The 72,089-nt window shown below is 36.1% G+C and overlaps 2 protein-coding genes and 1 long non-coding RNA gene across 8 annotated transcripts; 1 reads left to right on the forward strand and 2 right to left on the reverse strand.

The window, feature by feature from the left end:
* The first annotated feature begins 251 nt into the window (after positions 1-251).
* Positions 252-6,730, forward strand: LOC114299521 (uncharacterized). 6 transcript variants are annotated; one of them, XR_014361014.1, is made up of 7 exons: positions 252-560; positions 680-807; positions 1,127-1,299; positions 1,967-2,063; positions 4,310-4,651; positions 4,749-4,841; positions 6,503-6,730. It is a non-coding gene; the product is annotated as an uncharacterized LOC114299521 (long non-coding RNA). The 6 variants fall into 6 exon arrangements; XR_014361011.1 differs by having other exon boundaries at positions 1,967-2,059; XR_014361012.1 differs by having other exon boundaries at positions 1,967-2,059; positions 6,542-6,730.
* A 3,270-nt stretch (positions 6,731-10,000) lies between these two features.
* On the reverse strand, positions 10,001-10,924 carry LOC114299523 (18.1 kDa class I heat shock protein). The gene has a single exon (XM_028244288.2). It carries the CDS (start codon positions 10,816-10,818, stop codon positions 10,252-10,254), a length of 567 nt encoding a protein of 188 aa, XP_028100089.2. The 5' UTR covers positions 10,819-10,924; the 3' UTR covers positions 10,001-10,251.
* An 8,573-nt stretch (positions 10,925-19,497) lies between these two features.
* On the reverse strand, positions 19,498-33,004 carry MMT (methionine S-methyltransferase). Its single transcript, XM_028244292.2, has 12 exons — positions 32,577-33,004; positions 30,591-30,784; positions 30,189-30,395; positions 29,934-30,029; positions 28,703-28,891; positions 28,440-28,628; positions 28,069-28,305; positions 23,014-23,148; positions 22,183-22,503; positions 21,837-22,016; positions 20,290-21,258; positions 19,498-20,184 (listed from the first exon to the last, which is right to left on the reverse strand). The coding sequence occupies exons 1-12, from the start codon at positions 32,818-32,820 to the stop codon at positions 19,885-19,887; spliced, it is 3,261 nt and encodes a 1,086-aa protein (XP_028100093.2). The 5' UTR covers positions 32,821-33,004; the 3' UTR covers positions 19,498-19,884.
* Positions 33,005-72,089: the final 39,085 nt, after the last annotated feature.

Raw genomic sequence — 72,089 nt, forward strand, 5'->3', positions numbered from 1 at the left:
GGGTTTACCTCCGTCGCTAATGATTGTAAAAAGAAAAATGCAGGGGCATTTGCGACGCACGTATACCGTCGCAAAAGTATTATTTAGCGACGGTAAAAAGTTACGGTCGCAAATGGTGGACCATTTGTGACGGCATAAGCCCGTCGCAAAATTTTTTTTGTAAAACGACGTCGTTTTAATTTGTTAATTATGTATCATTTGCGACGGTAGTATATATTCCGTTGCAAAAAAAAAAAAAATTCACATCCCGCTCATTTCTCCCATTCGCGGTCATGCTAAAATCCCCAAAATCCTCAAATCAAAATCCCTAAACTCACCAAACCAAAATCCCCAAAATCCCAATCCCAGAATCCCCAAAATCCTAAAATGAAAATCATTCAGTGCCGGAGTGAAGGAGGGTAAACGACGGCATTCGCAGATTGACGAAGGTGAACGACGGCCTTCGCCGAAGTGACGAGGCAACGACTGTGAACGACGAGTGACGAGGCTAGAACGAGGGTGAACGACTGCGAACTACGAGTGATGAGGCAAGACTGTGAACGACTGTGAACATTTTAAGGGTGAGTTCTACCACCTTCAATCCTTTCCATTTTTCAATTTGATTCCCACTTTGGGACCCCTCAGCCATTTCATTTTGTTTTAAGAATTTGGAGTCCTCCCATTCTTTAATTTGTCTTAGGTCCTGGGGAAGTTGTCTGTGATGCATCCATTGCTCTGTATCAGCTCTCTGTAGCCTCCACTCCTCTTACCGAGCTATTGCCAATTGTATATACATCTACCAGTTCAAAAAAGTACTACTTTTTTTAGGTGAGTCGTATGTCAAAATTGAAAAACATGAGAATTATTTTAGAATTTTTGAGATATCAAAATGGCTCATAAGATATTCAATTGAAATGGTTTGTAGGCTTTGAATGTAGAGCTTTGGTGCTGAAAATTGGGAAGATATTCATTTGATTGGCATTTTAAATTTTGCAAATCATTTCAAAATTTGAAAAATGATTTTCTCTCTCTCTCTCTCTCACTTGGCAGTTCACGTTTCTCTCCATTCTCCAGCATCCAGTTTTGTTTTTTTGTTTATTTAATTTTTTTAATTCATTCATTCACTGTCGTTTTGGTACTACTTCAGGAATACTCCAGGAAAGAGTCCTCTAGAGGATCCGAATAATGCCTACTTAAACTAGTTGTCACTCCCTCCTCAACCGTCCAAGACTCTAGAACCTTGAATTCGCTGTACCAGATCCATCTGGCCTAGGGCTACAATCTTCAATCGAGTCTGACCACTACACCTGCAACATTCAGGTATGAGATCGATCCATCTATCTATCTATCTATACACATGAAATTGGATTCTAATGTGCTCATCTTTTATGAACATACATTTCTATGGACTGATGTTTCTCAATTTTTTAATTGGTTTTCGGTGAACTTGTGATTGTATCCATCGATTATTGGTTCTGTATCTATGAGATTCTCCTTCGTTTATCGCCATGCATGCCTGATTTTTTGATTGTTGTACCGTCATTTACTTGCTTGATTTTGTCTCTGATTGGTTTTGGGTTTATTTCTCCAAGGCATTTGCTGTCCCATGCGATTATCGTTGATGATAAATGTTAATTTATCTACCTGCCTCCCGAAGTTTGTTACTCTATATCCATTGAGTTAATTTTGGCATGCTTTTTGAAATTTATGTTAATCAATCAATCTAATATGAAAGTAAAAAACAAGTTTATGTTGATCTGTAAATATTTATGTGGATTACTCTACTTTTTGACAGCATCTTCAATGGTGTACTAAAACACCATCTAAAGTTAAAATTTTGCAAGATTTTTTCCCAAAACCTATCTCAATAGTTTGTAATTCATCTTGTCTAATTATAATTCAAAATTTGACAAAACATGTTCGATCTGCATTGCATTGCTAATATTGGGATCACAAATAACATTTTATTTGACATTTTTGTAAAAAGATTGAAGGACATCCTGCTGCAACAGAAGCGCATCCTTTACACGCACCTTCGTCCAGTTGCTCCTCATTTTCATCCTCTAACCTTGATACAGAGGTAGGTAATTCTTCTTCTTCCTTACCCCATCTGTTTCTTTACATCTCTTTCATTTTCTCCTTCACATACATCATGCGAAATGGTTAAAGACCATCCCATTATACAAGGCAACATACTAACAAAATATAGAGTTAGCAAAGTGATTATCATAAAATTAGAGAGTCATCCTATTATGCATTTTACAAATTCTATTAGTAGTTCCACCATTGTAAATGTATAGTACATATAAATGCATAAATATGAAGCAATTAGGACTGACCTACACATTAATAACAGCCTTGAATACTAAAAATGCACAAACAAAGGTTAGAAAAACAGCCTTAGTTGTTTTAAAATCGTGAAATGCAGTCAAACAGATTGTGGTTTCTATTCTAGCCACTTGTTTGACAGGTTTAAAATTTTACTCAATATCCATCTCACATTGCAAAAAATCGTGAAACATGAACTGAGATATATGTTTATCAGTTAGGTGACGTAGTTTCTTTTGTGAACTTCAAGTTGTAAAAGCATGTATTAGTGGCTGTTTTTTTTTTTTGGGGCATCAGTTTCAAGTTCCATTCCCCTTTATTATTGGAAACTATTATTAATGGCATGATGACCATCACATATCTTCTTTCACTCATTGTAGCATGCGTTTTTTACTGTACTTAGAAGTGCCTTTCCTCAGCTTCTGGTAAGGCATATGACCAAACTAATGGTGCTACGGTAGCCTAATGCTAAAATACTTCACCTATTCTCTAGCCTTGGAAATGGACTTCCTTTTTTATCGTGTCTGTTTATCATTAGTAGATTAGGTGTCTGTACAGAGCTTTTCCATCCAACCACTTAAAGCAACATTTTGGTTTTTGACACTAAATTATTTTCATTCAAATTGTTGTTCCTCATACTATAGTGTTTGCATTTGTCGGAATATTCTATAACCTGGCATTTCTACCCCTGTAGCATGTTTTGAATGCACTGGCTTTTGTCATAATTGTTATGCTGTTGTTGTCTTCTGTTGTTAATTTTTGGTAAATTACTTGAAATGTTATGTATCACCCAAAATATTTTGGTATAGATAATGGATCTTCTAGATGAACATATTGGCCCTCCTACAATACCACTTAAGCCTAAAAGGGTAGTGGGTGAAAACCATCCGAGGCATGGGACCATTTTGATAAAATTAAGTCAGAAGATGGGGAAAACTAAGGCTGTTTGTGATATTGTCAGGCAATATTTTGCAACCATAACCACATCTTCTTGGGTCAACATCAATGCTTAACATTAAAAAAGAACCAATATTTTAATTTTAAATAGGAATTCTTGCGATACGAGAAACTTTTTGCCCAGGCCCTGCTTGTAATTAAGTACTTAAAAAACTAAATGCATTAAGTGACTTTGATAATGCATAAGTACCTACCACTTAAATTTGAAAATTGCCTGAAAATTAGTCTACATTTTAAGTTTGACTTGACTTGCTACTAAATGTAGAATATAGTAAGTAGAAGGTAGTTTTTATTTTCATTTTCTTCTAACAACTTTTATCTTAAAAGTTTTAAAATTAAAATTTCAGTACTAAACAGCCTCTTAAACTTTGAACTAGCCATTGGCTTTGATCATAAACTCACAATATGAATCACATGACTCGCATAAAAAGGGGAGTTTAAAGTGAAAGTGGGTTTCCCTCTCATTAGGCTTTATATTTTGAATCATGTCATGAAAAACCAAGATGCATAACAGCCCACATGCCTTTTGAATCATGCTTTTCTATCACTTATTTACATGTTCAATGTTATATAGAAATTGCATTGATAAATAGATAGTAATATGTATGCTTCGAAATATGCATCTTGGTTTTTCTTTCATGAATATCATTTTGGACCTTAGAGACTGTGATTTTATGGGAACATGATTCAAAATGTAGTAATTATTAAAATAAAATAAAAAAAAGGAATGAATGAGAACTACCACCCTTATCACTTTTTCAGTCTAGGAAGACCATGATTAATCACTTTACATAAATAAATCTAGAACTAAAGCACTTGCACAATACAAAACTCATAATAGAATTGAAATGCAAGCATTTTATATGAAAACAGAATGGGGCAATTGAATTAACATAGAAAAGCTTTATAACCCATTATTATATTTATCAATGCATTTGAGGATAGCATTTGGCCCAATAGCGCATGCTCTTGGTTATATTTATTTTTTATTTTTTGTGTCAACCATATTAATTTGGCATATACTTGTATTTCTTATTCAATACAGGATAAGTTTAATGGCTAACGCTCTATACTACCTGAGGATTGTCGGACTTTGGACGCTAGGAATGCCATTATACATGAGTTGATTGGTCATGACAATCACGGATATTGTCGCACATACGGGAGAACTGTGCCTTGGAGAGCAGTGTATAAAGATGGTGCAGGGCCATCACAGTCAGCACCCCAGCCATCAACTATTGTTCAGATCACCCAGCAGGTTCGTGCGGAGCTAAGGGATGAGTTGAGGGAGGAGTTGCGAGCAGAGTTCTCTACACATTCACAGCAGCTGAGAGCTGAGATGATGGCTTTTGTGTCACAGGGGGCAAGTATGGATCCCAACAAACAGGTTCGATATAAATTAAATTGTTTGACAGTTAAATTGTCACACAACATTATGTATAAAATTCAAATATGATTAACACATTATGCATTGACTATCATAGGCTCCTGATGCATCGAGTGGCCACCGGGCATTTAGGGAATCTACAGAATACGAGAATCCATATACACCACCACCAGAAGATCATGTATAAAATGTAACTTTACATTCTAAGCTATTTTCATTCTTTACATTCTAAGCTAAGAGACTTGTGGGAGAAGACGGGACTCAAATTGGGTTCCCGGATTAGGAGTTAGAGATGGATTTCACTCTAGGCAAACTAGTTCTTTAAAAAACTTGAATTCGAGGTGTTAACGCCCCAAAATCACCAAAAGGGGTTGGATTGGCATGAAACTTGGCACACACGACCGCCTAGGCACGAGAGACTTGTGGGAGAAGACGGGACTCCAATCGGTTTCCCAGTTTGGGAGTTAGAGTCATATTTCGGTCTAGGCAAACTAGTTCCTTAAGAAACTTGAATTCGAGGTGTTGACGCCCCAAAATCACCAAACGGGGTCGGATTGGCACGAAACTTGGCACACACGACCGCCTAGGCACGAGAGACTTGTGGGAGAAGACGGGACTCCAATCGGTTTCCCGGTTTGGGAGTTAGAGCCATATTTCGGTTTAGGCAAACTAGTTCTTTAAGAAACTTGAATTCGAGGTGTTGACGCCCCAAAATACCAAACGGGATCGGATTGGCACGAAACTTGGCATACACGATCGCCTAGGCACGAGAGACTTGTGGAAGAAGACGGGACTCCAATCGGGTTCCCGAATTAGGAGTTAGAGACGGATTTCACTCTAGGCAAACTAGTTCTTTAAGAAACTTAAATTCGAGGTGTTAACGTCCCAAAATCACCAAAAGGGGTCGGTTTAGCACAGAACTTGGCACACACGACCACCTAGGCACGAGAGACTTGTGGAAGAAGACGAGACTCCAATCGGGTTCCCGGTTTGGGAGTTAGAGCCGTATTTCGATTTAGGCAAACTAGTTCTTTAAGAAACTTAAATTCGAGGTGTTAACGCCCCAAAATCACCAAACGGGGTCGGATTGGCACGAAACTTGGCACACACGACCGCCTAGGCACGAGAGACTTGTGGGAGAAGACGAGACTTGAATCGGGTTCCCAGTTTGGGAGTTAGAGCCATATTTCGGTCTAGGCAAACTAGTTCTTTAAGAAACTTGAATTCGAGGTGTTGACGCCCCAAAATACCAAACGGGGTCAGATTGGCACGAAACTTGGCACACACGACCGCCTAGGCACGAGAGACTTGTGGGAGAAGACGAGACTCGAATCGGATTTTCGGTTTGGGAGTTAGAGCCATATTTCGGTCTAGGCAAACTAGTTCCTTAAGAAACTTGAATTCGAGGTGTTGACGCCCCAAAATCACCAAAAGGAGTCGGTTTAGTACGAAACTTGGCACACACGACCGCCTAGGCACAAGAGACTTGTGGGAGAAGACGAGACTCAAATCGGGTTCCCGGTTTGGGAGTTAGAGCCGTATTTCGGTCTAGGCAAACTAGTTATATAAGAAACTTGAATTCGAGGTGTTGACGCCCCAAAATACCAAACGGGGTCGGATTGGCACGAAACTTGGCACACACGACCGCCTAGGCACGAGAGACTTGTGGGAGAAGACAGGGCTCGTATCAGGTTCTCGGTTTGGGAGTGAGGGTCAGATTTCTGTCTAGCCAAAATTATTTACTTAACTATCTTTGTAATTATATAGTAATTAATTTTTTATGTTTTTTTGTAATTAAAATATTAACACATAATTATATTGTCATTAATTATTTTTATTTTTTATTTTCAGATATTTTCTGAGTAGTAGTTTGCTTCTTGTGAAATGCAGCCGTGTGAAGATTGCGACGAACTTTTGTTTTTGTAATCCACGGAAGAATTATGAAGAAAACTTTTATTTTTGATTTACGTTATTTAGATTTGTGAGCAACATTATGTATGTATTATGCAACATTATGTGATGGGATAATTTTGATGATGTGTTGTTATGAATGGAAGAGTACTTTAATTATGGATGAAATTTTATTTATATACAGGAATTTTTATATTATTATATAATTATCGATTTTTTTTTTAGTTATTTTCATTTAATACAGGTAATTTTCATATTTTTAATAACTTTGTTGCAGCTTTTTTTTTTAGAACCAGGTCTTTTGCGACGGTAGTATAGCCGTCGCCAAAGATATTAGAATTATTAATTAGTTGAAACAAAAGGCCTTTAGCGACGGTATTTTCACCGCCGCAAATAATATTTTAGAGACGGCAGATTTGCGGTTGCAAATAACAGTATTAACAACGGTATTTTCACCGTCGCAAATAACCATTTTAGCGACGGTATTTTTACCGTCTCAAATAAACTCTTTTGCGACGGTATTTTTGCCGTCGCAAATAACTATATTAGCGACGGTATTTTAGTGCCATCTCAAAAACTTTAGATTTTTACACATTAATGGCGACAGTATTTTGCCGTTGCTAAAAGGCATTTTTGCCGTCGCCAATATTTTACGACGGCGTCTTACCGTCGCTAAAGACCTTTAGCAATCCCTTGTTTTGCGACCCCCCTCTTGCCGTCGCTAAAAGCTTTTTTTGCGACGACTTTTTGGATATTGGCGACGGTATTTTATCGTCACAAAAAGCGAATTTTTTGTAGTGTTAGTACAGTAGTTAGTACACTAATTAGTACATGTAGCACCACTCCTATTAGAATAAAGGAAATGGAATAATTATTTTATCAAAATATTCATCACTATGTTTAGTTGATTAAATAATTAATGAAAATTACATACAAATGGAATAATTATTCACTATTGTAAGAGGATGATCATTCCATAAAGAAACTAAATGAATGATCATTACATTTAGGGGTGAGCAACGGAAATACCGATCCGCCCAAACCGATCGAACCGAATCGATCCGCTGCATTTTGAACGGATGCGTAATGACGAGTGGACGGTTACGAATTGATTTTTTCTAATCTGCCTAGTTTTGGATGGATGGCGGATTTGAGATTTATTTGACTACAACCGAACCGCCAAACTGTGAACACCCCTAGTAATTTGTAAGACTTTGTGTTTTCAATTTGTTTAGATATTCTGTTTGTATTTTCAATTGAAAAATAGTTTAAATATTCTCTTAAATATATTTTGTTGAAAAATAGTTTTCAACTTGAATATAGTTTTTGAATTGAAAAAAATAAATGTATTATTTATCTATATTTTTTAGTTTTTAAATCTAACTCTAAAAATAAAAAATAAAAAATATGATATATGCTGATTGATTTTTATTTTCAAAAGTAGATGTAACAATACAGAGGCATACAATCTCTATTACTGCTCTGTTCATGGTTTTAATGGTTTGAATTGATTTTATATTTTAAGAACCACATATTGTAATACTTTACATAGTACTTTATGTGGATGATGCATGCAGTCCTAAAATTTCAAACTTTCTTTCTTTGTATGAGGCATGCAGTAACTGTAATAGTTTTTTAAGTCATTGACTGTAATATTTTTTTTTTGAGGAAATGCACAAGTTGAATTATGTTGAAAATTTATAAAATTTTAAACCGCCAAACCGATTCGCATCCATCTGTCAATCCGCTCAATTTGCATCGGCTGGATTAGCGGATAGATGCGGATTGATATTCTCCAATCCGCCAATCTGGTGAACAATGACGGATTGGAGGTTCCGTGGCCGCAACCGACCCGCGCCTACCCCTAATTACATTTCATTTTATCTCATTCCAATAAATTAAATAAAACATTACAACTTATTCAAAGCATTAATATAAAACTCCATAATTTTAAAAGCTAACTTTTATGTTTTTTTTCAAATGAGACTTTGAATCTACATAAAAATCTTGCCTTTTATTTTTCTTTAAAATATTTATAATATAAAATACAATTTATATTTTTTGTTTTGGAAATTATCAAAATCATTAGAGATTTTTGCCTTTCAATTGACACCACTAACTTAAGGCCAAGTTTGGCATGTCTTAAAAAAGTCAAAAAGTCAAAAAGTCACTATCCTATTTAAGTCACATCATCTTATTTAAGTCACATCACTTCTCTAACACATCACTTCAAACCCAATCCATATTCAATCCATATTTCATAAAAAGTCAAAAAGTACACTTATTTAGAACATCCCAAACAACCCCTAAATTTCTAGAATCGCGACTGATTTTATAACATTACTTAAGAGAAAGTAAATATGACCAGCATTGAAAAGGTAGCGATATATAAAGAGAATACTTCCGTTGTCTACAATTATGTGGCAATTTTAGATCATTTTATAAGAATTAAAAAAAAAAAAAAAAAGAGTCGCCAAAATGGCCTATATTTTCAAACATGTTATTATCCTCTTTATTCTTGTGATAAATTTTATATGATAATTCTATTTGTAGATGATTTCCCCAATTGAAGACGTAATGCTACGGCCTGGGTGATGTTGACGTTTATGATTTTCTCATTATGTCTGTTAATCTATTTTAAGAAAATGTACACAATTTATGTCATTTATTTATAAATTAGTCAATAAATTAATTTCCAAAACGAGGCAATTCCTCTCCTGTTCGATCACAAATTTAATTCGATGATCTAAACTACTTATTTTATAAATTATTTAAAAATAAATAAATCAAATTATTTTTTATAAAAAAAAATGATATATTAAAAAGACATTTTTTCATAAATCTCTTTTCTCTTATTTATATTCTATTTAGTTCACATTATTTTATTATATTCTAATATGTCATATAAATGACATAATTATCAAAATATCCTTAATAATATTCATATTTACAGTAAAAATGTTCCGTAATGTAAATATTCACACCGTCAATGTAAATATTCATATTATAAAATATAAATGCTCACATCACTAAATTACTAACTATTCAAAAAATATTTATAAAAGTAGAAATATCTATAAAATATTTTAATTATGAAAATTAAAATTTAGTAAATCAAATGTTCAAATAATAAGACTTATTAAAATACAAAAATATCTTATAAACTAATTGAAATACAAACACTTAAAAAATAATCTTCTAATAAATCTTCTTATATTAATTAATATATTAAACAATAAATTAAATAAATTATAATTATTAAATTGATTAACTGTTTCAAACCTACAGTAAACCACCTGGAAATCCAAATTATAAACGGGAGAAAATACTCCTCCTTCCCAAAATTCTTTAAATCATTAAAATAAAGATACAATTGCAAAGGAGTGCACATCAAATGAAAACAAATATACCGACCCAGGAAAAAAATAAAAATAAAAATTGAAAACAAATAGATTTTATTCAAGATAAGAGTACTTATATAAACATAGAACTAGTTTAATATAAGAGTACTTATATAAACATAGAACTAGTTTAATTATTACATTTATATCAAAAACACAAACTTAGCAAAATATCACACACACCCCCATCAAGTTTAATTATTGCATTTATATAAAAACAAGCCCAAACCCACAACAACAAAAACAGAGCAACAACCAAAACCCCAACACAAAACAGAGTATTTGCGTTCACATCTCATCCTTCTTCATAGCCTTAATATCCTCACCACCAACCTTCCTCTCCTCAGCAATATCAATCACTTTCCTCTTCTTCTCCTCCGCGACCACCTTCGGCACCTCAATCCTCAAAACCCCATTCTCCAAATGCGCTTTCACTCGCTCCAAATCCGCATGCTCGGGCAACCTAAACTGCCTCCAGAACTTGCCGCTAATCCTCTCAAACCTGTGCCACCTCTCCCCCTCAATCTCCTTCTCCTCCTTCCTCTCTCCTCCGATCCTCAACACCCTGTTCTCCTCCACCTCGATTTTGATATCTTCCTTTGTTAGCCCCGGAACGTCGAGCGTGATCACGTGGGATGTGGGCGTTTCTTTCCAATCGCAACGAGCGAGAGCTAGGGTTTCGATTGATTTGGGGGAGGAGAGAGGGGTTTGTTCGAGGATGCGAAATGGGTCATCTGGTGGGAGCATTAGGTCCCAGAGGGAGGTTCGTGTGTAGGGCATGAGAGCTGTGGTGGTTTGGATTGCCATTGTTGTTGCCAGGAAGAGGCAGATTATGAGCTTCTTTGGAATACCCATTTTTGCTGTGGCGTTGAAGATGAAGATAGTTGATGCGGTTTCTGTAATTGAAAGTTGTTTGTAGTGTTGATTATGGGGTTTTTTTTTCCTTCTGATGAGTGAAGAGAGATGGGTTGGGTTGGGAATTATATAGGAGAGAGAGGAGATTCTGGATGCTTCCTTCATTTTGATGAGGTCGGTTTTCGGTTGCATGAAGTGTGTAGGCACTGTGTGAGAGAAATCTATAGAGTTCTAGAGAGTGAGAGAGTGTTCAAAATAATACTTGGATCCGATATATATTGGATGATGTGGGACCATGATAAAATTGCTATGCCATGTGTACAATAATTCTTGGCATTAGGCATGTTTTGTCTAAAAAGAAAAAAAAAATTGTAGAGAATATAAAAATTTTATTAAAATTTTTACAAAATGTTTTGCATGAGTGTGAGATTCACATGGTGTGCATCTTACACCCATGTGAGATATTTAGTAGAAATTTTGTGATCTTTAGCATTTTTTTTTTCTTTTAACACGTGTTTAGTTGGAGAATTTGTGAAGAGATTTAGAAAGTAAAAGAAAAAAATATGTGAAAGGTAAATAAAATATACTTACATTTCATATAATTTCACACACATTTTTTATTTCTCTTTTTAAATTCCTTCTCAAATCTCTAACCAAACATAACTAGCTTATTTTCTATCTAAATCAGATCGGAATGTGCATTTGAACTTTTATGGGCCTACTACGAAGTTCACATTGAATATTTGAACCGTTTAATGCATAGAAATCGTCGAATATTTGATTTCTGTAAAAAAATTATATTGATCGGATATCAATGACTACTTGATCAGATCAAATTTGTGTCAATAGTAAGTATGATTTTAAAAATAAAAAATATGATATGATCAAGTGACTATTAATATTCGATTGATATAATTCTTTATATAGATAAAATAATTAATACACATTATATATTAACAGCTTAAATTACCAAAATGGATATAGAATGGACTCGAAATGAGCCAAACTATACCATCCAATTGCAATAACTAGCCGGAGAGGGTGGAACCCCTTCTCTAAAAGTAAAACAGTACTGTTAGGAGGATTGTCCACAACATGCAGTCTCCAAGAGTTTCTGAGTTGGTTTTTTAATTTTTAAACTTTTTAATTATTTTAATTTGTGATTAAAAAGTCTTATTTGTAATAGATTTTTTAATTTTTTTAAATTTTTATGAGAAAAATAATGTAATAATTATGGGTTGAATGTAACATTTTATTTTATTAAACTAAAAAGTTTATTTTATTTTTTTTATGACTAAAATAGTTCTAAACCCAACTCAACCCAAGTTGCCAAGTGAAGGCTATTAGCATAATTTTATAATTTAACGTGTTTTTGATGAATTAAATATGAGTTCAGATTGAGGAGTTTAATTTTTGGGGTCTGGCTTTGGTCCAGTTCACCATCGGACTAGACTGTTCTGTTGGGCTCGTGGGGGCTCACCACGTGTCCAGTTTTGAAAATCTGAATCGTTCAATGTATAGAACTCTTCAAGTATTATATGTCTGTAAAAAATCACGTTGATCGGATATCGATAGCTATGTGATCAAATCAGTTTTGTATAAAAAAAATGGACGGTGAATAAATTAACGGTTGACAAAAAATTGATTTGATCACATAGCTATCGATATCTGATCAACTTGATTTTTTACAGGCATATAGTACTCGAAGAGTTCTAAACATTAGACGGTTCAGATTTTCAAAATGGAACCCGTGGTGGGCCCCCACGGCCCCAACAGCACGGTCCAGTCCTATGGTGGACTGGACCAAAGCTAGACCCTAATTTTTTATAATATACATAAGTTTAGAGAACTATTACTAGTATTTACTTAATTTTTTTTGAATTCCTATCTTAAATCTTAAATTTTAATAAGATTTATTTAAACACTTCATTTTTACCCATATTTATAATATTATCACACCTAAGTGCATATTTACCTAATTTTGCACACCCTTTTCTTATTCCTCCTCTCTTAGTAAACGAAGAATGATTGAGAGACAATTGAGAACAACAAACGATTGAAAGACGAATCGACTGTCCCTCTCTCTTTCTTCTCTCATAAACAATAGTCTCTTTCTCCTTGTCGTCGTGAATGACGGTATCTTAGTCAAAAATCTCATTGGAAATATCTTCGATGATCTCTTTCTTTATCTCTTAGGCAACTCCAACTCTCCATCACATATTTTTTTTGTTTTGTTTTGTTTATTTCGGGATAAAACCCTCCATACAGGGGGTTTTAGAAGGAAAAACCATTAGAAAAAAAAGAAATAGGAAAAAAAAAATCTTATAAAACGGAACTGTTCGGCATTCTAGTGTCGAACAAAATATTTATGTTCAACATTGTTGTCACGACCCAAACTCGCCCCTATGGGTTTAGCACCGTAACCGGCCAGTAATCCGAGATTACCGAAGGTCTGCTTAACAGTAATACAATAATACAGAGTACAGGGGCTGGCGAAAGCCAATACAGTAAATAAACAATGTCCAATGAGCTGTGACAGTCTGTATGCAAAAAGGACTTCTCATTCAAATATGCACAGTCAGACAAAACAGTATATACATATATACAATCATTCAGAACAGTACAGTCTATACAGTCGAACAGAACAGATACAGAGATAGACGGGGAAATTAAAAACACCCCTAAGCCGTAACTTGACAGGCTCGGAACCTCGCATTGAGGCACATAGGTTGGCTCGACAAAACTGGAGTTTACCCCGACGCTTCTAGCTACGGTCTGGTGCTTGTACACCTACATATATATGTGAGCAGTGAGCTAAAGCCCAGTGAATAACACAAAGCGTAAATGGGTTAAGAATGAATGTCCTTACAGTAATGAAAACAGTTCATTAAATCAGTATTTCAGTCGTTCAGTCGATACAGTCATATGTGGTACATCCATTAGCATAACAGTACAGTAAATGTGATACCCCTGTTCTGTATTACGCTAATTAGCCCTTAATTTGTTTATGGGTATGTGTTTAGCATGATTTTGTGTGCCATTATGTGAATATATATATATATATATATATATGATTTTGAAGTTTTATCTGTTCATCGTAGGAATATCTGTTTGAATAGCCTGCTTTGGAAATTAAATTGAGGGCCTTATCGGCCACAGAACCCGAAATTGATTACGCCATTGTGTTTGGCATAATTTTTAGAGCCTACGGTGAAATTTAATTGAAAAATTGATTTAGACCAGATTAAGTTGATTAAGTTGGTAAAATGGGTGCCCAATTACTCTCTACTATTATATTGTGACTTAGTGGGCCTTGTTGTATATGAGCACTACTCAATTAAACTCCCTCTCTAATTCTCACTTGGCTGATATACACTCTAAGGAGAGGAGAGGGCCGGCCATTAGAGAGAGAGAAGAGAGAAAAATCTGTGTTTGATCTTGAAGGCTTGGAATCTTGAAGTCCAACTCAAATTGGACCATAGATTGAAGAATTGGACTTCTAGGTAAGCCATTGACTCTTGAAATTATGAATTGAACTTGTAATCTTGTGAGTTCAAGAGTTGTTTGTGATCAAGGGCATGTAATAAGTTGATTTTTGTTGAGTTTGAAGTCTTGGAACTCATGCATGTAAGAAGTTACTTTGAATCTGCATATTTGAGCTTGAAACACATGATTCATGTAGAGTTTTGGTTAAAGCTCATGTTGTAATCACCATTTGTACCATCTAAGTTGAGAATGATGAGCATCTCCCACATGCATGTACAAATCATGGGAGTATAAGTCTTGAATGTTTGAATTTGAGCATGTTGATGATGGGTTTGAGATATTTTGGGACATGCATGTAGATAAATCATGAAATTGAGCTTCCTGATGTTGTAATCTTGTATTAGTAGCATGTTAGCATGTGTAAATGTGTAATTTGAGCCATTGCATGCAAGTAATGTAGCTGGAAAACCGATTTGGAGCTCAAGAACACAATCTGGGAAACCCAGAATTTTGATATCCGCTCGAGCGGGGTAATGGCCGCTCGAGCGGGAAAATCGTGCTCCCAGCACTTTTGCAGAGTTGGATGTCCGCTCGAGCGGGAAACCTCACGCTCGAGCGTGGAGTTTTGTAGACAGGCCTTCAGCTCGAGCGCTCTATTACACGCTCGAGCGCATTTTTCAGGCAACCAGTACTTTTGCAGGCCTTGAGGGTCCGCTCGAGCGGGGACCCTAATTTCTGGAATTTTGTTCATGCGTTCTGTGTTTCGTTTTCCATTCTCTTTCACTTGTAATCACTCTTAGGCGTGTGTTAAACATTATAAATGAGTTAATGAGATAAGAATAAAGCCTAAAGAGGAATATGTGAATTAAGGGACGGATTGAATTGTTAATGACCCTTTTGTGTGCATGGAATGTGTAGGGTCAAGCTCCATGGCGAATCCACAAGCCGATCACTGTGAGTAATATCAATATTCGAAAGCGTGTCAATGTCCAATTGTTTATTCCCTTATAAACTTTATGAGTTGTTAATTGGGATTGTGGACAAAAGTCTGACAGGAATAAATGAATAGACCGAAGGTCGTTTTGATATAAATGAATGGACCGAAGGTCGTTTTGATGTGAATGAATGGACCGAAGGTCGTTTTGATGTGAACGAATGGACCAAAGGTCGTCCTGATATAAATGAATGGACCAAAGGTCGTCCTGATATAAATGAATGGACCAAAGGTCGTCCTGATGTAAATGAATGGACCAAAGGTCGTTTTGACACATGTGAGTGGGCCGAAGGCCGTTTTGACATGAATGAGTAGGCCGAAGGCCGTTTGACATGAACGAGCGGGCCAAAGGCCGTTTTGACATAAAGGAATGGACCGAAGGCCATTTTGACAGAAATGAATGGGCCGAAGGCCGTTTCGACATAAGTGAATGGGCCGAAGGCCGTTTTGCCATGAATGTTTGGAACTGCAGTTACTTGATTTGCATTTCGTATAGTCATATATCTTTGTTAAATAGAAATATGAATTGGGCCCAAGGCCGTTCGGAGCATGTTGTTCTACATATTGTTATGTAACTGTCATGTTTGATATTATTCACTGGGCTATCGCTCACGCTCATTCATGTGTTTGTAGGTGAGCCAAGGGAAGTCCAAACCCAGCCCCAGTGAAGTCTGCTAGGAGAAATTCGAGTTTTGAGGAAGTCAGCCTTGTGTCTCACTCTTGAGACCTACCTTGCCTTTTTGCTATGTACTTATGTTTTGTCTTGTTGGCAAGGGCCTAGTGTATATCTGTAAATAGCCTGTCATAGGTTGACTCGTGCTGGATGATCCTGTCTGTAATGAATTTTGTGAAACTGTACTTTTGATGTGGGTTATTGACGTAACTGAATATGGTCTGTTTGATGTGCATATAAGCACGGCTCTATGGACAAAGTTTTTAATTCTTGTTTTCGTTTGGCCCCTTTACTCTGACAAGTTATGTCTGTTCTGAATATGAGGCCGTAGGTAATCTCAAGATCACTGGCCGGTTATGTCCTTAACCCATAGGGGCGGGTTAGGGTCATGACAGTAAACAGTAGGTCTTAAAAGACCGAACAGTAAGTGATGGCCATCAGTCAGTAACAGTAGTGGTTCCAACAAGGGAACCGACAGAGATCTCTGTAACAGTAATAGTAAACAGTAGTTGCTAAGGATGCCACAATACAGTTTAGAATATAGGGCATACATTCATTCAGTTAACAGTAATCAGTTCAGAAAGCAGTACAGTTCAATTGTTCAGAAGATAATCATTTTGAACATATCTTTACACAGATGTTACTCACAGAGTTCTGGGCTACAGTAAAGCTAGAGCGCGTCTCCTCGGAAAGCCAATCCTACACAGTTGACAGATTGAACACGCACTAAGCTACACAGTTGGGAAAATAATAACTTAATCCCTAATTTGCCTCGGTGTGTTCTACATCTATATTCTCATTAAGATGCGTTAAACCAGGCCTAATAATGCCTAAGATAAGATGAGGATACAAAGATGCACTTTAAAAGCATTTTCAGAAAACAGGGGTCACGCTCGAGCGTAAGTTACTTCGCTCGAGCGGACATGCAGACAAAGGTTTCCGCTCGAGCGTAGACTTACCCGCTCGAGCGTTCTGCAAAACAGTCAAAAGTGCTGGATAGGCGAAAATCACGCTCGATTGGGCGCTCGACACCTACTCGAGCATGAGACACAATGTCCCGCTCGAGCGTCAATTATTCCGCTCGAGCGGACTTCAAAACAGAACAAAATGCTGGGAGCACGATTTCCACGCTCGAGCGCCAGTCACCCCGCTCGAGCGTGAGTCCAAATTCTGGAAATTCCAGATTTGAACCTCAAGCTCAAAACCAAGTTTTAAACCATAAATTTCGATCCACTTGGGCCAATTTTTTAGAAAACACATCAAAATTCATACTTTAACATGATTCAAAGCTCAATTTATAAAATCAAAGCCCAAGGGTGTTTCAAATAAATCCAATTCAAACCAACTTCCATGAACAATATTTCAAACATGACATGCATGAATTTAACTCAATTCAAAGCTTCAATTTCATGCTCTAGTGAGCCAATTCTTCCAAGGACAAGATGAAATCATGGACTTAAACACAATATGAACATGCATGTAATATTTTACCATGAAATCAACTCACAACTCAGCAATTCAAACATGCATGCATGGAATGAGCTTCAATTTGACATGCTAGGACTAGGACATGACTCAATTCATCAATCTAGACATGAACAATTCAAGAATCCACTTAAACACAACAATGAGAGGTTGAATTCCTCACCTAGAGCTTCAATTACAAGTATAGAAGTCCAATTAGGCAATTCTCCTATGATCCCTTCAAATCTTCCAAGCCAATTTTCTAGAACAATTCAACTCTCTCTCACTTCCTCTCTTTCTAGTTCGGTGGTGTGCTCAAAAGAAGCTGAGGAAATGTTTTGTAATGCAAAGCTAAAGCTTAAACAAAGTTTGGTGTAGTGGTCCACTAGGGGTTAGTTTGGTAAATAATGCAACTCTTGTAATTTAGCACTATTTAATCTAATTTAATCCTACCTAACCAGTTTTTAGATAAATATACCATAAAATCACATAAGTTACGATGGTCATGAAACGTTAATCAGTTTCCGGTTCGGCCGCCGATAAGGCCTTCAATTCGCAATTTAAACATAAAAACACGAACAGATAATCAAATAACCAAACAGATAGAATTACAATTAAACAAGTATACTCAGTCAATTCAGTTTCAGATTTCAGTCAGTCAGTTCAGTAGTTATTCGGTTCACTTATCAATCATAATCAGTTTCAGTTTAACAGTAATCAATGGTTATTCGGTAAACAGTGACGAGGGTTGTTACAATTGTATTACTGAGCTAAATGTTTTGGTTCAACATTGTATTACTTAACGGAACCTTAACAATCGATAAACCAGTACTAAACTGAAAACGATTCAAAATCGTAAATGCAATATAGATAAACTTACTAATGTAACGCCAACCTCATCAGAATTATTGTTATCGTCCTCCATTGCTCCATAAGAATTAATGAAATGGTGAAAAGGATCACAAATGTAAAAATTCGGAGCCTGTAATATAATTGTTTGTAACGTTAGCTGATTTGGAATATCGAATACTTTTGAAACCATCAAACAAAACATTGATTGATTAGGAGGTTTCAAATGTTTTTCATTAGAGATGAATACGTGGGTTAAGATGGTGATGAAGAAGAATATGATTAGACTTTAGATTGGTAAGGAATATGTATAAATGGGGATGAAAGTAGGTGTACAATATTGTAGAGTGTCATTCTAATTGTTTTCATTTAATAGGTGGTTGTTCTATTAAAAATTGTCATTTAATAAAATTTTATTTAAGGGTATAATTGTAATAAAAAAAGAGTAAAAATTAGGGATCCAAGAAAATTGGGAGCTTCTATTTACACACACCCATTCCCCTCTTTACACATCTTTTTCAATAAATAATTGGTTTGGAAGTAGATTTTCGAAAATAAGCAATTGGTTCATAAGTAACTTTTCAAAAATAAACAATTGGTTCGGAAGTAAACTTCCGAATTTTTATTATTTTTTCGACATTCAACTTCCGAATGCGTTTATTTGATGTCTATAATAGTAATTTTACTTGAAAAAAAATTTATAATAAAAATAATTTTTATGAAGTGTGTGCAAAGAGGGGTAGGTGGATGTGTAAATAGAAGCTCCCAAGAAAATTAGGTAGATGCTAATAATAATACTCAAAATTTATCAACCTGAGTAATAAATTGTCAAATTTTACGAGTTTAGAAATACATTTAAATTTTGAATTATTTGAACAATAAGCCGTATACGAATTATTAGTTTAGTCCACTTAAAAGTCATACTTTGATCACTCCATGAAGAAGAAGAAGAAGAAAGAAATTTCAATTAAAAATGCGAGCATAGTCTATTCAATTCAACCCCTTCAATCCATCAAGAAGAAATTTCAATTAAAAATGCGAGTATAGTCTATTCAATTCAACCCTTTCAATCCATCAAGTTTTCTGCTGGTCCTTCACCATCTCATCATCATGCCAATATTTGAGATTTTTAATCTAAGCATTTCCATATGGAAAACAATGCAACAGATTTACACACACATCAAAATCATAATTCACTTTAAACAGCTTCATATGCCAATCAAAACCATCCCTTTAATAACTAATAATACAACAGAAGCATTATAAAACTTGAATAATCAAGCTGACAAGAAGAGAGTTTCTTTGTTCAATTAGGATGCAATACACTTACTCTGAAAACAAAAGATACATGAAATAACCAGTCATAGTTGTGCATATTTCATTATTTTATGCATTGAGTAGGTGTATTTTCTTGGGCATCACATAAAAAGACCCTTTTAAAGCCACAAACAGGAGACAAAGATTGCACGGGTAAATTAGTATCAATGTGGTGCATGGATTAAGGGAAAATCTCAATCAGCACCGAGGGATTAAATTATTTAACGACACCTAAGTCGTGAAAACAAAGAAACATATTGGAGTTGACGACAATAGAAGGTTGTCAATTGTTGACAACCTTCTTAAATTTGACAATGCATTCCAATGCATGCTCAAATTCACTGTCTTCCAAAGCAATGGTAAAGCGACAGTAGCCAGGAATTCCAGTCCACGAGGCACTGTTGATGCATAGCCCAGTGGCCTTGAGCATGGCTTCCCTGATATTTGAGTCATCGAGCTTGGCTTTAAAAGCATTGGGATCTTCTTTTAGTGTAATGCTCTTGCCAAGATATGCAGACGGCGTTGCCACCATCGAAACCCCAGCATGGGATTCAATCACCTTCCAACCGCAATTCTCAAGAGTCTATCACACAGACATCATAAGGAAATTGCATAAGAACATGTGATAAAAAAAATGAAACAAAAACATAACAGGAAAGCTCATGCCTCTTGGAGATTTAATACTTACTTCTTTCAAGCGTTTAGATCTACTTCCCAAAAGATTTTCCTGTTCTGCAATGGCATCCAGTAGGTCTCCTGCTTTCTGCTCTCTAAGATCCAGCAACTTCTTTACGGTGTACTTAAGAGTGCTGTGAGGTTTGTTTAGTCCTGAAATGCTATGGAACGTGTCAACCAAGAAAGGCTGATTCAGAACTACAAACCCAAATGTGAGCCCTCCAGTAAGCATTTTCAAAGACAATCCTCCGAGCAGAGACACACAAAAAGATGATTTGCCAGAACAATTTAGTTTTTCTAAACTGTTCTCCAAATCCCAACGATTCCCGCCCTTAGAGTCAAATTCCAATCCGGAAAATGAAGTATCGATTATTACTCTTGCCCCAAATTTGGCACAAATAGACAGTATTTTTTCCATCTCTTCATTGCTGTAAATCAAGCCAGTTGGGTTGATTGTTGGACCAGAAATGTATACCCATGGTTTATTCACCTTATCAAATACACCCGTAAGTGTCTTTTCAGTCAACTTATACCCTACTTCAGATTGGGTAGGGATGGTCATAATGTTTGCTTTCAGAAATCTGGCAGCGGAAACATAATGCCCATTTGAACCAGCTGGGAAGCACAAAGTTCCACCTTCTTGGATGCAGCAGAGGACAAGCTTATTGAATAGAGGAATCGAGCAGTCTGCATATATGAATTCCGTGTTGCTAGTGGTTGGGAAGCCGTAATTGCTCTTCATAAATTGTCTTATGCTGGGTGTCACATCAAACTCTGATTCTGCTATGTTCTGCCTTGAAAAACTTTCAAAAATAGCAGCCTTTACAGGAGATGGTATAGGCAAAAAGCTTTGATCCACATCCATACGAACCAAGGAAGAGTTACCTGTCTCAGTTATTGACAACTCAGCATGGTCAAGGACTGAGATGGCAGAACTAGCAAATCCAATCATCTCACCAGCTTTTGCCTTCTCACCTGCTCTCTGAAAGGTAAAGATGAAGAGTCTATATTGAGTATATTTTCCCCGAAATTAGAAAGCAGGGGTTTTGTCAAGATTTTTAAGTAGCTACTCAAAATAACTCACATGTAATTTATGGCAACATTACCGTTCGTTTAACATAGATACTGGCAACTTAAAGTGTTCATACAACAATAATGAACTTTAGTTTTTGCAGCTTGAATTTTGGGTGTTCCAAAAGGTTTTCTAATTAGAAAGCTTCCAGGAGGTGTGGCAAAAGGATCAATTACGTCTACGTGGATTATGACATTTTGCACATAAAGTACATTGTTTCTCAAAATTTCAGTGTTGCATTTCATCATCTGGACAAATGATCACCATAACTTGGGGACTACTTCAGTTTCGTTAAGGGGAATGGAAATGTTGGAGAACTCCTGAATGTAGATGGAAAATAGATATGAACCCCGGGAAACTTATGAAAATCCCCAGTGGTCCAACAGTAAGAGTTAAATTGTCAAAGCAGAATATTTTTTTAACTGTGATATTGAAAAACATATTAGGAATGAATATCTTTAAAATTGAAGAGTGTAAGACTGATTAACCTCTGCAGGCAGATGTCGATCAGCAAGCTGAAAGGCTAGAAGATCATGAAAGATACAGCCATAGTAGTATTGACTAATTGGTGCAGTATTCCCTTCTAATACTTCCACAGTCTTGGACAATGCTTTAAAGATGGTCTCCTCTTCTGATATCACAAAAGCTACTTCCAAATCTGAATAAACCTGTTAAGAGAATTTGGCTACCGATATTTAGAAAGTACTTCATCCATTATACAGGTAAAAATGAATTTGAAACCATTGTAAGCAATCTCTGATTTAGTTAAGCACAGAGAAAAGTTTCACCTGTAACATAAGTTAACTTGATTGATCAAATTAGGACAAAATATACCTGATTTTTTAATAAACCACATATAATTGATGTGTGCGGGGGTAGATGCGTTCCTGCAAGATATTTTAGGACCCCATTGGAACTGGGGAGACTGGATAGCTCAAAGTGGTCTGATATGTCTAAGAAAATACGAGATCCAATTTCTCTTGTGGTATCTAAAAGGTGCTGAAAAGCAGAACTAGTAATTGCCTCAAAATGGGCCATTCCAGTAACTACCACCTGTGGTTTCAACTTTTTAATCAGCTCTATCATCAAATCTGACTGGCGCGGGGCTTCAATTACAGTGAGCATATCCTCTGAAAGTTTGTCAGTCTCTATATTCTGCAAGAAAGAAATATTCACAAGGTAATCACTATAGCAGCCAAAATGAACAGCTCACTGAGAGAAAGAATCACTGGGGAAGATTTCAACACTCCAAAGGAATGAAATTGATCCCTATGTCTCCCATAGGATTTGGATTTCAACACCCCAAAGAACTGAGACTGGTCAACAGTTTTTCGGACCATAAGCAACCCCATAAGATCCCCTAGCAACCTTATAGGTCCACCCTCCTCATTAACTTTATTTTATGATTCATTTCATTTGCAGCAAACTTTTTCTTAGCATGCACATTATTCTCTATTGAAATCTTTCAAATGAATATCCATACTTCCAAGAATGTTAAATGCATAGATTCAAGCCAAAGGAGATCACATGCCAGAATATAGAGTGGAGTGATTTGGAAGACGACACAGACAATAAAAGCTCAAATTTGCTTCTCTAATGAAACTAAGGACTGAAAGACAAAAACACAAAAGGACATATTTATGAAACCATAAAAAATGTGCATACCTCGATTGCCAATGAAGCTAACCACTTCCTGGGTAGGTGTCGGCTCAGATGTTCATCAACAATGGCAAGTCGTGGTGAAAATAATCGTAGAGCATTTTCTATTGCCACATCTCTCGAAGGAAATACAACGATATTCTTGCACAAGAATTTAGAACAAGTCAGGAAAGCAGCTAAGTTCATACACTATGGAAGGTACACTTACATATAATCATATATAGTCCCCAAAAGAAGGAAATATTATTCATGTAGAAAATGATAAAAACAATCCTTCAAAATAAAATTTGGTAGATGTAAGAAAATAATGTATAGAGAAAGAGAGAGAATAAATTGTATGTATTATTATTGATTGATATATTGATGTCTATTACAATGATTCATGATTCCTATATATAAAAGAGGGTGAGTGTGTAGTAGGTAAGGAGTAGGTGAAGTGGAGGTGGTAGTGGTGTAGTGGGTTAGGTTTAATAATGTATAGAGAAAGAGAGAGAATAAATTGTATGTATTATTATTGATTGATATATTGATGTCTATTACAATGATTCATGATTCCTATATATAGAAGAGGGTGAGTGTGTAGTAGGTAAGGAGTAAGTGAAGTGGAGGTGGTAGTGGTGTAGTGGGTTAGGTTTAGTGGAGTAGGTGAGGTTGTAGTGGTGTAGTGGGTTAGGTTTAGTGGAGTAGGTGAGGTGGTAGTGGTGTAGTGGGTTAGGTTTAGTGGAGTAGGTTTAAGTGGGTGAAGTAGGTGGAGAGTAGGTGGATTTTAACAGCCCCCCGCAAACTCAAGGGGGATAGGAACTAACCAACTTGAGTTTGGAGAGAGTAACAAAACAAGAAAATACATAAAAATAAAAGAGGATAAGAGACACTGTATGGTCGTGTCAGACCATTGGTGAAAACACTGGATGGTGGTGTCATAACGTTGTAGAGGACACTGTATGGGGGTGTCATAACCATGTAGAGGACACTGTATGGCGGTGTCATAACGGTGTAGAGGACACTGGATGACAGTGTCAGACCGATGTCGGGACAGTTTACAGAGTCTTGTCGGACCCATAAAGGAGCTAACCGGAATCAATGTCGGGACAGTTTACAGAGTCTTGTCGGACCCATGAAGGAGCTAACCGGAATCAATGTCGGGACAGTTTACAGAGTCTTGTCGGACCCTTGTAGAAACTAACCGGAATCTATGTCGGGACAGTTTACAGAGTCTTGTCGGACCCCTGTAGAAACTAACCGGAATCTATGTCGGGACAGTTTACAGAGTCTTGTCGGACCCCTAAAAAGTCGCACCCTCAAAAGGTGTGCCCAATTTTTCAAAAGGCGTGCCCAATCCATAAAAAGGCGTGCCATCAAAAGGCGTGCCCAATCCATAAAAAGACGTGCCATCAAAAGGCGAGCCCAAGTCATAAAAAGATGTGCCGGACATGATGGCGAGGCACGTGAGTGCCTTGACTGGCGCGCCCGTTTGTCGTCTGGCGTCAAGTGGCGCGCGATACGCGTGGCTGCCTCGCTATTTAACCAAGGTTGATGCTGAGGCTGAGGCAGACAAAAAAACTTCTGAAAATCCTCTGAAAACAACTCTTCCTTTGCTGAGAAAGAAACTCTGTAATACTCTGTAACCAACCCGTCTCTGAAACACTCAGCAACATGGCCTCTTCTTCCCGTCCAGCTACCCAGAACATGGCCTCCTCGTCCCGTGGTCTGCTCACGCTCTTTCCAGAACTGAACGAGTCCACAAGAGAAATAACTGGTGCGGTGGCCAGTGAACCTCAACCAAACACCTCTGGTTTTGCTCCGTTGAACTTTCCGATGCAGTCGGTGGAGCAAAAAATGGCGGTGCAGTCGGATGTGGAGGCCAATCAGTATACCTTGAAGTCATGTGTGGAAACCATGACTGCGGTTACAAATTTGTCGAACCGGCTGCAGAGTAAGACAAATGAGGTGCAACAGTTAAACGCCCAACTGGCTCTGCTCCAACGCATGTATAAGGATGCGCGAGCAGAGATAAGTGTGCTAAAGGCGGAAAACAAGGAGCTGAAGCGGAAGGCCAGTTTTATGTTCCGATTTGGAGGGCCGCCATATGCTGCAGTGGAGGAGCAGGGAGTAGTGATCATGCCCAGTGGAGTGGGAAACACGGAGGCAACACCGGCAAGGGCCGCCCAAGACGGTGGCAAGAAGAAAAGACCGGCGGAATAGGCGAGAAGAAAAATCCCACTGTTCCGATTTGTGTTGGTTGTGTTTTGGTTTGTTTTGTGTTTTTTTATTTTTATTTTTTTTATTTTTTTTATTTTTTTATGGTGTAAAATGCTGATCGGGGTTGATCCCCGGCATGAAGAAATGACAAGTTTGTAAAATGTTGTTTTTTTTTTTTTTTTTTTTGTTTGTTTGTTTTGGGAGTGTTTTGTTGAAAAAATAAAAATAAAATGAAAGAAAACAAGGGAGAAAGAAAATAGATAAAAAATATTTATAGATGGATTATATGAAAAACATCAGTGCGATTGTTTCAAAATAAAGTGGGGTATTTAAAAAAGAGGAAAAATGACTTGGAAAAAATAAATAAAAATAAGTGATTTTTGAAATCAAATGGAGGAGAGAGAGGGACAAACCCATGTGATAAAGTGGAGAGAGAGTCGGTGAGTGGGGTGCAAAAGGTGAAGGAGAAATGATGGATTGAAAATGGTTTGGGTCAAAAGTGGACACTGTTAGTGGGGAACATGAGTGCATTGATTATTTGATATAATAATAATAATAATAAAAATAAAAAGTTAGAACAGTTGGAGAGAATGAGTGGAGTATGGTAAGGGTTTCATCCAAAGCCAAAATTCCTGCAGCGAATCACTTCGCAAATCCTAGCATGAGCTTTTTCTCTTTCCAGGCTTATTCATGAATTTCCTGGTGATTTCAAGAGCCTCTGGTGGCATTGTGGCAGAGAACACCCCAACCTGGATTTTGGGTGGCAGCAACTGGAAAATATCATAGATCTGATTTTTAAAAACCTCGTGACAGCATTTCATCAGCTTCATCCAAGACAAACATTTTGATGTAAACAGGGCGAAGTGATTGTCTCCGCAACATGTCAAACACACGACCAGGAGTACCAACAACAACATGAACCCCACTGGCGAGAATGCGCTGATCTTCGCGCACACTTGTCCCTCCAACACAAGCATGAACCTTCACACTTTGCTGGGCAAGTTCAAGAGTGGGTGGAAGAACCAAAGCTTGGCACTCAACCAAGCTATAATCTAGCTGCTGCAGAATTCCAGAGCAGAATGTTGCAGTGTTTCCAGTTCCAGACTGTCTCGTCATATGAGGTGAAGAATTCTTCTCCATCAGCCTCACACATGACTACAGTTGCACAAATCTTTGTTGATTTTATCAGCGGAATAGGTTGAGGTCCGGCGGGCGGCTAAGGTGAGGTTGCCGCCCGCCGGGGAAGCGAAAATACTAGGTTTTAAACCAGCTCTGATACCATGTAAGAAAATAATGTATAGAGAAAGAGAGAGAATAAATTGTATGTATTATTATTGATTGATATATTGATGTCTATTACAATGATTCATGATTCCTATATATAGAAGAGGGTGAGTGTGTAGTAGGTAAGGAGTAGGTGAAGTGGAGGTGGTAGTGGTGTAGTGGGTTAGGTTTAGTGGAGTAGGTGAGGTGGTAGTGGTGTAGTGGGTTAGGTTTAGTGGAGTAGGTTAGGTTTAGTGGAGTAGGTTTAAGTGGGTGAAGTAGGTGGAGAGTAGGTGGATTTTAACAGTAGATCCTTTGTTTTTTTCTAGATTGCGATTAATATTCTTGTGAATGTGTATTACAACAAATATTATGCTGCTGATGTTCTCTCAATCCCACATATGTTACAAAATCTTAAGCCCCACTCGTTCATTGAAACTCTGTAATTGTTGAATTTACAGAGTTAGTTAAGGCGTGCACCTTTTCTCAACTTAAGGGAAAGCCATCGACAATCTATTCCATAGCTGATGCAGATCTATTGTATGGTTAAACAAGTCCAAAACAAATTTCACGATCATCACAAAGCCTTTTTGGTCCTAGGAGAACTATCCACGGTTAGTAAGGGTATTTCAGTAGTATCATAATTTGTTGGGCATGGGCGGAAGGGGTCACCCATGGGTTTTCTCAAGTTATAAAATGGGAATTATGTACGAGTTTAAATATGTCTAATATAGTCTTAGTGGTCAAAAGGGTCAAATTTTCCTATTTTGATTCTTCTTTGTGCACATACCCAAGTTACTATTCTCAGCCCTCAAAAAAGGCACTTTTCAACCCCAAAACCCTATCCAATCACACCCAAATCAACCCCAATCGCTTTCCCTACTTATTAATCTTCAATTTAACCATTAAAACGCTAGATTCTCACTGTTTAGACTCTTAAACAGCCTAGGTTCTGAAAATTCAGCAAGCTGTCCTACATCAATATCTTTTTATCATAATTTTATCCCATAACACTACAGTACACAATAGGAAAAGCTCCTACTTGGATGAAGAAGATATTGATGACACATACTACAGAACCAGGTTACCATACTAGGACTTCATAACAAAGAAAGAACTCCATGAAAAAGATATAAAAGGAAAACATGGAGAGAAATGCAAATGGACATGTCCTTACTCCTTACCTAGAATGCATGCAAAATTTTGCTTTAGAGTTTACCTCACTCATTAGTGATAGAATATCATTTTGAATGATGAATCATTGTTGCAAATGGATATTTTGTTCATCCAATTCATATCTAATCAGACAAGTTGAATTATCGATAAAAGTTTTGAGCTAGATATATGGCAAATATGTATACACACACACACACACACATATATGCATACTGCACAGCTTTCTTCAACTGAATAACCATTAAAGAGCTTCAGCTAGAGACCCTGCAATTGGTCTACATAGCTTATATGAACTATGAGCAAAACAAGCTTAAAAGCATCCAACCGACAAGTAAGACATAACATGTTGGGAATAGTTGAATGAAAAATCAAAGAGACTGAAACATGAAAAGAGAAGGAAAGATAAATTCTAAGTTCCCTTACATCGGCATTAAGTGGAACATGGTGGTAAGTCTTCATGAAGCCGGCAATGAGATTGCGAAATCTTCTGCTTCCAACTGGTGGCTCATATGGGAAAAATGAGCTCGTTTTCAAAACATTGGCAAGATAAGCAAGGAATGAAATCTTCTCATCCGCAACAGAATCATCCTCGAATAATAAATCTAAAGAATTGCTGATATTGCGGAACCCATTTTTGAGAAAATCAAAAATTATCTTAACCTGTCAGTGTAGCACAATAAATATCCCTTGCATTTCCTGCCCCGTAAAATACATGAAAATCCACTAATTTGAATGTTGACTTTTCATGAAGTCCACATTCAAACTGAAAAAGCATGAGAATTTGACATTCATACCTGATTTGGTTGACGAATTTGACAACTGTAAACTGATAAAGCATGAGAAATACGACCACCAGCCTTTCCATAGGCCCATGCTGTTCGAGCACAAATTGGTTGATCTCCACCTAGCCCCATGAAGAACTCAAAACGATGTGGACTATTCTTTTCAATCTCAACTAAAGCTGAAATATCTGTGTCAGCGGCCTGCCATAAAAAAATTTCAAGAAGTCTGCATTTTGGTAGAGATATTAATTTCATGTAAAAGGGGATATACTTACCTGAAGAATTTTAGTCTGCCAAAGCCTGGTAACATGGAGACCACGCCGTTCAAACAAGCGTTTACAAACACCTTGTCCTGGACGGCCTCCCATATTAAAGATCATAATCCCCAAAGGTTTGATGACAGCAATTCCTTCTTCAACAGCCCTGGCAATTAGACCCAGGCCAAACTGATCCTCAACAAAGCCCTAAACAAAAGAACAAATACAATGTTAAATCATCTCTAAAAATTCTGTTCCATCTAACAATGAACTGCAACAAGAGAATTGCGTATTGGCCAATAATATTTTATGAGTCATATGCATGGGTATGCTGATAATGTGTTAATACCAAACGCATTCAAGAGAAAAACACATTAACAAGATACAAGATGAATTATTGGAATCAAGGCCATGGCAGTAATTCAGGACGGAAAGATTCTTCATGGATTTAGGGTTTCTCAATTTCTACATGTTCCCCCAAGCTTTTGAACTCATTCAAACATCAACAAAACCCTATTACAATTCATCTAACAATAAATAGAAAGAAAAGAACTATGTATATCCATGTAGATAGATCAGCCATCTAAATGACTTAGCACATGTAAATCAACTAGTGAATAGAGCAAGGCATATTATGATTGACATCTTCAAACTGGTACTCATTCAAAGGTCCCATATGAGCTATTAGAATCAATTTGATACTGATTGATTGAATGAAGATTGTTTTTAGTGTTTATCTATTTTCCCCCTTCCGGCCCTGCTCCAGGTAGAGTTTCTTCTCCTCATCCACTCCAATAGGAGGATGTCATAATAATATATAATTAAAATTTCAATTTACATTTGGTCATTTGTGTGATTCATTTTACCCTTTTAACTTTGTTAAATTTGTAAAATTCAAGTAGCACACGTTGAAATCAGAACTCAAATAAGTAAAACCTTATACAAGTACAAACAGGACTGATTCCAATTAAATTCATAAACAAATATGAATGAATAACCGAATATTTTCCGTTTCATTTGAATGAAATCCCATTAAGGACCTAAACCTTGCTATTGAGTAGAGGGAGACCCAAATTAACATCACAATCTCAATGCCCACAAGGATTCTAAATCTTTTAAAGCAAAGCATATTTTCTGCAAGAAAACAGAATCACAATTACAAAATAGGAAGCCAAATTGATACATGTGAATGTCTTAAAATGCTTATTTCCTAACTGTCAAACATTGTAATCATTAAAATCTCTCCAACCTGAAGTGCACAATAGTTACTCAATGAATGTAGAAATTCCTCGCTTGCGTTTTCCGTAATCATCTTGGACATTGCATCTGGGTTGGGGTTAAGAATCTGCAAGAAACAGTGAAGGGAAATTAAGAAAATTGACTACACAAACATGGACTGTTCAACCATATTGGAATGTTCAAACAACTTTAAGCATCGTTAAGGAGACAGACAACTTTGTTCATGAGAAATCCCAAGAAATTATGATATACGTGATGACAATACCTGAGGTATGCATCCAACAATTCGTTCAAGTTCTATGTGATTATCTCTACAGTAACCTAGCAGGTCCGATTCATGAAACTCCACCCTATCCAGTAAGGTCTTTCCCTCCCCATCATACACAAGTTGACCATTTTCATCCAGAGCATTCAGATATAAGTTTATCCAAGAAATCTTTATAGCTCTTGGATTGATATCAAGGCCATAGACCTGTTAAGTGTTATTCAAAAACGAGTTAGAGAGCTCCCAATAATAGACATCAACAAAATATGCTGAACATTTAGAAATGAAAGACATTGCCACCAAGTACTAACAGTCAGATGCTTTCAACAACAGATGCTGGTATAGGAAGGATCAAAGAAACATCATGAACTTCCATATTAGTGGGATAAGAAGAATATAAACCTTCGATGGCAACCACTTCTCAGCTATGGCAAGGGATATCCATCCATTACCACAACCAAGCTCAGCAACTGTCTTGTCCTTGAAGATAGAATCAGGATGTCTATTTAGTCCCTCATAAAAAGTGAAGGACCAGTCCTCTGGGATAAAGATGCTAGGAATCACCATCGTTGTCAATTTTTTCCTCTTCTGGTAACCTGCAATGGCAAAAAAAAGCATTAAAGCAGCTGCTGCAACAAGTTGAAGAGCAAACATTTTAAAAACACACTGTAATTACATCATACATAAAAAGAAAAATTCTGAGAAACAAAGAAAAGGAGCACATTAATGCTTTTTAAGGTTGGCATGGGAAGCTTGCTTGCAGAAGAATATGCAAGGTGTTGAGAGAAACTCTTCCTTGTATCCGGGTGTATCTGGAATGTTAGATAACTATACTTCTAGAAGTCTAGAGGACTAATAAATTTACTAGGTTAGGCATGGTGCTGTAGAGAACTTGATCCACAAGGTTAAGGAAAGGTTTCTAAGCTTGCTGTTTTATCGACTATTTGGGGCAATTCCTTTTTCAGATTATTCGCGTTGCTGATGAGGGCATTCTTCTTATTAGCAGCATTCTCTCTTTTCAGTTTGTGTCTGTTTTTTACACATCAATCTCAAAAGAATGAAAAAGGCAAAGGAAAAGAAAGACCAATAAAACAAAATGCATTCAAGCTGGCTTGAATTTTCAAAGAGACCCAAGATTTTGCTTAGCAGCGCAAGCTGAAGCACTCAAAAAAACCTCCAAAGCTGTAATTTGAAGATATTGGACCTGCTGAATGGAGAAACACACAAAACCAAGTAGTGATCCAAAAATAGAATATTAATAAGTCACTAAGATAACTAGTAGCCAATTAAAAATACTAGAATATGGCATGGGAATGGCTCCTCTCCATACTACTATCATGCATACTCCTCCATATTTCATTCTGTGGGTGCAACTTTAGGCTCACAATGATGATTTGAACCATTCGTCTTGTAAACCTCACAGTGATGACTGTCTGTACAAAAAAATCAAGCTTATCAGATACCGATGAATAGATAAACAAATTGCATTTTGTTTTTATAAAATGAATGGTTTAAGTTTAAACTCGGTCCATTTTAAAAAATAAAATGTAATTTTTTCATGTGTTTATTGATATCCAATGACACTGATTTTTTCACAACTCATCTATATTATTGGGTCTACGAGATGAACTGTTCGGATTATCGTTGTGGGCTTAGAGTAGAGCCCACAAAATTAAATATGGAAGAGTATGGAGAATAGTAGTATGGTGGGGAGCCATTCCCACAAGGCATTGGGAATCTTGGTAATCTGTCAAAAACATAAATTAAGGACGTCAAAGACTAAGAAAGACTACAAGGAAGTCCATACTGAGACAAATTGTGATCTCATCTTGCTTGCATCAACACACTCATCATAATATAAATCTTTCACCAAAATTTTAGCACATGTTAGTGAGAAGTCTCAAAGACCCAATATCCTAAGGCTGTGCTTAGTTCATGGATTTGAGGTGAAATTTGGAAAGGAAAAAAAATGTGTGAAATTAAATAATATAGTATATTTTATTCACATTTCACGTACAATTTTTTTATTTCTTTCTTAAAAATCCATGAGGGTCATCCTAATTTGGTCCAAATATAAAAAGGGTAGGATCTAAAAATAGAAAAAAAACAAAAAACAAAATAGATACTAAAAATGCTCACTCACTCCACTTTAAAGGAAGAAAAAACAAAAAGAAGCAATAAATACAAAATGCTATTAGCCACATAAATGTTCGCACTCAATAATGCCATTTCCAATATTTAAACATCCCATTTTTGTTTCTCAACCATTTTTTATTTTCAAAATCAAATGTTCCATTCTAAATTTCATGGATGATTATGAAACACACACTCACACACATAAATATATATGATTATGAGAAAATTGAAAAATTGGATTGAGAGAGAGACCTTCATATTGCTCAAGATAGATGTCTTGGATAAGGAAATGGTAGGTCTCGAGGCATTGCTCAGAGGCTTCCTTGGTGTCGAACCGTTTCTGGAGATCCGAAAGAAAGATCCGAGCTTCGGTTCGGGTTTTCGGATCTTGAAGCCTCTCGAGAAGTGATCTGAGAGCACTGTAGGCAGAGTCACCGGACTGCTCGCACTGCTTCAAGAACTCATCCATCGATCCCCACAAACCCTTCACCGCCATTGCAATTCACACTACAATAACAACAACAAATTCAAGAGAATCGACTATACATATAAATATATATATAGATAGATATAGATATAGATATATATATATATATATATAGAGAAAGAGAGAGATTTTAGAGAGAGAGAGCAGAGCTACGGAAGAAGCAAGTCGTTGCTCTCCGGGTCATTTTTTAAGTATGGGAATCCACGTGTTGCATTGCCATTTGTCAGGATGGTCTTACGTTTTTTGAGAAGTAAACTTCCACAAGGTTGGCTTGGCTCTCTTTTGTTTTTTGTGTGTGGGTCACTTTTTTTAGAAACTAATTAAAAATGTTTTTTTTGAATTTTTATTGAATGTTTTTTTTGAATTTTTATTGAATGTTTTTAATAATTTAATTAATTTTTAATTTTATTTAATTTATATACACTTAAAAAGTATGAAATTTATATAATTTTTTTAAAAATTCATTAAATATAAAAAAAATATAATTTAGCATATTTTTATATTTTGTTATATTCAATAAAATTTTTAAAGATTTTTGTACAAATTTTATAATTTTAAGTATATTTAGATGAAGTAGATTTAAAAAATAAAAAAAAATGATTAAAATATTACAAAATTCAGTAAAATTAAAAAAATACTTATTGAAAACTCAAAAAATTATTTTTGAAAATTTCAAACCAAACTACTATTTTTTTTTGGTCTTTAATATTTTTGAAGAATTTTAATTAATTTATTTATTTTGATTATGCAACATATAATTTTTTTGCATTATAAGTTTTAAGTAATGTTTTAAGGTCTCTACACATTTCTAAAGAATTTTTATTTATTTTGATTGTGTGTCATATATATATATATATATATATTGGGTATGACTTCTTTCAAGTTGTCATCTAAATTTGAGAAAGCACTTGGATTTAGTATGCCCATTTTGAGACCGATTTTGGTGATTCAAACTGTTTGCTTTTTAGGATTCGCTGAGTAGAATATTTATGAAAAAAAATTAAAATAATTGAATATCGATAACTATATGTTTGAATAATATTTTTTATAAAAAAAATTGATGACAAATCTAATTTTAAGAATAGTTATTCATTTTTTGTAATATAAATTTAATTCAAATATATAGGTACTAATATACGATTATCTTATTTTTTGCATGAATATTCTACTAAATGAGTCTTACAAAGTGAACGGTTTAGATCACTAAAATCGATTCTAAAATAGACCTACCAAACTTAAAGACTCTCTCAAGAGAGAAGTCAAACTCTGTATATTTGATAATTAGGTGTTCAGATCAATTTTTGTATACCTTGATTAATCTCAAAGCCTTGAAGTTAGCGACTATGTAAACCTCTAATGACATATTAGGATAATTGGAACGTAAGATTCAAGTTATTATTCTCAAGTTTTTATCACTTGGCCATTAGTTCATATCTAGTTATATTTGGTTATTGTTAATAATAATTTTGGAGAGCTGCTATTCTCATTTCACTTTACTCTAAATACATTTTTATTTTATTTTATATAGTTAGATTAATATTCTTTCACATAAAATACATTTTATGAAAAAATAAAAAATTCAAAGATATTAATGTAACTATATATAATGAGCACAAAAAAAAATATATATTTGAAACGAAATAGAGTAGGAATAATGAACCCTTATTTTATTGATATTTTGTGGCTCAAAAGTGGCTCAAAAGGCCAAAACGACGTCGTTTTGAGTACAAAACAACATAAAAATGGCCAAAATGACGTCGTTTTGGCCATTTGAGCCACTTTTGAGCCACAAAATTTGAACTACGTAGCATTGCCGTCTGTCATACCACGTTAGCATGTTTGTCGACAAAAATAATAATAATAATAACAAATATGGTCAAAGTTATTATTTAAAAATAGTGTATGATTTCAATCGATAGATCATAATCAAATTTTACCACTAATAAGCCACAATCAATAAAATAAAATAAAATATGATGTAAACAACTACATACACTATCATTTTTCTGCTAATGAATTTTTTAAAAAAATAATAAATCTGAGTGATTGACGTGATTCATAACCAATACATAATAGCTCATAATCAAATAAATTATTCATAATAAACAGCAAACCATATCTAAATTACGAGGCAACAAAAATCATACTACATTCGTAATTCATTTTGATTTGATCTGCAATCAATACAAATTATAACGAGACATAACAAACGGCAATGCTACGTAGCTCAAATTTTGTGGCTCAAAAGTGGCTCAAATGGCCAAAACGACGTCGTTTTTGTTTTGTACTCAAAACGACGTCGTTTTGGCCATTTGAGCTACTTTTGAGCCACAAAATTTGAGCTACGAGACATTTTCCGTATGACAGATGTGTTAAGGACGTGACATGATGATATGTTAAATGAAGGGTCAGAAAGTTAGCAATTGCAACAATTTAAAAGTTATTGCTGAGATCAAGAAGCTAAAATCAAATTAAGCATAAAACTTGCAATATGGTTCCTATCAAACATGAGATATAGATAATGTTGAGAAAATTATAAACTTGTTGAGAAAATCGTGGGCTTAGGTTATCTCTTTCTCTCACGTGGCTGAGCTTATAAATAGGCCAAAAGAGATACAAAGATGAATCAATCATCAACCATTAAATACACTTGTGCAGAGTTATTTCGGAGAAGTTATAAATTAGCCATTTTAGAAGTAGTTTAAACCAATAGCTTTTTCCAACCCTCACTTCTTTTCTTTTTTTTTTCGATTGTTGTATTCTTCATTTTTTTTTTTTTTTGTTAACTAGTGACAAGTGACAATTTATTTAAATTAATACATATTCTGTTTTGTTTTATTTCCTCTTCATTTAATTATCTCTAGGAAAGTCCTTAATCAGTTTAAGGCAAAGAACTCAACTAAAAAACCTGATTATTATTTGTATTTACTTAAAATTTATTTGAGTCTATCGATTAAATCATTGTCGATTGAATTTAAACTAAATTTTTACCAACAATAGTATGTATTCTTTTAAAAGATGAATGTATAGTAGCCTAACCCAAGAAATAAAATTATTAATGTGATTTATATTTTAAAAAAGGCATCATCGTTATATAATTGTAATATGAACTATATAATTTTTGTGTGTATGAATTATTTTTTGGGCGAATTTCAATTCGGTTGCAAATCTGTAAAAAAATTGGTAAATTTTTTACACATTAATAATTATGAACTTTTCGATACTTCTATGACAATTTTCTGATAGTTCTACCGATAATTTCCCCTTATTGTCTTGATTGACAAGTGATGAACTACATGAGGATCTTCAGCCAATATTATTTGGCAAATTAGTATTTTGAAAATTTCATTTTATTTTAAAAATAAGCAATTCATATGCTAAATTTATTATTTGGTTAATTATACTTAATACACTTAATACTCCTGTATTTGCACCAAAATTTAACTTTGATTGATTCTATTTTTAATTGTAACAATTAACTTCTGTCATAAGGCCCTCTTTGTCTCCACTTGGCCTTAATAAGATTAATAGAATTTAATGAGCATGTCACGCATGACATTTTTTAAGACAATTAACGATAGAGGCAAAAGTATGAATCATCAAGACATATGTAAGGGTGCTAATGAGATGGAGAAGAAAAATATTATTCATACAAAAAACACCACAAGAATGATATAACAGCAATATTGTTATAAATGTAAGCTATCTTTACGAGTGTTTTATCTTAAATTAAAAGATTACTATTAAATCACATCATTATATATAAAAATTCTATAATATCACTTTTAATTCACATGCAATTCATTAATCTATATTCTATATATAACTAAATGTAGTTGTTAAGTCAAAAATTTTTAAAACTTGAATCTTAAATTCCCATAATTTTGAAAGAAAAAAAATATTACGTGGCATTGTCTTTCACCTCTCTTTTCACTCTTCAAACCTTTTCACTCTCTCTCTCTCCCTATATAAAATATAAAATATTAAAATATTCATCCATATCCATCATCTATATCCATCACCAACAATAATATTTATCCCTAAATAATAAAACATTCATCCATATCCATCATCTACAATAATATCTATCTCACTCTCAATCTCAATTTAATAATAATAAAAAAAAAACCTCGGAACTGCTATAACTTTCACACACACACATACACACCTCTATTCAATTTATTCTAATCAAATTCAATCATTTTCTCATCTATCCATCTTTCACTACAGGAAAACATAGCAAAAAACATGGAGCTTTTAGCGACGCCGCGCCCCCCGTCGCAAAAAATGGTTTTTTGCGACGGTAACGTCACCCGTCGCAAATAATAGCCTTTAGCGATGGCACTTACCCGCCGGTAATGAAACTAAGCGGAGGGGTCAGAAATGCGGAAGTATTAGCGACGGTAAAGAAAACCGTCGCAAAACACCTTTTTTTTGAGACGGCATATCTCATTTGCGACGAAAATTTGCCGTCGCAAAAAGTATTAATTCAAACGGCGCCGTTTTACGAACTACTGCCTTCTATTTGCGACGGTCTACAGCATACCGTCGCAAAAAGTCAAAATAAAAAAATCCCCCCTCTTCTTTTTCCTGTTGCCGCTCGATCCTTCCTCCCCAAATCCCTAACTTCACCCCCAAATTTCTCAAACGGGCTACGAGCAAGACAGCGGTGGTGCGGCGGCGACGGTGACAAGTAGTGGTGCTCCGGCGACGACTCTCTCTCGCTCTGCGTATGCTCTCTCTCTCTCTCTCGGTCTTTGTATATATATATATATATAGATGAATGTCTATATATATAAATTTGTATATATATGCAATGTATATAAATCTATATATATATAAATCTGAAATCTGTCTATATATATATCTGTTTATCTGAAATCTGTCTATATATATATATCTGTTTATCTGAAATCTGTCTATATATATATATATATATATATCTGTTTATCTGAAATCTGTCTATATATATATATAAATCTGTCTATATATATATAAATCTGTCTATATATGTATAAATCAGTTAATCTTAATCTGAAATCTGTTTATTGTATTTAAATCTTAATTTTTTTTTTATAAATCTGTTTATTGTATTTAAAATAATCTTAAATAACTGTTTATTGGTTTATATATATATATATATATATATCTGTTTTTATGGTTTATAAATCTGTTTATAAATCTATTTTATTGGTTTATAAATCTGTTTATTGTATATAAAATAATCTTAAATAATCAGATTTCAGAGATGTCTATATATATCTGTTTATTGGTTTATTTAAAATACAATAAACAGATTTCAGAGATGTCTATATAAATCTGTCTATATATACAATAATCTTAAAATACAGTACCATAATAAATCTGTTTATTATGATAGAATTTCTTTTTTTTTTTGTATTTTTGATATCATACACATGTAATGGTTCGATTACAAATTTAAATTGCAAATGTTTAAATAAGTCATAAAAATATTTAAGAGAAAATAAAAAAAATACAAAAAAAAACTGGATTTTAACCCTTATAATATAATAAATCTTAAATTTTTAATTTAATTAATTTAAACCTTAAATATGAATTTTAGACATTTCGTTAATTTGCCAAATAGGATGTCGAGTGAATATTTATGTGTAGGTATTATATTTAGAGTTACTTTGGTGAGATATTCTTGTGGATGTGTACAGATGATGGATAAGAGTTGGATTGATTTGCCAAATAGGATGTCGAGTGAATACATTAATGGGATTGATGAATTCCTTGTGTTTGCCTACACCAATAGGGTTGAAGGTTCGATGATCAGTTGTCCGTGTAGGAAGTGTGAGAATCGATACTATTTTGTACGAGATGGTGTACGGGAGCATCTGATTTTGAATGGTTTTTTTAAAAAATACAAACATTGGATTAATCATGGGGAATCTTACATATCTCTGCATAGTAATCGAGAGAATGAAACATTAGCTAATTTAGACATTGGAGATGATATGATTGGAATGATACAAGGGGCTATGGGAAATCCACATGCCGGTACAAGTGTTGAGGGTGATGAACCACAGGGGCCTGATCCCCATGCATCTGAACCCCAGCTCGGTCCAAATGCGGAGACTGTAAAGTATTTCAAACTTCTTCAAGATGCACAAAGTGAATTGTATCCGGGTTGTCAGACGTTCACATCTTTGTCATTCATTGTTCGACTTCTACATTTGAAGGTGCTTAATCAGTGGACGGACAAGTCTGTTGACATGTTGCTTGAGTTATTGAATGAGGTGTTTCCGTTGGGTGTGAAACTCCCGGACTCATATTATAAAGCTCAAAAGGTCACAACATATTTGGGCTTCACGTATGAGACGTGGGATGCATGTCCCAACAGTTGCATGTTGTTTCGAAACGAGGACGCCAATCTTGATAAATGTGTCATATGCAACAGTTCTAGATGGAAATCAAATGGTGATGGTGGTTCAAATGGTCCTAACACAGGTGGCAAACAAATAGCTGCAAAACAGATGGGGTATTTTCCTTTAAAGTCAAGGTTGCAGAGGTTGTTTATGTCATCCAAGACGGCCAAGTTAATGAGATGGCATGCAGAGGAACGAACTGATGATGGTGTCTTCAGGCATCCTGCTGACTCCCTTGCATGGAAAGATTTTGACCGTCGGAATATTGACTTTAGTAATGATTGCCGAAGTGTAAGGCTTGGCTTAGCATCTGATGGTTTTAACCCATTCAGGACGATGAACATAGTTCATAGCACTTGTCCTGTTGTGCTCATTCCATACAACTTGCAGCCATGAATGTGCATGAAGCAACCATTTCTAATTTTATCCGTGCTTATTGACGGCCCGAAAGGACCTGGTGACAAGATTGATGTTTATATGCAACCGTTGATTGAGGAGTTAAAAGAACTATGAAATGAGGGTGTGTCAACATTTGATGCATCAACAAATCAAATGTTTCAAATGCATGCAGCTTTACTGTGGACAATTAGTGATTTTCCTGCATACGCAAACTTGTCAGGATGGAGCACTAAAGGAGAATATGCATGTCCTTGTTGCAATAAGGAAACTACATCGTGTTGGTTGAAGCATAGTAGGAAATAATCATACTTGGGTCATCGCAGATTTTTACCTACTGGCCATAAATTCCGGAAGGATAAAGTATCATTTGATGGTAGTCGGGAAGTCAGACTCAAACCAAAATTGTTGTCTAGAACTGAGATGTTGCTACAATTAGAATCTGAGGGTATTTTAACCCAATACAATAGGGATGACCTTACGGAGAGGCATAGGAGACAGGTAGAGAAGGAGAAAGCTGGACATCGCACCCATAGTTGGAAGAAAAAGAGTATCTTTATGAATTGCCATATTGGGAGCACAATCTAATAAGACACAACCTCGATGTGATGCATATAGAGAAGAATGTTTGTGACAATGTGTTGTGGACAATATTAGGGGTTGCAGGAAAATCGAAGGATGGTGTTAATCCTCGGCGTGATTTACAAGATATGAATATTAGAAAACCCTTACATTTGCAGTTAAGAGGGTTGAATAAAGCCTATTTACCACCAGCACAATTCACGATGACCAAGGATGAGAAAGATTTGTTCTTGAAAGTGTTGAAGGAAGTAAGAGTTCCCGACGGGTATTCATCCAATATATCACGTCGTGTGCGCTTATATGATAGAAGCATTGGGGGTCTTAAGAGCCACGATAGTCATATTCTGATGCAACAACTTATTCCATTGGCTATTCGCAGATCGTTACCGAAGAATGTAATTGAACCCTTGATTGAATTAAGCAATTTCTTTAGACAATTGTGTTCGAAAGTGAATCGTGCGACGGATTTGCAATATATTAAAGATCGTATCGCTGTAACACTTTGTCATCTAGAGAAAATATTTCCTCCGAGTTTTTTTGATATAATGGAGCACTTGCCTATACATCTAGCTGATGAAGCGTTATTGGGTGGAGCGATTTAGTTTCGATGGATGTATCCAATTGAGAGGTACCTTCTTACTTTGAAGCAATACGTGCGTAATAGAGCTCGTCCTGAAGGATCAATTGCTAAAGGATATCTTATGGAAGAATGCATGAATTTTTGTGCACAATATCTCAGTGATGTGGAAACCAAATCTAGTCGACCCGTGAGGAACTATAGTGGTGCTGATAATTTGGGTCATGCTACTGGCGAAAACACAAGCTTTTATCTTGATAATACTTCTTGGGTACAAGCTGATCGGTACATCTTATGCAATACAAGCGCGGTTCAACCATTCATAAAGTAGGTTAAGTCACTCACTCAATATTTTATTATGTTTTATTGAATTTTCAACTAAAATTTTTGTATGGCTAAAATTTCAATCTACACAGCAAACACCTTGAAGTACTTAAGCTCAAAATGCCTCGTGTCGACGATCATCAACTTCGGCGTGAACATTTTGAAACTTTTCACATTTGGTTCAAGGAACATGTATGTATTTAACTCTATAGATTCTAGTTACTTAAGTCGATCTACATTTTAAATTTTACATTTTCGTGTTAAATAGGTCCAAACTTTGCGAAGGACTACTGATGTCATACTTTCTGAAGAGATTATTCTATTGGCAAATGGTCCTCATAACCTGGCAAGGAGGTTCAACGGGTATATACTGAATGGGTTTCGGTATCGAGTAAAGGCCATGGATGATCGTCGAGCCACACAAAATTGTGGTGTAGCTTTGAAGGCAGATACCATAAGTTATGCTAGTCGAAAAGACAAGAATCCTCGTCTGGGGTCTGTGTACTATTAAGGACAATTGACAGATATTGTTGAGATTCGATATTCCAATGAGAAGAAACATGTGTTGTTTAAGTGTGATTGGATTGACAACATTCACGGAAAGAAAGAAGATGTCTTCAATTTCACGTTGGTGAACTTCAATCATTTGTTGTACTGAGATGATCGAATTACCAATGAACCTTTCATCTTGGCGTCCCAAGCAGAGCAAGTTTGGTATGTTGCAGACCCGTTACAACCAGACTGGCAAGTCGTGGTGAAGATGTCTCAAAGAGGTTTATTTGATATGAGTTCAACTGATCCACAAATCGAGCCATACATGAGCCAACAATTGGAAGAAAATATAATGCTTCGTGATGAAGAAGTTGGTTGGGTGAGGGAAGCCGCAGAAGGGGAAACAGTTGATGTTCAAATAGGCTGATATGTAATCAACATTAGTAATTCAATTAAGGCCAAGGTTGTAGTTAATCATCAATTTCTTAATTTACTTTGTCTTTGTAATTGTATTAGTTCAATTCATGTCATATTATAGTTGATGACGAACCATTGTCTATGTTTCTAATGTCAATTAATGTTATATTGCTTGCAGATTATTATGGGAAGGAAGAGGAAGCCTGATCATCCCCGGCGCATGATGTCTGATGTGCTACATAACAGGACATCAGTAGCACCACCATTAGAGGAGGCATCACATCGGCCAGCATCGGAGGGGCCATTAGTGCCACCACCATCTGAGGGGCCATTACCACCGTATTGACCACCATCAATGGCACCACAGCAGCTACCATGTACTCAGCCTCCACGCCTACCATCGGTGCGTCCACCATCAGTGGCACCACAGCAGCTATCATTATCAGCTTATGAGCCATCCGCAGGTATTTAAATTTGCTTTGATTTGCATGAAAATTATTTACACATACATTTATTTATGCTCATTATATATAACTTGTTTATTCTCATTGTATTTTGCAGACCCTTCGACTTCTTCACAGCCCACATCAGGTTTATTTGATATGATTTGTATTCACATTATTTAAATTTGCATTTGGTTGTTACCATTGCATATTGTTTATTATTATTATATATCGCAGGTCATGTTAGTTCTTCATCAACCTCGACTAGGCGTGGTAGAGGATGTGCCAAGGGCATTAAAGAGTGGGGTACTAGTAAAAAGCTGCACATACAATTTGATGGAAATTACTGCCCAATAGGGGATAACGTGGCCAAGTTAACTACTCAACTTGGCATTATTGTCCGGAATGGTAACATTGTTCCTCTTACTTTTGTTGACTGGAACAGTGTGCCTGATGATATTGTTGATGCTATTGTAGACACCCCATTTTTGACCGACCTTAAGACTCAGACGTCACTGATTGAGTGCTCGGTGATGTTGTATTTTGTGCTTGTTCAGAAGTTTCAGAGTCGCGGCCGTGAGCCCTGCCTCCGGACTTCCGAACCCTCTTTTGTACTTTGCCTCGGTTTGCGAACCAGGCTCGGTTTTCTTTGTTTCTTTTCCTGAGGGAAGGGAGAGGTCCCGTAGACCATCTCTCAATGTCCGTAGGCTACGTTTCGTGGTCGTAGGCCATTTTGCCCATTTCGGAGTCCGATTCTCGGTTTTCGGGATCGTTGGCCGTGTGCCTCGGTTCGGGACCGCTTAACCATCTCCATTTGCTCTAATTTTTGGCATACTTCCTTTTTACTCCCTTTTGAGGGACACTGGGGCCTGAGAAACCCACTTCGAGGTCGAATACCATTCTCGGTGTTTAACAGCCTTTTTTCGGGACCCCGAACTGCGTGTTTTGGCCCCCGAACATTCATTTTGCAACGGTTTTCGTTCATTTTTGGCAGGTACCTCTGTTTTATCACTAAGAAGATCACTGAAGGATGGGAGGCCAGTAATTGTTGCAGCAACCAGTTATACATCCTCCGACGCCCTCCGGCGCCCGTTTTTCGCACTTCCGGGCTAATGTTGAATACCTTGGGGCCATCTTCTTGAACTTTCAACCACATATTTGTGATGTACACACTTGGGAGGATCCTAAAAAGCGGTGGCCGGCCATTAATTCAATTTGACCCTTTTGAACCCCTCCTTCCGGGCTAATGTTGAACACCTTGGACCCACTTTCTTGAACTCCAAACCACATATTTGTGATGTACACACTTGGGAGGACCCTAAAAGTTGGTGGCCGGCCACTAATGTTGCTTGACCCTTTTGAACCCCTCTTTCCGGGCTAATGTTGAACCCCTTGGACCCACATTCTTGAACTTTGAACCACATATTTGTGATGTACACACATGGGAGGACCCTAAAAAATGGTGGCCGGCCACTAAATCTGCTTGACCCTTTTGACCCCTAGCCGGCCGGCTAGGGGGTGTGGCCGGCCGGCCACCTACAACCAAAGTAACTGGCCGGCCGAGATCCTTGCACTGTTCACTTTACAGCTGTAGGGCTTTATCCCCCAAAAAATATCAATATCCGGGGGATATTTTGTGGGGGAAAGTTGGCCTCCTTTTCCCCCACCTTTAGACCCCCTTTTTGGCCCTTATAACCAGCTGGTGGCATCATATTTTGGGGTTGGAAAAATTGTTCTTCAAGCCTCAAGATCCATATCTCCCTCCATCCTTCTCATCTTCCTAAAAAACCTTAAGTCCTACACCTTGTGTTCTTCATCACCACCAAGCTCTACCATCACCACTTTATTTCCAGCAACAAGGAGGGCTTCTCAAAGGCTAAAGGAGCTGCAAATTGGTCCAAGAAGCAACAAAAGCTTTAGTCTTCAAGGGTGAGTGACATTTCTCCTCTTTTGACCCTTTTTCTTGATCCATTTGTAAGCCCTATATGCTTTTTGTTTCAAGCTCCGGCCCTAACTGAAAGGGGCCCTCTTTTGAGCTCATTTTCACTTTTCATTAAGGGCTCAACCCTGTTTGAGCCCTCCATGATGCACTTGCCTCATTGATCCTCTTATATGTCATAATCTTGCATGCTATTTTTGGCCCATGAGTAATCTGTTTTTGAGCATAATGTAATCTGTGAATGTGCTTATTTTGGGCCCTTCTTCAACATTGTTGAAGGGCCCCTCACCATTTGATGCCTCAATGTGCCACTTGTAGTTATATCCCTTATTTGGCCCCCATTTTTGCATGCTATGGCAGCCTACCATGCTTTTGTTTTTGGCCATTTTACAGTTCTGGAAATAGTCTTATTTTGGTCCATTCTTCATGTTTCATTTAGGTCCTTTCATGGTTTGGGACCTCCATATGCCACTTCATGTTATATCTCTCTTTTATTCCCCATTCTTGCATGTTTTGTTAGCCTATCATGCTTTTGTTTTTGGCCATTTTACAGGCCTAGAGATGGCCTTATTTTGGCCTATACTTCATGTTTCATTAACATTTTTTTTTCTGTTTGGTGATTATTTTGTATACTTCATGTTATAGCACCTTTTGAGCCTCAATCTTATGCCCTTTTTTTAGCATGTTTGTATATTGATTTGAGGTTTGACATATACTGTAAACATTCATATTTTTGGTCCCTCTTCAATGTTGTAGAAGGAAAATTTTCAGTTTGGATTTTGCTTATATCACTTGCTTCATTACCCCTCTCTTGGCCCCTATTCTTGAATGCCATTTTTGCCCTACCTATGCTTGCTGTTTGGCCATGTTTATAACTGTGAAAGTGCCTTTTTTGGGACTTCCTAGCTTCTGTCTTTGCATTACATGTCCATATTGTGCATGTTTGGCATAGCTATAGGCCATTTCGGGTGCCTAAATTCGCATTTCGGGACAATTCCATGCATTTAGTGTCATTTCGCCTCATTTCGGGACTGTTTTCCCCCATATTTTAGTGCTGAAATTCTATTAGAATGATTGCTTTCCATTTCTATGTCATTGCATCGCATTTTGTCATTGCCTCGGTTTGCGTGCCCGTGTGCACGCATTTCGAGGCACTTCATTTTCATCCATCGGCATCCTATGTGAGTGTGGCTGAGGCTCACTTATGTTGGTATAAGCCCATATCATGTTTTCATGTCATTTGCATTGCGTATGCCATTGCCTCGGTTTGCGTGCCTGTGTGCACGCATTTCGAGGCACTTCATTTTCATCCTTCGGCATCCTATGTGAGTGTGGCTGAGGCTCACTCATGTTGGTATAAGCCCATATCATGTTTTCATGTCATTTGCATCGCATTCTGCCATTGCCTCGGTTTGTGTGCCCGTGTGCACGCATTTCGAGGCACTTCATTTTCATCCATCGGCATCCTATGTGAGTGTGGCTGAGGCTCACTCATGTTGGTATAAGCCCATATCACATTTTCATGTCATTTGCATCGCATTCTGCCATTGTCTCGGTTTGCGTGCCCGTGTGCACGCATTTCGAGGCACTTCATTTTCATCCATCGGCATCCTATGTGAGTGTGGCTGAGGCTCACTCATGTTGGTATAAGCCCATATCATGTTTTCATGTCATTTGCATCGTATTTTGCCATTGCCTCGGTTTGCGTGTCCGTGTGCACGCATTTCGAGGCACCTCATTTTCATCCTTCGGCATCCTATATGAGTGTGGCTGAGGCTCTCTCATGTTGGTATAAGCCCATATCATGCTTCCATGTCATTGCATCGCATTCTATCATCGCCTCGGCTTGCGTGCCCGTGTGCACGCATTTCGAGGCACTTCGTTTTCATTCACCGGCATCCTATGTGAGTGTGGCTGAGGCTCATTCATGTTGGTATAAGCCCATATCATGTTTTCATGCCATTCGCATTGCGTATGCCATTGCCTCGGTTTGCGTGCCTGTGTGCACGCATGTCGAGGCACTTCATTTTTACCTACCGGTTTCTCATGTGAGTGTGGCTGAGGCTCTCTCATATTAGTATAAGTCCATGTTACATTTTCCATGCCATTTTAGCCATATTAGATCGCATTCAGTCATTTTCCTCGGTTTGCGTGCCCGTGTGCACGCATTTCGAGACATCTCATTTTCATAGCATTGTGCATGCTAGGCTGTATCTTAGTTGCATTCATGCATGTCATGCATATTGCATCGTGTTCGGGATAGGAGTTAGCCCGGGCACGGGAAACGAGGTGCATTTCGTACTCCAAGTGACGGAATGTGTCTCAATTTCCCAGTCACCGACACTCCGGATTATCCATGATGGAGTTAGGTTTTAGCTGTGTTTTCATGTGCATTCATTCTATATTGAGTTGTGCAATTCGACTCCTCGGCCATCATGCCTCGGTATGCGTAATTGGTGGCACGAGGATCGAGGCATGCATATATTTGTGAAAATACATTGCTATGCCCCTTTCCTGCTCTCTGTTGCAGCAAAATGAAGAATCAACAACTTTTCGGAGTCTGGCACGCTTTCCAAGAACAACTGCTAAACAGAGGCTAATTGGGGCATCCCGGTGGATTTCCGCGCAAGGCAGCCCAGACATGCATCTTCCATCAGAAGCAAGGCAGTCCCTGGCTTGCATGCCAGTTTTACCGCTTTCTTAATTAATTTGTTAATGAATTAGAAATTTGTATATTATTTGGACTGTATTATTCGGACTGTAATATTCTTTTATTCGGGACTGTATATTTATTCGGACCCTCTGCGCGAGGGCACAACTGTAATAAGTGTGCGTGTGTGTGTTGTATGTCTTCCAACCCCACGTCTTTCTCCCTTTTATTTATCCGCTTTTGATGGTTAGATTAGGGCATGTTTAAATTAGCATACAGTATGACAGCATGTTTGCATCATTCATCTGTATTGCATGCACCGGGCTCGGCGCATCATACTAACTGCATTGTATTTTTCAATTCTAAAATTGAATACATGTTAGTTGTAGCATTCCATACGCCATGTTTAGAATAGCCGAGCCTGCTATAGTTGCATCTTTGCATGTGTTGCATTAGGCATTTCTGTATAATTAAGATCATGCATGATTTCTAATGAAGTTTCTGTTTTGGCTTGGAGTACTCGGTAAGTTTTATGCTTTAGCATCCTTGCATGTGTGTGAGTGACTGCCATGAATAGCATGCTTACCATGAGGCTATATGCTTATATGATATAACTGCCTGAATGCCTGTGGGTGAAGGCTGGGTTATTTGAATTGGAGTAAATCATCAAATGTTTCAAGCCTACATGCGGGTAGCAAACCATCTTTCAAAAAAAATAAACATGAAATGTTTTGTTTCAATTCGGGCGATCCAGTCTATACTTGTATGCTGTGCGCATCACATAGTAACCTAGGCTAATAACCGGAATAAGAACACACAAAGTTTTCAAAAATAGATATCACGGTTAGTAGAGGCCGATATTTGATCGGGCGAGCGGGGGTGCTCACGAAGTGACCTTCCCCAATCGTACCCAAGTTCCCGAGCCGAGGCAACTTTGGTGATGACGGACACGTGGCCTTTTGGCACCGAGTCAGGGTTTCCTAAATTTCCCAAAATAAAATATTTAGGTGGCGACTCTGTATTTGGCAAAGCAGTCCATGTTTGGCACTTCTTTCAAAAATCTGTTTTTCTCAAAACGATTTGCCGGATTTGGACTCTTTGGTTCAGACTTAGAACCGTGACTACAAAAGTCGAGTCCGAGCTGTAGCGAGGTCCCCCGCGGGCTTGTTACAGCTATCTGGAAGGATGTGAAGGTAAAAGTATATTTTTGTCCACAAATTCGAATTCCAAATTTGTGTTATACTTAGCCTTAAACTTTGTGTTTTATAGGACAATTTGAATATATGTCCAGAGGAGTACAAGCCAATCTGCATGAAAAACTGTAACAACATATAGAAGGATCACAAGAACAAGCTTAAGGCTAAGTATTTCAAGCCTAGAAGCTCTGGTCCTAATCTGAAGGATGATGTTCCTATGAACGTTGTGCCAAGCCAGTGGGAACAACTTGTGGAGTATTGGCGTACTTCCGATGCTGAGGTATACAATTACGTTATATTTATGATATGTAAACATACAAATCATATTTACATACTTACATTTGTTGAACTTGTTATAGAAAATTGCAAGTAGGAAAGCTAAAAATCGGCGAGCTCACGGTATAGCTCATACCACAGGGCGTACTACTTTCTCTCAGATACGGCATGAGGTTTAGGGAATCTGCAGAAGACGAGAATCCATATACACCACCACCAGAAGATCAGGTATAAAATGTATCTTTGCATTCTAAGCTAAAATGCATCTTTGCGTTCTTTACTTGAATTCGAGGCGTTAACGCCCCAAAATCACCAAACGGCGTCGGTTTAGAACAAAACTTGGCACACACGACCTCCTAGGAACGAGAGACTTGTGGGAGAAAACGGGGCTCGAATCGGGTTCCCGGTTTGGGAGTTAGAGCCGGATTTCACTTTAGGCAAACTACTTCCTTAAGAAACTTGAATTCGAAGAGTTAATGCCCCAAAATCACCAAACCGCGTCGGTTTAGCACGAAACTTGGCACACACGACCGCCTAGGCACGAGAGACTTGTGGGAGAAGACGGGGCTCGAATTGGGTTCCCAGTTTGGGAGTTAGAGTCGGATTTCACTTTAGGCAAACTACTTCCTTAAGAAACTTGAATTCGAGGCGTTAACGCCCCAAAATCACCAAACGGCGTCGGTTTAGCACGAAACTTGGCACACACGACCGCCTAGGCACGAGAGACTTGTGGGAGAAGACGGGGCTCGAATCGGGTTCCCGGTTTGGGAGTTAGAGCCGGATTTCACTTTAGGCAAACTACTTCCTTAAGAAACTTGAATTCGAGGAGTTGATGCCCCAAATTCACCAAACGGCGTCGGTTTAGCACGAAACTTGGCACACACGACCGCCTAGGCACGAGAGACTTGTGGGAGAAGACGGGGCTCGAATCGGGTTCTCGGTTTGGGAGTTAGAGTCGGATTTCACTTTAGGCAAACTACTTCTTTAAGAAACTTTAATTCGAGGCGTTAACGCCCCAAAATCACCAAACGGCGTCGGTTTAGCACGAAACTTGGCACACACGACCGCCTAGGCACGAGAGACTTGTGGGAGAAGACGGGGCTCGAATTGGGTTCCCGGTTTGGGAGTTAGAGCCGGATTTCACTTTAGGCAAACTACTTCCTTAAGAAACTTGAATTCGAGACGTTAATGCCCCAAAATCGCCAAACGGCGTCGGTTTAGCACGAAACTTCGCACACACGACCGCCTAGGCACGAGAGACTTGTGGGAGAAGACGGGGCTCGAATTGGGTTCCCGGTTTGGGAGTTAGAGTCGGATTTCACTTTAGGCAAACTACTTCTTTAAGAAACTTTAATTCGAGGCGTTAACGCCCCAAAATCACCAAACGGCGTCGGTTTAGCACGAAACTTGGCACACACGACCGCCTAGGCACGAGAGACTTGTGGGAGAAGACGGGGCTCGAATCGGGTTCCCGGTTTGGGAGTTAGAGCCGGATTTCGGTCCAGTCAAAATTATTTACTAAACTATCTTTCTAATTATATAGTAGTCAATTTTTTTTTATATTTTTCTATAATTAAAATATTAACACCATTATATGGTTTTTAATTATTTTTATCTTGTTTTTTTTCAGATATTTCCTGAGTAGCAGTTGGCTTCTTCTGGAATGCGGGCGTATCAAGATTATGACCAATTTTTGTTTTTGTAACCCACGAACGAATGAAGACGAAAACTTTTGGTTTTGATTTTGATTTATGTTATTTAAATTTGTGAGCAACATTATGTATGTATTATGCGACGTTATGTAGTGGCATAATTTTTATTGTTATGAATTTTTATTTATGTATTGCTATGAATGGAACAATATTATTAATTTTCATTATTTGTCAATTTTTGTTTATGTACGTATTTATATTATTCTGTAATTTTTCGATTTTTTTATAGTTATTTTTTATCTAATACAGGTTATTTTAATTTTTTTAATAATTTTTCAGTAGTTTTTTTTTTTTTTTGAGATGGGAGAAGAACCCGTCGCAAAAAACAATAATAGGCTTTTGCGACGGCACCAACACAGTCGCAAAAGCTGTGCAATTGGAATTTACAAGACACCTTTAGCGACGGTAACCGTTGCCGTCGCCAATACTTATAAGATGCCAGAGTTTTAGCGACGGTAATGTTGCCGTCTCAAAAACTCATTTTTAGCGACGGGAATTACGTGCCGTTGCGAAAACTGATTTTTTTTCCATTATTGGCGACAGAAAAGTGCCGTCGCAAAAAACACACCTTACCGTCGCAGAAACTAATGGCGACGGTACTTATCGTCGCTAAAGCTCTTTTGCAACCCCCTTTGTCGCGACCCCCCCTTACCGTCGCAAAAAGCCAAATTACCGTCTCAAAAAGTATTAGCGACGGCTTCCGGGACATTTGCGACGGCTCTTTACCGTCGCAAAAAAACCCCTTTTTTTGTAGTGTTTTATTTCTCAGAATAACTCATCTTCTCCATGGTTACATTTTGCAAGTCTAATGATCTGAAAAAAATCATTACAAGGTCAGTGTAATATTATTTCTTATTTTATATGTATTTTTTTAGTGTTTGTTACTTTGTGTGTATATATTTCTCTTTCTTAATATTTTTCAATTCATATACATATCTTTTCATATTCTCCATTTTTATGCTCCTAATATTATTTCTTATTTTATATGCATTTTTTTAGTGTTTATTACTTTTGTATGTATATATATATATTGCCAATATTTTTTAGTTTATCTGCATATCTTTTCATCTTCTCCATTATTACATTCAATCATTCTCTCATCTACCTATCTTTTCTCAAAATAACTCATCTTCTCGATTGTTATATTTTGCAAGTTTGATGATCTGTGAAAATCATTACAAGGTCAATGCAATATTATTTTTTACTTTCTATGTATTTTTTTAGTGTTTGTTACTTTGTGTGCATATATATTTTTTCTAATATTTTTCAATTCATCTACACATCTTTTCATTTTCTTCATTTTTATGATCCTAATATTATTTCCTACTTTATATGTATTTTTCCAATGTCTATTACTTTTATGTGTGTATATTTTTTCCCTAATATTTTTCAATTCATTTACACATCTTTTCATCATCTTCATTATTACATTTTACATGATTTGGGTTTGCTTTTTTTAAAAATAAAAAATAAAAAATTGTGAATTGCGTTTGTTCTTCAATTTAATCAGATTTGAAACTCATCAAATCTTGAATTTAATTTATTTTTTTTTATTTTATCTCATATCTATCACACCATCACACCTATTAATAGTTTCAGATAAACTCTTGAAATCAAGAAGATCAGCTATGCATAGAGTTAATCTCACATTTGCTCCTTCAAGCTCTCTCAATCGTCTACAACCAATATACATCCAGTTAAATACACACACAAAAAACAACTTCAAAACCTTAAACACAATTTCTCAATTTGAAAATTTTTAAAAATAAAAAATATATTTGGCTCAAAGTGATAGGTACATCTAACAATATTTAATTTTAAAATGTTTAAATTCTATCTAAACATACCTAATTTAAATTTTTGAATTTTTTTTAATAATATTAAAAAAAAAATGGTTCAAATCTATTAGTGTATTATCTAAATTTTGAATTAACCCACATGGCATAATCTTATTGGATTTAACATTTAAATTTTAAAATTAACTAAAATGTCTAATTTTATGATTAGAGGAATTCCAATACTTTGTTTTGAATTTTTCATTTTTTTTTTAATTTTTGCAAAATTTAATGCTAAGTGTTGATTTTTTATTGGCTATCCATGATTTTATCCAAAGTTCTTTTTGTAGGCTATAATGATAACAATTGACTACCATCAATTTTAAAATTTTCTATCAATGGTTTTTTTTTTTTGAAAAAATCATCATCAAGCATGCAATTTAAAAATTAAATATATTTTATTCTATTACAACTTTATTAAAAAAGTAAATTTATTTTGCTACTATTCAATAAAATATACATGCCTTTATTTTGATATAACAAACAAAATTAAATTATCTTTTACTCATGCGTAATCTCTCATAAATATTTTATCTTTTTAAAATTTTGATTATCAATAACCGAATTCTCACATTTCTCTCTTTTTTTTTTTGTAGGATGTTTATTTTACTTTTATCTTTACTTTTCAAATTAGATTTGATATCTATCTTTTTACCTATGTATATATCTATACTATATATATAAGTAAATATAGTGTGTTTTCTAAAATTTTTAAAGTCTCTATTCTCAATTCTTAAGCAGAGTTAAGATTCTATTTCTTACATGTTGCTCTCTCAAAGTTATATTTTTAATTTTTCATCCTTATTTTTCTCCAATAAGAAATATTTTTTTTCTCTTCCTATTGTTTTTATTTTAAATTTTTAACTTTTAATTTTTTTTTTTATTATCGAAGACTCCTTATCTATTTTTATTGATTTTTTATTTATCTTATTCTTCTCCAATATTTTCATTTTTCTTTATTTCTTATTTCTTCCTTTTTAATTTTTTTTTGTATCCCCAATCCTATCATTATCTCCAACTTTATTTTTATTATATTTTTTGTATGATCCTTTTTTTTTAAATTTATTTTAATCTCTAATCTAATAATTATCTTCAAATTCATTTCTATCTTATTTTTCTAATGCTTCACACTTTAGCTATATATTTTAACATGTCATCGAGTTTTTTTAGTGTTTGCATATTGGGTATAAAGTTTTGTTCAAACTCTACGTTTAAGATTCAAGTTACATTCAACCATCGACAACGTTATAATTGGTTAGGCAATTGTAGGATTTTAGGGCTTTGACGAATTTTATTCTCTTTGTATACCTATATGTATATGTAGTGGGGGCATTTTTTTTGTTGTTTTCTTTAAAGGGGCCTTTGAACATTTTTACATTATTTGTAGTAGTATTCATTTTTACATTTTTATATTATTTGTAATGGTATCCACTTTTACATTATTTGTTTTTAAAGCCAGAATAATGTTCGATATAAATATAGTTCATACTGCTAAATGATCTACTTGGACTAAGATAATTTTATAATCAATGTTTCAAATGACAAATTGATGGAAAAAATGAATGTATGAACTTAGGTATTAGATAGTTATTATATTCAAAATATTTGTTAGTTATAACTCCCTGTTATATTTTAAATTTATAAGAATTTTACATTTTATAATACAAAGATGAGTATAATAAATTATTTAACTTATACATTCCCGATTTCCGTGCATAGCACGGGTTACCGCTAGTACTTAATGGATACAAATGTAGTATTTGACTTTAAAATGTGAAATGTTAATTGTTATAATTGAAAAAAATAAATAAAAGTAAAATTTTAATAAAAATATTAAGTATAAGTAATTTTTTTTAATTAAAATTACACACCTCTAAACAATAATTTCATATTGTTTTTTAAAGGTATTTTTTTTTAAACTTTTAAATGGCAAAGACACCACTTTAGGCCAAGTTTGGGAACACCCAAAAAAGCTAAAAAGTCAAAAAATTACTCAAAAAGTTAAAAAGTTATCACTATTCACCAAAAGTCAACAATTACGGCTGCACAACTCCCAATTCTAATTTTCTCCTACAAATCAATTTTTACAATTTTTTATTACATATTTTTCTATAAAAAGTCAAAAAGTTAACCCAAACATTCATATTTTCAATCTCAACTTTTTAGTCTAAAAAGACAAAAAATACACTTATTTAGTCTAACCAAACTTGACCTTATTGTGAGCCCCATATTAAAGTAAGCGATTATTAAAAAAATGTTCCATCAATGCTAGGTTTGACCACACGGTATAGTCATTTTAAAGGTGTATCAGGTTTGATTTCTGATGAGTACGGAATGTCGGCTTTGCGTTTTCGAAGATTCTGCATTATATTCGGATTGATATTTCGTGAAACGTGATTAAGAACTCGTTTGAGAACAGAGTTTTTTAATATTTTTTTAATTTTTTAGTTAAAATATGATATAAAAAAATTAATATGTTTAAAATATTTTTTAATTTTTTACAAAAAGATGTAAAAAACGTAAAAAGAAAATATTTTTTTTGATTTTTTAGTATAAATTGTTAGTTTTTTAATTTTTTTAATAATTTTTTAACTTAAAAAATCACTTGCCAAACATGACTTAAATTTTATTGAGTGCTTTGATAGATGCTTTTATTTGAATTGAGTTAAATCTAATGGCAAATTAATTATTCTCGATCAGAAAGTGTAGATGCTGTAACGAAATATTATTTTTTGTTAAAAAAAAAAAAAAAAAATTCAATGCTTGGTTTGCACTTTTGGGCCAAGTGTGAATCCTGTTCTGTAATGCTTAAAGTATTCATTTTGCTCATGGTCCACGGGCCCCTCATTATGGGTCAGTTTCGCCGTGAAATTAGAATCCAAGCCTGTTTATGGGCTAAACTTAATGAATTTTTTGGCGGGCTTGGATCGGGTCACCTGCAGACTAAAATTTTAGTTTAAGTCTTACTCAACAAGCTAGCGGACAGAGCTAACGGGCTGCCTCTCTCAGGCTAATGGGCTAGGTTCAAGGTCTAATCCGTTAGCTTAGTCCAATAAACCAAGATTTAAGTCTTTTTTTTCCTTTTTTTTTTTCGTACTTTTTTTATCTATAATGTTTGATGGGCTCATAGGGCAGGCCGATGAGTGGCCCAACCAGCCAGACCAAGTTTCAATCTCAACACCCAACACCCAAATCCAGTACTAGTCTTATTCACCCTACTAGAGATTCTGACTTCGGCCAAGTAAAAGTCCAACGGCCTGTAGGCCGTCGAGCCAAATGATAAAGCTTAAGGTTGGTTTGAAAAGTGACTTTTTAATTAAAATATAAGGTGAAAAAAATTAAAATATTTCGGAGAGATATTTTAATTTTTTGGTAATGCCTTTCTTTTAGTATTTAGTTTTTTTTTTTAAAAAAAAGTTTCAAAACTTTTGAAAATTGCAAATAAAAATACATTTGATAGCTGTTTTCGTAGCAAAAAAATAACAACAAATTTCATTATTTTTTTTTTAAAAAAGAAATGTTTTCAATTTTATTGAAAACAAGTTTTCATTCCTTTTCTCTCCTCATTTGACAACTCTTTTATGACTACTTCCTCCTCCACCAACCCTAGTATGCTCTCCTTCTCTGATATTCCTACGTACTCCTTCTTAATATATCTGTTGTCTTTTTTGACTTTCGAAGGTTAATATTGTAATTTTAAGCATGCCAGAAAGGATCAATCAGTTCTCACAGAAGATTAATTGCCAACCAATTATCAGACGATTATGTTTTAGTTCTCTCCGCCTCAATGAAGAGGACTTTTACTAGTGGCTTGTTTAGGAGAATTTAGCAAATAACAATTAAGTGAAGAATAATTTCAGAATTTCATTAAGTGAAATGAAAAACTTACAATGATCTGACCCAACCTCGTAGAGGTTTACAGCAACAAGCTATTTGAAACTACTCCTATAAATGAAGTGCAATATAGGAATTTGAAGCACAGAAATATAAAGAACTGTAAAAACTGGAAGGGAAAACAAAGTAAATAAAACTGGTTTTTTGATTTGAGTCTGGATCCTTCATTTTAGGGCCTTCTTTGCTATTTATACTTCTCAATGATAACTGTCGAAGTGGGTTTCTAATCGTCGAAATGTCCTCCCATGATTGTTGAACATGCTTTCTCATAGTCAGTTCTACTATGCCACATTTGCAGTTAGGCTTCCCTCCTAATTTTGAATTTGAACTTTATGAGTAACCATTAGGCCACATCACCCTATATCCCTCGATTATTCCAGTGCTACGCAAATCCATTATTATCAATACGGGCTGACACGTGTCTAACTTTGGTTGGCAACTTGTATTAACTCCTTAAATTGCCCTCTTTAAGCCACGTGTTGAATTGTGATTGGCTTTTACAAATTATACAACTAACATTACCCCCCGCACTAATATACCTAATACTTGGTGATATTAGTGGATCAAGGCATTTTACCCACGTCCTAGGATGTGCATGGACTTTGCATCTTCTTAGAAATGCAACCGACGTCCATCATTGCAATGTTTGTACTGCATTAAATTCTTTTCTACGTGTTGAACATTTCCCACTATCTGAGCATTTAAAAAGACTGATACAATCCTCATGGCCAAGCAAACCTTTTCTTACATTGATTGAGCATACGAGGAGTCTATGGAAGATGATTATAGGCCTCGAAAGAATCTCAATACATTTATTGATTACACTTATCCATCTCTATTTATGCAAGTTATGAAAGCTTTTGCAACGTACCAACCTTTATATCCAAAGTTTTCCAATTACGAACCCTTGGATCAAGCATTCGCAAAAATGGATCTAGGAAGCTCTTCTTCTGCCTCACCATCTTCTGCATGGGACACAGCTGTTTCTTCCTCCACCCCATCAACCTCTGCATGGGACACAGAAAGGGCTCAGAAAGTTAATTAACAGCAAATAGATGAATCTGGTGAGCACTACAGATGCCTTCATAAACTTCAGCCATGGCTGTCAATGCCTCATTTGGCCTTAGACATTCCAATAACAACCCATCTGCTCTCCTTTTGTAAAGAGCATTATCATACATTATGTATTGCATAGATTGTAATTTGATCTTAACTTCATTGCAGCAAAATACAATGCAAGGCACAACTTTTCTACAGCTGAATATTTATATTCATAAGAATTTAAAAACCTACTAAGGTAATAAACTGGTTGCTCCTTGCCTTCTTCATTATCCTGGGCTAAGAAAACTCCCAATGAATCTTCTGCTGTAACAATGTACAACTTCAAGGGCTTATTACTCTCCGGTGGCATCAGTACTGGAGTCTTGGCCAAGTAGGCTTTGATTCCTTCGAAAGTAGTTTGATGCTCTGCTGTCCACATAAACTCCTCTTCATCTTTTAGCTTTAATAAAGAAAAAAATACTTTAGTTTTTCCTGCTGTGTTAGAAATAAATTTTCGAAGAAAATTAACCTGACCAAGGAACTTTTGTACTTCTTTCTTACTTGATGGAGGCTTGGCCTCAATGATGGCTTTGGCTTTATTCTGATCAATCTGTATTCCCTTCTTGTGTACTACATGACCCAAGAAGTTTCCAGCTGATACACCAAAAGCACATTTGAGAGGATTAAGCTTCAACTTGAACTTTCTCATTCTTTTGAAAGTTGCTTCCAAGTGAACTAAGTGTTCCTCCATGGATTGAGATTTTACTACAATGTCATTAATGTAACACTCTAAATATCCTCCAATGATATCATGAAAGATAGTGTTCATTGCTCTTTGATATGTAGCCCCAGCATTCTTCAGACCAAATGGCATTTTGACCCATTCGAAGGTGCCAATGTTCCCTGGACATCTAAATCCCGTCTTATGGACATCCTTCTCTGCAATGCAAATTTGGTTGTAACTAGAATGTCCATCCATCATAGACAAAATCTTGTGCCCTGCTGAACTGTCTACCAATAAGTCTACTATGGGCATGGGGTACTCATCTTTTGGAGTTGCTTCTTAGTAGTGATAATGGTTGGAGAACTGCGAAGAGCATAGTGTTCAGTAGTTTGTTGCCTTATTATAGTTTCTCTTTGAAGTGCATCCGTAGCAGTTGTCTCATTCCTTATTATCTGCTGCTGTCTCATTTTCTCGAATCTTTGAAAAATCGCCAATTCTTTAGATTGCTCTTTCTTAACTGCCTTGGCAGCCGCACGATGAGCAGGGTCATCATTGAAATCTGAGGGAGAGATTGTTATTTTCTTCTTCCTCTTAAGTGGTGGTTCTTCAGATATTTCCTCCACTTCAGGTACTTCGTTCTCTTCCAGACTAAGTACAAGTTTTCTTTTCTGCTGTTGTTGTTTGTCCTTAAGAATGTTTAGGGCTTGAGCCCTTTGAGGAGAATCTACTTGTGAAGCTTATTTCTTTGAAGCAGCCCTAGTAACTCTAGGAGAAGAATGAGAGGCAGAAGGAGCTCTCTTTGTGTTAGCAGGAGTAGAAATTAGGATGACAGGAGCTGTAGAAGGAGTGATGAGCCCAGTTCACTTAGGCTGAGCCTGAGAAGGCAAGTCCAGTCCCACCAGCAGGTCTTTGGGAGGTATTGCCAGAAATACCTCCATGTTTGCTGACCACCAGTTCTGATACCTCTTCAGTACAATGCCTTGTGGGATGAAGCCATAGGGCCACACATTTTTCTGATAATATCAGCAATTTGGTCCCTAAGAACTATATTTTGTGCTTGTTGGTACCACTAGAGGAACAAACATAGGATTTGGTGGAAATCCTTGTGCCTGAGGTCCTCTTGGTCCATAGAGAGGTATATTTGGGACTGGTTGTCCCTGTGGTATTGGCTGCTGTTGAGGGTATGGTTGACCTCTATAAGCCTGTCCTACTAAAGGTGCTGTAATAGGAGGAACAGGTGTTGTTTCTCTTCCTGCCGCAAGAAACCCTTCTAACTTCTCGGGTGTGAATTCGAACAAGGGATTAGTGAACCCCCTTGTGCCAGGTATGGCTTCGAACATGGGATTTGGAAACATTCTCAGATCCACCAATTTATATGGCTTCGCTGTTAGGTAATGAGTTTGGAGGACTACAGATGCCTACAATGCCAATGGAAAATCACTGAAGGAGGAGTTCAAAGGAGGGGTGGAAAAGGGCACATTAAGATCAGGATAGTCAGCACTGGAGGCTTGGCCAAGTAGGCTTTGAATCCTTCTAAAGCAGTTTGATGCTCTACTGCCCACATAAACTCCTCCTCATCTTTTAGCTTTAATAAAGAAGAAAATACTTTAGTTTTCCCTATAGTGTTAGAAATAAATCTTCGAAGAAAATTAACTTGAATAAGTTTGGAGGTTGCCTCCTCTAGCTTGGGTCTTTGTACCTTCAGCTCTCTGGTGGTAAGATTGGGGTTGGTTTGACTGCAGAAAGGAATAGGAATCCCTTGGGTAACCTTCTAACCTGTGAATCTTCACTAGAAACTAGAATAGGGCCAATCTCTTGACCTTCTTGGTTTCCATCTTCAGCCTAGAACTCCTGTGGTAGTATATGCACCATATTTACTGACACTAGAGGAAATGAGCCAAACTAAACTACTGGCTGCACTTGTTTCTTTTCTAGGCTAACTTGTTCAGTTATTTCAGAAGCATCTTCCATGCTGCATTCTGGTACTTCAGTACTAGTGACTTTTTTCGAATGGTCTGTTCTTGCTGGTTTTTTGACCAAAAATGTCTGTTCAGCTATGAAGGCTTCAAGCATCTCCCCTTCAACCATTTCTTTCCTTTGGCCTTGGTCAACTTCTCCTTCTGTTTCACTGTCGCTTTCTATCAAGGCATTTTCAAGACTTGCTAAGTTGGATCTTTCCTTGGCTTTCAGTTCAGAGTGAACTTTAGCCAACTACTCTTTGCTGAAACTTTTTTTTGTTATGAGGAGTCAATTTTGGACTATGATTTAATTTTGGACTTTCTCTTTCCTCTGTCTGGCCTTTTGGTTGGGCCAATGAAGAACTTTTTTCACTTTCCTTTAGATCCTTCTAGTACTGAGTGTACCTTCGTTGGATCTTCCTCCTTTGAGACCTAGAAATTACTGGAACCATATTTAGTTCTGTTGCTTTTGGGTGCTTTAGAAACACCCAATTATTTGGAGCCACCAAGGGAGGTCTAACCATTCTACCCTGGTCTCTAAAAATACTTTTCCGGGTAGGCATTTCCTTAGGGTTGTTTTGCATGACAAACCAATCTAGAACCCTAGATACCCATGAACTTACTAGTTCAGTTGCTGAACTAGCTGTTTCTACTTTGAAGCCAGCTTTGAAGCTGCTTGTGGAGGCTACTGCTTGGCCCTGGTCCCCTGTCTTGAGCCTAATTCAGGCCTTCTGTCAGGGTTGTTACCTTCCATCTTGTTTGAGGCTGATATTGGAGGCCAGTCTCTGGCTTTGATTCCATAACTTGAGCCCACTTCAGGTCTCCTCTCAAGATGATTGCCCTCCATCTTGTAGTAGTTGGGTGGTCTGAACTCATGCAGAGGTCTTTTACCCTTAGAGTGCACTCTAGCGGCTGGTGGTCTAACCAAGAATGGTTGCTGTCTGGGACTAGTTGGGTATGGCCTCTTGTTGTAAGTACTGGTCGGTTTAGGGTGCCTATCACGACCCGAACCCGTTCCTATGGGTTAAGGACGTAATTGGCCAGTAATCCTGAGATTACCTATGACCTCAAACCAAAATAGACATAACTCGACAGAGTAAAAGGGCCAAACAGAAGCAATAATAAAAAACTTTGTCCATAGAGTCGTGCTTATATGCACTACAAAACAAACCATACTCATATACGTTAATAACCCACAACAAGTACAGTATCACAAAATCCTTTACAGACAGGATCATCCAAACTGAGTCAACCCATATCAAAACTATATACAAATGTACACAAAGTCCTTGCCAACAAGACAAACTATAAATACATAACAAAATGGCAAGGATGGGTCTCGTACGTGAGACACAAGGCTGACTCTCCAAAACTCATGTTGTTCCTGGCAGACTTCACTGGGGCTGGGTTTGGACTTCCCTCGGCTCACCTACAAACACATGAATGAGCGTGAGCGATAACCCAGTGAATAATATCGAATACATAAATTACATAAGCAACATGAAGAACAACATGCTCCGAACGGCCTTGGGCCCAATGCATATTTCTGCTTAACATATATACACTTATACAAAATTCAGATCAAATGACTGTAGTTCTAAACATACTGGCCTTTGGCCCAATCAGATTTCCATTCATGTCAAAACGGCCTTCAGCCCATTCATCTATGTCAGAACGGCCTTCGACCCATTCATTTACGTTAAAATGGCCTTCGGCCCATACATTCGTGTCAAAACGACCTTAGGTCCATTCATTTATGTCAAAATGGCCTTCGGCCCACTCATTTATGTCAAAACGACCTTCGGTCCATTCATTTCTATCAAAACGACCTTCGGTCCATTCATTTCTATAATGTCAAACTTTTGTCCACAATCCCAATTAGCAACTCATAAAGCTTATAAGGGAAATAACAATTGGACATTGACAAACTTTCAAATATCGATATTACTCACAGTGATCGGCTTGTGGATTCGCCCTGGAGCTTGACCCTACACATTTCATGAACACAAAAGGGTCATTATCAATTCAACCCGTTCTTTAATTCACATATTCCTCTTTAGGCTTTATTCTTATCTCATTAAGTCATTTACAATGCTTAACACATGCCTAAGAGTGCTTACAAGTGAAAGAGAACGGAAAACAAAACACAGAACAAGCATATAAAATTTCAGAGAACAGGGTCCCCGCTCGAGCGTCAACTTCTCCGCTCGAGCGGACCTTTAAGGCTTGCAAAAGTACCGGTTACATGAAAAATACGCTCGGGTGTGGAATAGAGCGCTCGAGCAGAAGGCCTGTCTGCAAAACTCCTCGCTCGAGCGTGAGATATCCTGCTCGAGCGGACATCCAACTCTGCAAAAAGTGCTGGGAGCACGATTTCTCCGCTCGAGCGGCCCTTCCCCCGCTCGAGCGGAAGTCAAAATTCTAGAAATTTCAGGTTGTGTTCTTGAGCTCCAAATCGATTTTCCAGTTACATTACTTGCATGCAATGGCTCAAATCTCAAATATAATCATACTAACATAGCACCAATGCAAGATTATAACATTATGAAGTTCAATCTCTTGATTTATCTACATGCATGTCCCAAAATATGCCAAACCCAACACCAACATAGCAAACTCATGCATTCAAGCTCATATCTTCTCAAATTATACATGCATGTGATGAATTAGCCACATTCTTAACTTAGATAACACAAATGGTGATCAAAACATGAGTTTCCTTTAACATTTCACATGGATTATACACATTTGTGTTCAAACATGCAATTTCAAATTAAGTCTTTACATGCATGCACATATTAAGCTTCAATTCAACAAATCCAACACAATTTCATTTCAATCTCACTCACTCTTGATCACCAAATTAGCTTGAACACACACAAAATTACAAACTATAATCCAAGAATTACTCACCTAAAAGCTTTAATCTTCTAAGCTCTAGTCAATTCTTGAGCTAAATCTTCAAATTCCAAAGATTGGGCCAACAATTACACAATTCTCTCCTCCCCCGTCTCTACAGCCGGCTCTCTCTATGTTTTTGAGTCCCAAGTTCAGTCAAATGAGGTGAACAAGAGAGAGTAGGGAGTATAAAGACTTACAACAAAACCCACTAAGGCCAAATAATATTAATAAAGTAATTGGGCTCTAATTTATCAATTAAATCGACTTAATCTGACCTGAATCAATTTTTCAATTAAATTTCACCGTAGGCTCTAAAAATTACGCTAATCACAATAGCGTAATTAATTTCGGGTTCTGTGGCCGATAAGGCCTTTAATTTAATTTCCAAAGCAAATTATTCAAACAGATATTCCTATGGTGAACAGATAAAACTTCAAAATCACATATTTTCATATAATGGCACATAAAATCATGCTAAAAACATAATCATACTCAAATTAAGGACCAATTAGCATACTACGGAACATGGGTATCACAGTGCCTCTGAACATCTTTATAATACTGTTTTCTATCAATCGGGAGACCTTTTAACCATTTGTAACTTAACTTGCATCTGGGACACATCTTTTGCATGACAGCTGCCTTTAGAGAGTCATCATCCAGTGCCTCCTCACTAGAGTCCTCCTTTTGGTCCGTAAAGCTCTGTCCATCTGTTGGTGAACTTCTGATATCTTTCTTGGAATCCTCCAATTCCTTCAAGGATAGGTTTTGGAAGTCAGGCACACCAACATTTGCTGTAACTTTCCCAATCTCTGGGAATGGGTTAGTGTCAATCTCCATAGCTTTCTCTGCTTTGGTTGGGAACTTTAAACTTCCATTTCGAATCTGTTCTTGGATTCTGTCTCAAAAAACAATACAGTTTTTAGTTGAGTGATGTGAAACCCCGTATTTTTATATAATAAAAATAATATATATATATATATATTTAATTTTCTTAAATAATTATTTATAATATTTTGAATTTAATAGTCGGTATATTTTTATATTGAAAATTTATTCAAAATAAAATAAAATAAAATATTTTTGACTTTATATTATTTCTTAATATTAATTTATTGTGAAACCCCGTATTTTTATATAATAAAAATAATATATATTTTAAATTTTCTTAAATAATTATTCACAATATTTTGAATTTAATAGTTTGTATATTTTTATACTGAAAATTTATTCGAAATAAAATAAAATAAAATATTTTTGAATTTATATTATTACTCAATATTAATTTCTGAACCTTATGATATTTTTATTATATTTTTCTCTATATTTTTTTGTAATCAAATTACACTGGAACCTAATATTTTCTATACTAAAATCCAATAAAAAACCATGGGTTTGCTCCCCAGGTTTTCTCGCCTTCCACCTTCAACGTGCAATCATTTTATGTATCAAAAGAAAATGTGGTGGACATGCAATACCACCAGGTGTTCCATTCCTCTTATCCTTTCTTTTAATTTTTATCTTCTTTTACTCTTCCTCATTTTCCCCATAAATTGAGCCTAACTTCTCCCTCACATCTCTTCATCTTTGCTTCTTTTCCAGTTTCATCTCTCTCTCTCTCTCTCTCTCTCTCTCTTGGTTCTCTCTCTTTCTTTCCACCTTTCATTATCAAAACTTTCTTTCTTCTTCTTTATCTCTGTTCTTCCTCCTCCTCCTAACCTCCATAGCCACGACCTTAACCCATACTATCACTATCCGAACCACCAACCCGTGAACTTCACCACCACTGGCACATCGTCGGACCGCCACCACCACCACCACCACCACCACCTAATTCCATTATCATCTAGAACTATAATTCACAATGTCTTGTGGGCGAAGAAAGAGAAGAAGAAGGAAGATGGAGGAGAAAGAACAAAGTTAGTGACGTTTATTTTGAATTTCAAAAGTTGATTTTTGGCTTACTTTCGGCATGCCAAAACCATCCATTGCCAGGAAGAAGTGAGAAAACTAGGTTATGTAGAGTGAAGTACGAAGTAAGTTGAAGAGATTGGCGAAAAAATGATGTAAAACTGTTAAGAATTAAGAAAGTTATGGAGTTCGAAAGATGGTTCGAAGAAAAGTCCGAGACGGTAGGAAAAAAATCTTATTTTTCGTCAAACTTTAGAGATCCGATGGCATGCAAAAAAGAGATGAAACGAGGCGTGTGAGTAGTGAACCAAAAACTAGGCCGTGAGGTAAATCCAATGATAGAAAAATAAGATAAAACGGAGTTACGATGAAAAAGATACAAGAAATTGAACCAGTGGATTTGAAACTAACTTTCTGGGTCTTTCTGTACGTGCGTGCTACGGCTGTTTGGAGAAGATGAAGTGAATTTTATTCAGCGTTTCTCGGTTTATGGTGTTACGGTGCATCCTAGTATATTTGGGTTAATCGAGTGGTTCTATGACTTCGGGGATGCCGACCCTTAGGTTTTTCGACGTGTAGAATCCATTTTTGGGGTTAGATCTTGCAAGTTCTGAGTCTAAGATGATGATCGATAATTAAAAGTTCTAAGAGAATCCAATGGAAGATCAACGGTGAGATTGCGTTCGATTAATGTGAAATTTTAGCAAGACGATCATAGAGCCAGGACGATCATATCTTACGATCAGAATCATAAATCAAATTTGGAAGATAAATCGTTAGCAACCTAACATAGTAAGAAAACTCTCTCAACCCTCTCATTCCTTTTAATTGTTAATTTTTCATATTTGTGTTCATATGTTATAAATAGCTGAAAATTTAGATAAAAATGTTGTTTATAGTTGTATGTAAATTTGTGATTTGTATGTTAAATATTTGAAGGTTATTTTTATTAGTAGCCTTAAAATCATGGTTTAATTTTGGAATTGGACTTGCATGTGTAGTTTGTACCATTAAAAAGATGATTGAAGATTTTATTTGGTTTGATTATATGACTCTTAAATCAACCAGAAACTTGTACAATTTTTTAGACAATTTTATGCTCAAAATTTTGAGATGATTTCTTCTACAAAATTGTTAAGAACAATGTCTAGTTCATTTAGGAATTTTTGTAACAATTATTCTAGTTTTGTAAAAACTTATACGACATTTTAATTAGATCTGAACTATAGACAGATTTTATGGCATATTGGAAAAATCATTAAAAATCATATATTAAACCAAATCTGGTGTTTTTTTAAATGAAAAATAAAATTTGGAAAGTCTAGTTTCATAATAAAATTTTGAATTATGGAATTGATTTATAGATTTAAGTGTGGAATTATTTTAAGAAAATGTAACAAATCTATATCATGAAATTTCTTGAAATTTTACCGAATTATTTATAACTTATTTTTGGGAAATTCTTTCTGAAAAATGAGCATAACATGTTTGTTGAATATCCCATATAGTTACATGAATTTTAGAGTTATATAAAAATTTATTTATAATTTTAACAATGAAAATTATGTTCTGAAAATTCTGGGCAGAATGATAAAGAATCAAGATTACTACTTCAACCATTCATTAGGACCAAAAATCAATATTGTGCTAGTCTATTTAATTGAAACTTGTAAATTAGTAGTCCATGCACGTGTGTTGTGATTTATTTTAGTATTTAAAATTATTATTTCACACCATGGCTTGATTAAACTATTCACAATGATTTATACACATTGATGGATTGTTGTAGAATGTATGTGTTCATATTTTATGTTAAAAATTATATTGAAATGGTATAATATCGATTGTGATCTAATTTGTAATTATTAATGATTAGTATGAAAATTAATTAAAATGATCAACGAAGTGTACGAAATTAACGGTTGATGGTTAATACTGGTTGTTTAGAGTGAGTCCTAATTTTAAAGAGTGTATGAAATTAAGGGTTGATGGTTAATACCGGTTGTTCAGGGTGAGCCTTGGTTTTGAGAATTCTCACGTAAATTGTGTCACGAAATCCTAAGATGGCACGAGACTTATTTGAACCCTTTTCGGTATTCAGTTTTAGAATAAGGGTGGATGTGCAGGTGGCACACAGGGAGGTTACGTACCCCTGGCAGACCATTTCCTTGGAGCAGACCACGGATGCCACTACTTGGGTATATAACTCTGGACATGAGCATCCCTGGTAGTTACGGTTGGTAACACTGGAATATTTGACCAAGGGAAGGTTTCAAATTAACCGTTGCCATGCTTAGTGGTTGGAAAGTTAAATCTCTTTGGTGAGATTTTGAGTGTCACCTAATTTATTAAAATTATTTTAATGGTTGTAATTTATGTTTACAATTATATTGTTATCTCATGTTTATAATCTCATTATTTTTCTCTTAAAAAGAATGGTAGGTGTGACGCCCCAAAATTTGAGGACATCATGATAGGGTTTAAAACTTAAAATCAATTTTCCTAATTAAGAATCCTCATCAATGTTGCCACCAAATTTACCATCATCCATTAATTAACAACACGGAAACTAAAAGTTCTTAAATTACAACTCCAATCAAACTTAAAACTTTGTCTTAGTACACAAATATAAAAAGACTAGAGAAAAACTAGAAAACTCAAAAAAATGGTTCATGAAATTTTGGCACCCTTCAAGCTAACTAGGGTTGAATGTTGCCTTCCAACACCTCGGTGTTTCCTTCGGTTTCTTCGGTACTTGGCATAAAACACCAAGGCAACGGGAATGCCAATGAGTGACAAGCTCAATAATATACTACAACCCAAAAATACCCACCCCGATAATAATACTCACAATTAATGAATACTGCGTAGTTAACAGAATAACAAGCAGTATTTAATAAGCATAACAGGAATGCTATCAGTTGAAGTAATAACAATAGATAATAAGAACAATGGCAAGTGGAAGTAGTATTTCATCATAAGGAAAAATGCCAACTTTTCTTTTAAATTCACATAGATTTGGTTTATCAGATACGCTTAAGTAACTCTCCGTGGAGCACTATTTCCACTCAACCGCTAAACAATGGCCACGGGCAATTCTGACTCCCCCTTGGTCAAATATTCAAATGTTGCTTGCTGTAACTACCAATGATGCCCACGCACCAGGGTTACGTACCCGAGTTGTGACATCACGGTATGTCCCAAGGGAACGGTCTATGTTGTGACACCCGCACCACTAACCTTATATCGCCTACACCGATAAGAGCCGAAATACCTTCCCGTGCCATGTTAGGGTTCGCAACTCACTTGCATAAGCTTCTAAACCGGGCTCGCCCCATCACTTTTAAATTTTTAATGTATCATCGCTTCAATTTCATATTTCTTTACTTCGTAGAATTCACATTTTTATACATGTGCGAGTTTTAGTTTGAGAACCAAAGTGACATAATGTTTATATAGCACAACACAATCATATATGACATCCAAAATAAGTGTGATAGAATGTCTTAGGAATCATCACAAGATTTCTTAAGAATTAACACACTTCTTCTTTCAGCACTGTATGGTCAGACAAAAAACTAAATAAATATGAAACCCATACCAAACGAAGTTCAACCATCATAATATTTTAACAGGTGCTAGTCCATCGAGTTAGGAAAATATTTTGAGAAGAATACCACGGCTAAAAACGATTTTAAAATGGAGAAATAATTTTTGGAAGAAAACTGGTTTTCTGGACAGTGAGTTACTTTAACCTCCAGCACAGGTGTTTTGTGTTCGAAAAATAAAAAGGGCCTCAAACGGTGTCAAAAAGAGGCATGGTCAGAACGGTTTGCTAAATATTGGAGTTTAGAACATATTTACAGAAGGATTTGAAGACTAAAAACCAGTGTAAGATGGTCAAATAATTTTTGTAAGAAAACCGGACAGATTCTATCACATTTTGGAAAAATTGACGTTTCTCTCTCGATACTTCATAAAAAATTATGAAACCAGCGGCATTTGAAAGGTAACTTAAAAATATAACTTTTACAATTTGAATCACTTGAAAACTCATTTTGTAGAATAAACGGTGTCCTAGTAAAGTCAGCATTGTTGCTGCCTCCAGACAGCAATGAAGTTAAAAACATGTTTTGACCACGAAACGTTGTCAAAAAATTTTTCTTTTGATATTCTAGCACCATGAGAATATGGTAAACGAACTCCAGTAATTTAATAATTTTTGAAAGTGTTCTCATGAGTTTGTTTGAGTTTATTCAAAATAGATTAAAAATCTGTTTTGCTGGAAGTTCAGTATTTTGTGAAAATCACACTTTGTATTCGCCATGAATCACATGCAAGACTAAAAAAAATTGTTTCTTGCTATTATTCCCATGTGAAACTCTAATCCTTCATATTTACTTTCATTAGTGGTGATAGGGATTAGATAAAAATAACATTTATGAAGAATGAACACAAATTCATAAGCATGCAAGACTAATTCAAACAATGGAGAATATTTGAACACATAAGAAGAAAAATCAGTAGCTAAACCATCTAATACACACTTGCAAGAAGGATAGAAATCATATAATCATAAGATCATCAATCTATCAACATGCATTGAGTTATTGTATATTAACCATGCATACTCTTGCATATATCTTTTTTTTTGATGTATAGATTTAGTGAAAAAAAATATGTAAGGAAAGATAGAGGTTGAGTACTCTTACCTCAATGAAGTAAAAAAATCCCAAGTGTTGAGCCTTTCTTCCCCTCTCTTCTCTCCTTTCCCTCTTGCTTTCTCTCCCTCTCTTTCTCTCTTGTTCCAACCGAATGTTGCAAGTTTTGTGTTGGAGCAGTTTGTGTTTCTTATATAGACTAAAATTGGAGGGAAAAACTTGGACAAGGGATTGGTAAGAGAAAGCATGCATGCATGGTCATTGGTGAGTTTTTTTATCCCACATGGCACACTTAAAATAACCCACCCTTGCACTCAAAGGAGAAAAATTTTGATCAAGCATGCAAAAGTGGCTGCACTTTTGAGGGGCATCTCCATATAAGATAAGATTTATACTTCCCCATGAGAGTTGACTCATGGCAGGCCTCCTTCCCTATTTATATATATATATATATATATATATATATTTATTTATTTATTTTTTTGCCAGTCTATGTGTGTGTGTGTAAAGAATAAAATCAAGGATATATACAATCTAGTCACTAGATATTTTGCTCCCTACAATCCTCTGATTAATTCAGTTACTATTTATTTAACTCATTCAGTTTCTACCACTGTATTTAGATATAGAAATTTAATTACAGTAAGATAAATAATTTTAATTAAAAGAATTTAATATTGGTATTAATTATGGTGCTATTAACATTATAATTCGATAATTTAATAATCACTATTAATTGACTTAATATTATTATTAATCAACTAATTAGTTGTTTAAAAATTCAGGTTCTTACAATAGGTTGGTTATGTTTTTTTACTATGTTGCAAAACTCGTGGCATATATTTTTGTTACCCTGGCGTTTTATGCCAGGTTTTGGCGAGGAAATAATTGAAGCTGAAATGGAGTTGACGCTAACGTAGAGCCTTGGTTGACTTGAAACCATGACTAGAGTCGAATAACTTTTATTATCTTATATATTAGCTATTAAAAATCTTATAATTTCATTTGATGTTGTATTTGGATAATTTTAAGTTTTTATTTAACATTATTTGAACCTTTGGTTATGTACGAGAGTTGGAATGCCCTATTAAGATGTCACCTTTTTGATTTATTAAGTCATTTTGTTTATTTAATTTCCCTTTATGTTCTAAAAATTTGAGGCATCACAAGTGAGACCAAGAATTATGCCATTTACAATACATTTTCCCTTTAAGTTCTTTTGGAGAAGGAATTTTAACTCCTTTCAGTAACTTTAGGAAATTTGTTGCAAGCAAATAATCAAAAATGTCCTGCCTTTGTTAAATCGAAAGAGTATTTCCTATGAAAGTCTTTCTTTTTGAACTACTGGTCTATTGCAGTATCTTATGAATTAATGCCTCACAGGTCATAGGTTCGTTCCCTACGATCTCTGCTGCATTAATCTCGTAATTGGGGTCTCTATAATAAGTCTTATATGATGCATTACTTCGATTTTGTTCTTCCTCAAGTAATGATTCATATCTAGACACCTTATAGGTTAATTCCACTAAGTCTCAAAACTCAGTTGAGTCGAACTTCTTTCGAAACCTAAACTCTAAACCATTTTGAGCCAATCTCACAAATTTAGGCTCTGGTAGAATGACCCTACACTTGTTTCGTGCTCTTTTGAATTTGGCAATAAATTGAACAGCCTTCTCATCAGGCTTTGACTCAACCTTACCAAGTCTGCCATGGAAACTTCTGGCTCCGTTTGGAAGAATTGGGCATGAAATGCCTTCTCCAGTTGCTGCCAAGTTTGGATAGAGCTAGGTGTAAGGTTAATATACCATACAAAAGCTGTCCCAATTAGAAAATTTGGAAAAATTCTTAACTTATGTAATCATTATTGGTAAATTCACCACATTGGGCTGCGAACCTAGCAATGTGTTCTACTGTTGACTGGTTTCCATTCCCATAAAAAAGAGCAAAGTCTGGTTTTCTAAACCCCCTTGGGTATTCATGCACCTTATCCATCTATTCTGGGTATGGCTTCCTATACACAGGAGTTTGAACCCCTTGAGCCATAGGTTCACACATTTCTCTGACAATATTAGCAATTTGGTCTCTAGGAATCATATTTTGTGCTTGTTGGATTACCACTGGAGGAACAAACACAGGATTTGGTGGAAACCCTTGTGCTTGAGGTCCTCCTGGTCCATAGAGAGGTATATTTGGGACTGTCTATCCTTGTGGTACTAGTTGCTGTTGAGGGTATGGTTGACCTCTTTGAGCCTATCCTACGAAAGGACCTGGGAAAGGTGCTGTAATAGGAAGAACATGTGTTGTTTCTCTCTCAGCCGCATAAAACCCTTCCAACCCCCCGGGTGTGAATTCGAACAAGGGATTAGTGAACCCCCTTGTGCTAGGTATGGCTTCGAACATGGGATTTGGAAACATTCTCATGCCATTTTCTTGTGTTGGCCTAGATTCACCAATTTGTATGGCTTCGCTGTTAGGTAATGAGGCATTTTGATTTACCATAGGCCTCAAAAGAGGCTCATACCAAGACTGAGGTATATGTGATGGTCTTTCATAATTTTGATTACTAGTCTGACCATTAGTATGTCCATTACTTTGCATAGGCTGTTTATCTCTAGCCAATCTTTGCTGTGGAATATTTGAATTTTCCTCCATATGCCTTATGTTAGTTGGTTGATGGGTGCCACGACCCGAACCCGCCTCTACGGGTTTAGGCCATAACTGGCCAGTAATCCTGAGATTACCTACGGCCTCAAATCAAACCAAACATAACTCATCAGAGTAAAGGGGCCAAACGGAAGCAGAATATAAAACTTTGTCCATAGAGCTGTGCTTATATGGCACGCCAAAACAAACTATACATACATACATTAATAACTCACAACAAAGATACAATACCATAAAGTCTTGTACAGACAGGATCATCCAAAACTAAGTCAACCCATGAAAACTATATACCG

The sequence above is a fragment of the Camellia sinensis genome, chromosome 2 (genome assembly GCF_055761805.1).
Source record: "Camellia sinensis isolate YWXY chromosome 2, ASM5576180v1, whole genome shotgun sequence".
Classification (NCBI taxonomy): Eukaryota; Viridiplantae; Streptophyta; class Magnoliopsida; order Ericales; family Theaceae; genus Camellia; species Camellia sinensis.

Excerpts from the sequence above, each read along its gene's own strand:
- LOC114299523 (XM_028244288.2), bottom strand. The coding sequence starts at position 10,818 with ATGGGTATTCCAAAGAAGCTCATAATCTGCCTCTTCCTGGCAACAACA.
- MMT (XM_028244292.2), bottom strand. The coding sequence starts at position 32,820 with ATGGCGGTGAAGGGTTTGTGGGGATCGATGGATGAGTTCTTGAAGCAG. Across the intron at positions 30,030-30,188 it reads TTGTTGGATGCATACCTCAG|ATTCTTAACCCCAACCCAGA; the intron begins GTATTGTCATCA and ends TGTTTCTTGCAG. Across the intron at positions 21,259-21,836 it reads ATCGACATCTGCCTGCAGAG|AGAGCAGGTGAGAAGGCAAA; the intron begins GTTAATCAGTCT and ends TTTACCTTTCAG.